The sequence below is a fragment of the Cyclopterus lumpus genome, chromosome 3 (genome assembly GCF_009769545.1).
Source record: "Cyclopterus lumpus isolate fCycLum1 chromosome 3, fCycLum1.pri, whole genome shotgun sequence".
NCBI classification, from domain to species: Eukaryota; Metazoa; Chordata; class Actinopteri; order Perciformes; family Cyclopteridae; genus Cyclopterus; species Cyclopterus lumpus.
In genome coordinates this window covers 16,745,977-16,808,936 of record NC_046968.1, presented here as the reverse complement: position 1 = coordinate 16,808,936, position 62,960 = coordinate 16,745,977, and the positions used below count along the sequence as shown (strand labels likewise).

The 62,960-nt window shown below is 39.3% G+C and overlaps 2 protein-coding genes across 7 annotated transcripts; both read left to right on the top strand.

Moving 5' to 3' along the window:
- The first annotated feature begins 6,089 nt into the window (after positions 1 to 6,089).
- syt9a (synaptotagmin IXa) lies at positions 6,090 to 21,347 on the top strand. 2 transcript variants are annotated; one of them, XM_034527481.1, is made up of 8 exons: positions 6,090 to 6,237; positions 12,229 to 12,397; positions 12,491 to 12,691; positions 13,167 to 13,737; positions 19,216 to 19,336; positions 19,432 to 19,603; positions 19,877 to 20,006; positions 21,282 to 21,347. In XM_034527481.1, the coding sequence occupies exons 1-8, from the start codon at positions 6,090 to 6,092 to the stop codon at positions 21,345 to 21,347; spliced, it is 1,578 nt and encodes a 525-aa protein (XP_034383372.1). The 2 variants fall into 2 exon arrangements, with proteins under 2 accessions (XP_034383372.1, XP_034383381.1); XM_034527490.1 differs by lacking the exon at positions 21,282 to 21,347 and having other exon boundaries at positions 12,229 to 12,453; positions 12,568 to 12,691; positions 19,877 to 20,015.
- A 6,711-nt stretch (positions 21,348 to 28,058) lies between these two features.
- On the top strand, positions 28,059 to 47,432 carry ppfibp2a (PPFIA binding protein 2a). 5 transcript variants are annotated; one of them, XM_034529494.1, is made up of 23 exons: positions 28,059 to 28,128; positions 29,012 to 29,259; positions 32,918 to 33,004; positions 33,938 to 34,051; positions 35,716 to 35,847; positions 37,553 to 37,834; positions 38,128 to 38,220; positions 39,612 to 39,723; positions 40,478 to 40,539; positions 41,185 to 41,263; positions 41,422 to 41,546; positions 41,635 to 41,702; positions 41,789 to 41,849; positions 42,039 to 42,177; positions 43,078 to 43,219; positions 43,618 to 43,746; positions 44,304 to 44,454; positions 44,673 to 44,784; positions 45,071 to 45,159; positions 45,296 to 45,418; positions 45,760 to 45,885; positions 45,981 to 46,169; positions 46,265 to 47,432. In XM_034529494.1, exons 1-23 carry the CDS (start codon positions 28,065 to 28,067, stop codon positions 46,484 to 46,486), a joined length of 2,949 nt encoding a protein of 982 aa, XP_034385385.1. In that variant the 5' UTR covers positions 28,059 to 28,064; the 3' UTR covers positions 46,487 to 47,432. The 5 variants fall into 5 exon arrangements, with proteins under 5 accessions (XP_034385385.1, XP_034385387.1, XP_034385386.1 ...); XM_034529496.1 differs by lacking the exon at positions 37,553 to 37,834; XM_034529495.1 differs by lacking the exons at positions 28,059 to 28,128; positions 29,012 to 29,259 and adding an exon at positions 30,245 to 30,292.
- The last annotated feature ends 15,528 nt before the right edge of the window (positions 47,433 to 62,960 follow it).

Genomic DNA, 62,960 nt, shown 5'->3' with positions numbered 1-62,960 from the left:
CTTGATGATACTATGGACTGAGCAATGTTTTGTCATTTTACCTCATTTAACACATTTGCCATTTTACATTAATCATATTGGCCTCAATCAAGTTAAAAACAGAACAATTATAAAGCACAGAGTATTAACTCAACAAGAGTTGGAGTGAAAACATTGGGGATGCTGATAAAGTCTACCGTTATTCAACATTACTGTACACTGGTGTTCCATTAAATACTGCCCTCTGTTCCCATCACCGTGCTATGAGTATGATGGTGATGAGGATGATATGCTGTGGGTCCTAAGTTGGGCCAGTTAGTCACACTTAATGTGTATGAATATGTGATGCATATTTAGATAGAAGTGAGTGGGTGCCAAATAGAGCAGTATCTTACCAAGTGTGATAGTAGCCCATCTGTTGAAGTTGAACATATTAAACTGCCATAATGCATACTCTCCCTTTGCCTATGTCTGTGTCTGGTGTTATGATGTGTGATCTTGGCTGTACCTTGGCCCCCTTGGTTGAGCTTAGTGCTCCTACACACCTGCTTCCCATCAACTGATTACCCCTGTGATCGCTCCCTGCCTACACAGCTGTCCCTCAACTACCTGTAGGAGTCTGTTTCCAGAGGGACTTGTCACATCAGTGTAGCTCTGTAGCGTTCGAGCCATTTTAGCATGTTATCTGCTTATGTGATTGCATGTTGTTTGTGTTCTACTTTCCTGCTAATTCAACTGAGCTATCTTAAAGTGTTTGTTCCGGTTTAAGGACGAAATTCATAAAGAAACTCAATAACGATAAACGGCAAAACATTGTTTTTTACACTTAAATTAACATTTAAAGGCTCTACATCAAATCAAATACTTTTTTACTGCTTCATTTCTGTAATATTTATAATAGAGTGAAGCACTTTATGTCATTTAACATTTTCTGTCAGACTGTTTAACTGTACATTTACAGAAATAAATACAAATTGGAAACATGCTATTGGATACATACATTGGATACAATTTGGATACACCCGGGAGTTGCCTCCAGAGAGCAAATTTAACATTTTTAGTTATAATTTCAAATAATTAATGCATTGCTCTCAATCATAGATGATACGTTGGTTGAAACCCTACTGGTTTCATGGTGAATATGTCTCGGTATTGCCTGAGTGTATTTTTTTCCCTTCTATCCCTTCTCCCCACACACTAACACCCTACATTATTCTGTTCTTCATATACACGCAGCACAATATCTCACTCTCTCTCACACAGAAACAAAAATATCTTGAATTGGCTCTGCCTTTGTGCTTTTTGTTTTTTGAGACCCGTTGCTGAAACCCTCAAGGCCTCTCTTGTAGCCAAAGAGAAAGATAGAGGCACAGAAAGAGCAATTGAGATGAGAGACAATTCAACCCTGTCCTCCTCTTCTCTGCACAGCTTCTTTTCGAACCACACTTTGTATGATTCAAAGATGCTGAGAGGTTTGGGCAGCAGATGTGAGATTTTGGGGAAAATAGCGAGTAATGAATCCATTCAACACTCATCTAGTCACATATATGCTGTTCTCGCCTTCCTCTGGCTGATGGACCCATGTGTCAAAACTGGTGCTTCCTATTCTCTCTCTCTCATGTCTGCACATCAAACAAACATTCAGGAAACTCCATCTATGCCGTTCACTGTTGTGAGTCAGTATTCTTCACATTTGGCTGACTTACATCACGACTTTGTATCCTAAAATGTATTCTATTCATACGTTATCTGATAAGCTAGTAGATACAATGGAACTGATGGTTCTTTTGGTGTTTGAGCAACAATGATCCTCTATGTGTTGAGCATTTTGAAAGCCAAAGGAAACATTTTTGATATCTCCATTCACTCAATGTGAAACATGTATTTAGGGGATAATTACCATTAACAAATACATTGAATTCCACAGCAGCAGCAGCAAGGGCAAGCCACAGTTTAATTGAGATTATCTTCTCAGCATTGTAAAGGCAAACACTCTCAAAGGAAACATGGAAGCAAAGAGGGATAAAACAATAATACAGTAACAATATATACAGTATATCTCAAGGTTCTCAATCAGAATGTATGTTTGGATAAGCCAAGGGAACTAGGCCATTTACATTTTAACTAACACTAATAGAACATGAAAAAAGGGCCATCAAAACTCTACTTAAAAAACATAATTTCAGCTGAAATCCAACATACATATATATATATGTATGTATACATTAATTGAAAAGCTGATTGATTCAAATTAGGCACGAGTTATATTATGAATAATCTCTTTTAATCCTTTTGTCTGATTTTCCTTCACCTCATTTGGATCACCATCCTCATCCCACTTAATGACAAGAGGCAGTCCAATCTGAGCTGGGACAGCTTTTGGGAATGCAGTAAATGCAGCATTTTTCATTTTGGCCTTTTCTCTCCTCCAATGATGTTGATCTGTTGAGCAACCGGCTGGTAAACCAAAAACACATTAAACCATAAACCGTCAGAAAAGCAGTCAGAGATACATGGAGAGAAACGTGGAGAGAGAGAGTGAGTTATAGAAAAAAAAAATAAGAGGAACATTATTATAGAATAAAAATGATGGTGTGGAGGAGGACAGAATGGAGTTGAAGAGAAGAAATGGGCTAAGAAGAGTGCCTTCTGTCTTTTACAGTTGCCATGGACACCAAGAAAGCTGACTTACTGCTGTGTGAAGATTATTTTTAATGGGAAAAAGACACACACACACACACACAGAAACACATGCTTACCACATATTTACTGTCATCATTACCACCATCACCTACTTGTCTCTCCACTCACAAAACTCCCACCTCCTTAACTCTTCAATGGTTAAAACTAGCCTGGCGGAATCAGAGAGTCCTTTAGACTGTTGGAACCTTCTGCACCCCCAACTTAGAGTTAATCGTGCTATGGTGTTGGCTCTTTTGGTTTACCCCGGGAGTTTACATTGGTTCCAAATCACCACTGTTTATTTTAAGTCAGGCTGACAAGGACAGAGGGCTCAGAGGATTACACAGGAGGAGACCATGTATCGGGAGACCACATTTATTGTAGCAGGGGACTTTATCCAGGCCGATCTCGGTAAAGTATTGCCCGTTCTCCATCACTGAGGCTGATGTTTTCCATTCATTCATGCAGATCAACCCTAAAGGTCTGTGCCAACCAACTGCCGAGAGTATTCATAGAGATATTCAACTTGTCCCTGTCCCTTTGTGCCTTAAATCATCCACCCTTATTGCTATTCTTCAATAACAAAAGGTAGCCATTCAGACTGGCAGCCCAAACAAAGTAACCTCACAGAAGAGCCCACCGCATAGCACTCATCCCCATACATGCCATCCAGCCCCCATATTTCGAGAGGCTGGTTGGATCCCCCCCGCCCCTTTCCACCACCACCACCACCACATACACACACTCACTCATCACCGCCTGCAATCACAGCACTTTGTGACAGGATATAGACTTTGGTGAGATTGGACAACCGCACCTCTTCACCGCTGATTCCTCAGCACAGGAATGAGTCCTCAACCCTTCGTGTATTCTATCCACACCCACAACTGTCTGGTGACACAGGCTACCCGCACCATTGTTACATTTGTGGATTACACATCAGTTGTGGGGCTGATACTGTATATGGGGGAGGAGGGCACCACCCTGGAAAAGTGGTACGTTCAGGGACCGCCTGTCCCTGAACGTCACTAAAACCACGGAGGTCACTGTGGATTACAGGAAATATATGTCATGTCTTTTTATGTACATTTAGCGAAAGTGTTTAACACAATTGTACTTGTATGACAATAAACATCTTTTAGGATGCATGTGTTAGGTTGTAGTGGATTTTATATATATTTGCACATGTAGATAAGAGAAGTTTATGTTTTAAATTAATACATAAAGAAAGATATGATAATTAATTTGGGATATTATGAGGAATATTCTGGAGGAATGTATTATGAAACATAAGAGAGGATCACTGTTTTATTATTCTGTTTTAATGACAAATGTAATTATTAACTGTATGATGCATGGGAATGAATGAATGTTTTATTGTTTAGACAATAGTTAAAATGGATGCCGATTGAAACCTAATGTGTTGCTTTTATTCGGAAGGCAGGATAATAGGGTTTTATTGTGAAGGGGAACTTCCTGTCCTTGACCGGAAGAGTGAGCTTTGACCTCGCCTGTTTACTAATTGGCGTAGCGAACAGAATGGCGGCATCCTTTGAACTGACCAATGGAACTAACCTTTAGGTGTGAATTCATTTGCATGACCATACTAATAGCCGAGCATTTGTTCTGGGGACATGGTTCTACTGGTCTGGAGACTCGAGACAGCCCCGGTCTGTGGCTCCTTGGGAGCTGCACTCCGTCTGTGGAGAGTTCCTCCTTTCTGGCCCCACGATCGTGAACGCTACATGAGTATTATCTTTGCCATTAAATATTGTTAAACTTTAACTCGAATCCTGAATTTCCTGCGGCCACGGGACCCGGAGCTTTGAACACGAATCTTACACATGCTAGTCTTTCATTATTACAAGGTATAGTACAATACCCCCTTTGTGAGACAGCAGAGCAAAGAGATGAATGCACAAAGACACAGCTCATTAGAAGACATGATTACCGTTGATGGGTGATGACTGCTGGGCTTTTTGTTGGTGCAATAGAATCACCAGCACAGATTTCCCATTTATCTGTAATTTGTCATCTTCTTATCTCTTTTTCCCTTTTGGAATTATCACAAAATGCGTGACATGAGGCCTATAGTATGAACACAAAGTATTTGCATGAGGAAATTATGTTTGTTCCCTTTATTTGCATCCTCTTTGAACTATCTTTCTTCCAGTAACCTCATTAGGATTTCTATACATGTCCATTATCAAAGGATATTTTTACTGTATACCATAGAAGAGAGCCAACAGCATCTTTGTATGGTGCATACAAAGACTGTCTAGTTTCACTTGTGTGGTGTGGTGCACACACCATTGCAAGACTATTACCTTTTCTCAAGTGTGATGGTATGCACTCTGAAATTCTTGCCGTAATTACTGGGCTTGTCAAGCACTGAAATGAACTCAGTGAAGGTGAAATAGAGTGGACAGCACAACAATGTGTCTTTGAAATATCAACACTGTTGACATTGATTCATGAGGAATATATTGAGCTGTTGATTATAATTATGCCCTGAGCAATCCAGAAACGATTAGGAATAATAACAAAATAAAGACTCTCCCTCTCTCTCTCTCTCTCTCTCTCTCTCTCTCTCTCTCTCTCTCTCTCTCTCTCTCTCTCTCTCTGTGCATAATTTGTAATTAGTTCAGGATATGGTAAGACAAATCATGAATGTCACTGCAGATGAACCTATAACTGCGGTTGTCTGGACCCTGCCGTTCTCTCAGCTGGGCAGTGACACAGATTCCACTGGTTTTAATGGTGTGGTTCTTATAAATTAATTTACACAAAACTTTCAAATGCAACGTTGGATGTCTGCCTTCTGAATGATGGCTCACTTTGTGTTTGAAAAAAAACAAATGTCATCCTCTTATTGGTGCACGTGCAGGCACGTAAACCCACACCAGGCTCATCTTAGCTTTTGCTGGTTGAACCGCTCTCAAGTCCAGCTCTCCCTCCCTCTTCGAAAACGCGGCTCAACTTTACCTGAGCATGTCACCGCTTGAAGGCGTACAGACAATGTGACAAGCCGCCTGATGCAAAGATTCACTGGAGCGAGAGTCCGGCTCTGAAGCGCGCGCACATTTCAGCACCCTGGACAGCGCACGACGCCGCAGTGGCGATATGCGTGGATTCAACCGGTGGCTTTCAACCAGAGCAGCAGTGTGAGGGAATCGTGACATAAACTCGTTCTGTTCTACATCTGGTTTGCACTCTGGTTCACTAGGAATAGTGAGGTTTTTGTGTTTGTTCTTTCTAATGCAGAGCGTCTCCATCGACTCCATCGTGTGGGTAGGCGTGCCGATGCCGGATGTGTGCTTGGCTCCAGAAGCCGTGCTGAGTAGCGTGGAATAGTGACTGTCAGGCGGGCGGAGTGCTGTGGTGGTGGTGCCGAAGAGACCCTCCATTTATAAGGATGCTGGTGGGAAATGCCTGGAGACAAAGATGACGAGATCTGTCAAAAGGCACTTGAACTCCTCTCAGATCTTTGCTCGAAGGGGGAAGTGCATAACGAACACTGCCTGGATTTTATCTACTATTTCCGAGACCTTGCCAGGCCACGCTATACGGATTCAGGTGAGGCATCATTTGCACGCTTGATTCAACGATTGCATTTAATTGAACTGAAGTGAACGTGTCTTATTGCATTGGACATTCGGGACCTAAAACTCAATGGGTGTTAAAGCTATCGGTTCCAATGTTTTCACAACCGATTGGGAACACACATTACTAATCATCTTATTCAATTGTTTAATTTTTCGTGCAACGAAATACACTTGCACGGCGGCAGACTCCCCTTTTCACCGAGAGACACATTTTAGGTCTATCATTTTCAGTTCTAATTTACAATCTGCATTGAGGTGAGTGACATTTTACACGATTACAAATGTGTGGTATTACTCCAGCTCATTCTTGACACATGTGCATGAATGCCAGCACTGGTTTCGTGTGCTCGCAGAATTAAGGCGACGACTGCACGAGGGCTTTTCTCCTCCACCTGCGCACGCCTGTCGTGGCACACGAACTGTATCCTACTTCTCTGAAAGTTTACTACAGATTGACTTATTCGTTTTACCGTTTGGTAAAACCGCAACGGACATTCAGTTCCATGTGAATAATTAACGTGACCACAGAGAAACGTGACCACGTTTCATCACGAACACCGGCATGGTGTGATGTGTGAGCGTATGCGAGAGTGTGCGTGCATGTTTGTGTGTTTGTGTGGGTGCGTGCGTGCGTGTTTGGGTGTGTGCGTGTGTGCAGAAGACGTGGGAGGGAATGTGAAGGAGTGAGAAAGCACAGTAACTGCAATCCTCCTCTACTCCATTAATTCTGCTTCCATTCTTTGGGATTGTCATTCATCATTCTTCACCACATGAGAGTCCAGTGAATTCCCACTTCCTTGTTTCTGTCCCTCTCTGCACCCATTTACTTCAACCTTTTACTCTTCCTGATTTCCTCTCTCCCTTAATCTCCCAGCTCTCTCCTTATACTCCCTAATCCATCATAGGCCCTATCTTTCTTGTCTTTTCCAGTTTAAATAGTGGATTTGCTTGGTGCTGTAGCAGAGTTATCAGGATGGCTTTCCTATAAGGTCCAATTTAAGTTCCGGCTCACTTGTGTTACCCTAAAATGACAATGTAGTAGATCGCAGTAGAAAAAAACCTCAAGATAGATTTGAACCAGAGTTCAAGGTGTGCTGGGTGGGATTCAGTGTCTCTGTTAAGGGTAAATACTGCTTATGAACATTTATTTATATGTTTTTCACAAACATTCTGGACATTCAACATAATCATGACTTGTCAGGAACCGATACTGGTAAAGGTTAATGGAGCTGTAGCAGAAAGATAATCAGTGAGGGGCATCATGGGTGTCTTCTGGTACTCCAGCCCATAATGTTTTCTCAAAAGCCTTACATCTTTTAAGTTCATAAAATAGCTTCAACGTGTTGTTATTGCCCCTCAGTTGATCTGTCTGAATCTATAATTGAATAATTGTTCTCTGGCCCAATGGGCAATTTAAAGTATTGAAGACACCATTTACTTGGCTGTTTTGAAGTCGCTGGGTTTTTTTTGCGGCCATTTTGGCCCATTGCCATCTTGGATTTTGATCATCTCCATCTTGTTTTTTTGCAACCAGTGAACTAGTGAACCACTAGCACTAGCAACCAGTGAACTAGCAACCAGTGAACGGTAGTGTCAATATTTGGACTGCGGAGTGATGTAGTGACACCGTATATAGCGGTAGAGGTCTGTCAATCAAAAGGTAGCAATCCCCAAAAGCATACCCTGCTAATTTACTAAATGAACATCATGCTGTATTAAAGAAGATTTGAAACTAAGAAATTAGACCCTAAACTCATGTTCACAATGTCTGAGGTAATACATTGAGTAAGAAGTAGGGATAGTTTCTCATAGACTTCCATAAAGTCTGTCATCCCCAGATGGCCAGAAGAGATAATGCACGTTCAAGGAACTTCCACATTGGCTTCACTTTTCAGAACCTGAGGTTTCTGCCTGCTTCCTGGCCAAGATTTACAATGGGTTCATGTAATTTCAGAATTACTGCAGTTTCTGAGTTATAAATAGCGGGCATGTCAACATCTGCTGGGCAATTTGTCTTTTTCTGAAATCTCCAATATTCCAAACATAACAAACATTAAGACTTCACGTCAATCAAAGTTTGTCGTTCAAGGTAATTGAACCCAAATGTAATGTATATGTTACAATATCAGTCACTGGGCAGGTTCTTTTCACCCTCACCAATATGCAATTATACAACCATATTGAGTTTTCGGGTGACATAAATGTTGACAATTGAACATCAAGGGGAACATTTATGTAAATATAGTTTTTACTCACAGAGATATGTTTAAAGCAAATAACAACATATCAGTAGGTAGAAGTTTATATATTGCTTTTTCAGCATTGTTTTGCCACCTACACTATTGCACCTTTGAAGGTCCTGTGCTCTAAAACGGGTCCACCCTCTTTGCAGGAGGCCTGCTAAGCTGACTGTGGCCTCCTCAGATTGCAAGTGCTTCAATTTCTCGACATCAATTTCAAATCACACATGCTCTGGTATTGACAGGATCTCGAAGCACAGAAAGGACAGTTTGTCTGAGTTCCTGTGCGAGGTCTACTGACAGCGCCCACACACAGAACCAGTCCGATACTCGGCAATGCTGTTAGATTCGAAAGATAGGTTATGCAAAACTATTATCGTCGAAGTCTTTTGAGATCTGTTATGGCTGAAACTAGAGTCTTTAAATGTGGTATGAGTATGCAGTCTCATTTACTTTTGATTATAATATGCACGTTAATGGCCTAATAAAAGTGAAGTAACAAAGTGTTACAGCATTCCTTTGTAAATGTTTTAGTGTTAGCTCCACATGAGATGTGTAGTAGAGCTTGCCAGGCGTGATTCAGGTCAAGCTTCCTGGTTGCAAGATGTTCTGTGATGTAGTTACTCTTAAAAACTGATGTTTTTCTCTTGGTGAGAAATCCTCTTTCTGTCATATAAATCAAATTAAGCATCATTAAAGGCTAACACCACTGAAATTGCAATTGTTAGTGGAAGGAGATGGGATATTTATTCTTATTGTGAATACTAACCAGAATAAATTAAAACAACTGAGTCTTTCACTTAAAACTTTAATGGCATATTTTTATGTTTTATATTGTATTGACTTGCACAAATTAGAAAAGGAGCAAAGACAGTAGGATTACATTTGATGACTGTAAATGGACTGCATTTGTATAGCTCCTTTCTATGTTAGCAGACAAAGAACTTTACAATTGGCCTCTCATTCACACATATTCACATACCAATGATCCATGTACACTTTCTTCATAAAGTCAATAGTCACGGAATAGCTGCAAATGGCAAATTAGTCAACTCAAATGAAACAAAATATTTGTACAATCTCTATTCTGATAATCAAGAGGTCAAACATCTACTTGATATGATAGGCATTACATTTATTATGATTATTATGTGTCTATAGACCATATCAGCATGCATTTCTTTTGAAATCCTTGAGTTGTTTTGCTTATTAAAGGGACGCTGTGCTAAACAATGATGGGTCGTTAGCAGGTTAGCAATCACTGGTGTCTCTAAATTAAAATGGGATAATTAAATTAATTATTATCGTTAAAGTAAATACACAGATTATACACATATTACTTTTCTTTTTTGTCTTTTTCAATCCCTTTGCTATAACTGTAGGCAATGAATAGCTCATTGCACAGTCAGCACATAAACAAGGCACAAGTCTGTATCACTGGCCTCACACACAACAAGGTTTAGAACCAATAATAGTTATGGTTAGGATGATACAGCATACGAATGCTTTTAAAACACACTGCGCAGTAGCCTGGACATTCAATATTTGAACACAATAAATCAAAGTAAATATCACAGCAGCTACACAGGCAGTTCATCAGTGCACTATTAGACACAGAATGGTAAGCAGAGACTTGTAGTGCACAAAACAAAGTGTCTCAAATATACTAAATCAATAACTAACATGCACCATGATAAAAGAGGTGATCCAGTAAACTAACAATGCATAGACCAAGACTTGATGTCTTGATCTATGATGACTTTACTTCTACTAATTGTAAATATGATACCATTAAAATGTTTTCATACATACATACAGCTTCAAACTGTATTCTCCCATAATAGCTGTTGCTGGGGAACCGTTCACTCCTGTACATTAATATTAACATTAAAGTAAAACAATATTACAATATTTCATTTAAATGAACTATTTATTATGGCTAATACTCTAAACCTGGCCACTCAGCCATGAGAAAAGAGTGAGATGGACACAGCCAAGCAATTAACAACATTATGTATGAACTTGAATATCACATAAAAGACAATCTTAATATAACAATGGTGTGTAGAGTCAGTAATTTCATCATTTCATCATTATATGTTTATTGCAAAGTAACTGTCTGTTGTATGTTTGCCTCTGGTGGATGTATGTAAAAGGTAGTGTGTGAAATGGATTAGATTAAGATGCAGCCTAAAAGACACCTTATCGTGCATGCAAAGACTTTGTTTTGATAAAGATAACTCTCATGTTGGGAACTACAGTCAGTTCTGCTGTTATCTTGTTCTTCAATGATTACAGTCATCAGCACTTCATCACTTTACCTCATGAAAACTAAAGTGTGCAAAGAAGAACAGAGATTGAGGGGCACAGCATATAGATTTGATAATTATACTTAGTGAGGTACAGTAGTCTTAAAAAGAACTTCCATCCTTATTATAATGTGACCTACATGCAGAGCTAGAGTCTATGAAGTATATTAGCTGATATGAAGTTCAGGAAATTACTATTGTGGACTCCTTCCAAAAATGTACCTTCAGATAAACCACAAGATAACAAACATGTACTGCAATATAGATTAACCTATATCTTAACATCACTATGCAATGTTTCACAGGAATACAGACTGCATATGGCTCGGCATAATTTGGCAATCAAAAGAAAGCCATTTCTATGAATTTTAAATTAAATCCTGTGCAGGTTCACTTTTGAAATGATTTATCTTTATAAAAAAAAAGGATACTTATTTCGGGAAAAGTCACTCACTTTTTGAGAAGATTCAGAAAGCCCCACTTTATTCCGACATCTGCAATTTTCAAGCATATGCTTTGACTGTTTTACCAGAGATATATAGCTAAAACTCTCTCTCTAAAGTTAATTTTCACATATATGTATCTATTTTGTGTCAATTGTGTGCCAATAGCTGTCCTTTCTACTTGACAAATAAAACAAGTTGGTCTCTACCTGTCTGTGCTGATGCTGAAAAGTTGGCAATTTTTCACTCAGGGTTCATTAGTTTCCACAATAATAAAAAATTGCAACCATAAACTCGTACAAAGTAGCATAATCTGTCATAAAACATTATTCTAATGCAAGAGGGGCCAAACCTTTTTTTGATTTAAGGCCACTTACAGAAAAGTTCAGGGAATAAGGGCCAAACAATAGTAAATGCGTAGTTACACAGCTTATCAAAATAACTATGCAACACTACTAAACATTTTAACATTTGACAGTGTTATTGTATCTGCTGCTCTTAAAATAATTCAATACTTTTGAACAGTCCATGGCCCACTTAACACATGATGTTATTTAACAAATGTAAGATACATCTGTAAGTCTAATTTTAAGACATAACAAACAGAAGAAATTATGAAATATGGGTTTTTCTCCCAAGAGGTTAAGACCAAAGATCATTTCACTATTTAGTCAACAGCTACTTTAAACAAGGATGTGTAATGTGCATGCAGTGCAACTCATAAAAACTCTAAGGCCGTTTGACTACCTCAGTTACAATATGACCCTACCGGTTACTAAGTAACCACCTTTACATATCAAATATCTCATGATGAAATATTTATTAAAAGGTTTTCATGCTTCTTGATTTATTAAAGTTGCTAATGATGGTGATGATGATAAAGGGGTAAAGGTATAGCTTTGAAACAAAACAAAAAAAACAGAATTCACTGCCAGATCCTTATTTCCTGTGTCTCTTGTCACTTTTTCAGATATATCGGTGAGTCTGTTGTCACTGGTAGTGACTGCCTGTGGCTTGGCCCTGTTTGGGGTCTCCCTGTTTGTCTCCTGGAAGCTCTGCTGGATACCATGGAGGGAGCGTGTGCTCTCCCCCACCACCAAGGACGCCCATGGGCACCTCAACCCTATAATGAGCCCTCTGTCATCGCAGATGGCACCCAGGCAGCCAGTTTACACAGCCGTGGACCCCCCGGCTCACAACCGCCGTGAGTCATCACACTGCTCCATCGCCAGAGAGCCCACTCCTGTGGCGTCTGTGGTGTCAGTCGAGGCTCCAGAAACTCCAGTATCACCACCACCTGTCGTCATGGCCACACCAGAGGCAGCTATGAAAATCAGTCACACATCTCCAGACATCCCTCTGGATGCCCAGACTAAAAGCCGGGAAAATGGAGTTCTCACCAACCCTCGTATGCAGAGACAGACCAATGAACCCCCACCACCCTCTGGCCACTTAATATCTGAAATTGGGTCAGTATACGATTAACGACTAAAACTAAACTTTTTGCTGTTTTGCTTTAGTCAGAACAACCAACAGTTTTCCTCCCATCCATCTCTTATACTCATTGGTATTTGAGCTGATCTTGGCTCATGGCTTTCAACACCATTGTCAGACAAATACATCAATAAATTCAGCAAAATGTTGTTTAAAGCCAACATTTAATATGTCCAATGCCAAATGTATAAATAGTTGCTATATCTACAATATCTCAAGGACAATAAAAGCAGTTGCAGGCCTGAGATTGGATGTGAATGTTGGTCTCCTGCATGACAGCATGGTCACACAGCTTTCTGCCTGGCTACATAAGGCCAAACTACCGCCTGCAATGGCAATTGGTGAACATTGTGAGGTGCAGAATAGTTAATTATGGACTTGATCCTTTTCCGTTGTATGGTGATGTTTGTTGTTTTCCTCTGCCAACAGAAAAGGGTCCATTCGCAGGCACATGAACCTGTCTAACCCAGACTTCAACGTGGCCCAGTTCCAAAGACAGGACTCTCTCACTGGAATGGGGTTGGGCCTTGGTCGCCTCAAACCTGAACTCTACAAACAGCGCTCCCTTGAGGGAGAGGAAGGCAGTCGCAGAGGCGGGGGTTGTGGGCGCCTCCACTTTATCCTCAAATTTGACTGCGACCAGGAACAATTAATAGTTAAGATCCACAAAGCAGAGCAACTCCCAGCCAAGGACTTTTCTGGCACCTCTGACCCTTATGTTAAGATCTACCTGCTCCCTGATCGCCAGACCAAGCACCAGACCAAGGTGCACCGCAAGACGCTGAATCCTGTGTTTGATGAGGTCTTCCTGTTTCCCGTGGCATACTCTGAGCTTCCCACACGTAAGCTGCACTTCAGTGTCTATGACTTTGATCGGTTTTCACGCCATGATATTATTGGCCAAGTGGTTGTGGACAACTTCCTGGATCTGGCAGATTTCCCCAGGGAGACAAAACTCTGCAGGGACATCCAGTACGTCTCCTCGGTGAGTCAGCGCTTATGTTCAATATCATGTCATGCTCACTTAGATATGCTATGTTATAATTAGCTTCTGATCATTACCACAAAAGGCAAAAGGTGTTTATGTCTAACAGATTTGCTGCATATTTATTTGAGAGCTACATCTTTGGCTTAAATGTGAGTCACACAACCTGATATCTTACGTAATTTCTTCACTATGCATCTTTTTGTTCTCGCCTGTCATTTTACGCCGCAGCAAAATGAGACTTTCAGAGCAAGTGCTCCATAAGTCAGGTGACGCAATGTAAAAAGAAAGAAAGACAGTATACAGTATCAAATAAAGTTGCCTGCCTTTTTAAACACTAAACTATTAGCTCTGAATAAACAAAAGAAGATAAGGTTAATAGGTTTGAAGAAAGATAATTTCTTTGTCTCTCACTGCTGGTGAGATGAAGAGTCTGATAACATCAGCCAGTTGATACAGATGAAGAACAGAGAGACATTTTCATGAGGAAACACATTTACTGTATCTATTACCTATATACTGTATGAATCCCGTACTCTCGGGACTACACATTTTTTTATTATATTATATCCAGGGCAAGACTGCCTTTGGTCAACGGTCCCTTACTTAACAAAGTCCCTTACTATGTTATTGACTGTGCATGTGGGTCTGTGTACACTCTTGCACAAGTATCTTTGTGAGGACTAATTACATATTTAGAACCAAGGTAATGAAGAAGAAGAAGAAGAAGAAGAAGAAGAAGAAGAAGAAGAAGAAGAAGAAGAAGAAGAAGAAGTGAGGGTAGAGAGAGAGAGAAAGAGAGAGTTTGACTTGAGCATGAGGGTCATACTTTAGTATGAGTCACCAGTGTGAGGGTATATGATAAGGAATAATTCAGTCCAACACGTTCTGGATTTTCCTCATAACTTTAGTGAAGTTACAACCCTCAACCAGACCAAGCCAAGACCACGCACTCCTCGACCACTTCCTTCTTTTTCTCTCCTCACTTTACCCTCTCACCTCCAGCCGCCTGACCAGCGCCTACGAGTGGTCACAACTGGTATCAGATCATCAACTTCACATAACGAAATACAAATAACTAAAATACTAAATGTGTGTATACAAGATGATAGAGAGCAGGTTAATATCATACTAAATGTATGATTGCACATGAAGTTTACACCAATTACTAATATATGCTCTTGTCACTGTCTACACAAGTCAGAGCGTAATGGTTTTGATTGTTTCCTGTTACGACACCTTGTAGGCCTACAGCTGAGATATATCTGACAAATCTATTGTGGATTGGACAATATTCATCAATACTTTGGGGTTATGCTTTCACTGATTGCTTTATTGACCGTTATCGCAGAGTTTGAGCTTACCCACAAGTAATGTACCATTGATCCCTTTATTCATACTTTAAGTGGCATTAATAGGAATCGTAGCCATTGATTGCTGCAGACAATTCATTACATCCGAGGGACGTCAGTAAAGCAAGATCAATGAGGCGCAGGTGTCTTGGTGGGTTCAATTTCCAGAGCTCCTGCTCTCGGTTATATCTGTAACACTTTATTTGCTGAGTTCTTGATTGAAACATGGCGACACTGCTAAAAATAGGTCCAGCAAAGCAACAAATACAGTCAATCAGTGTATAAACCACAATGGACGTTAACATTAGTCTTCTCTCCCAAATACGTTTGACTAATGTGGGTTTTGTTTACAATCTGTCTGACTGCAAGAGTTTCTTGTACTGTTGGATGTATGTTGAAGCACTCAGAATATATTTTGTGAGTACAATATTTATAATAGTTATCATAACCGAACAAACTGAGCCAAGTAAAGAAAACCCACGTAATATATTGTTTTTCTTTAAGAAAACACTAATCAAAGCTGAACCGTAATTAGTTACCTGGCATGAACAGAGTCAATTCTACAATATATGAAGCAGCGTGGGACCATGTGACTGAGCAGCTGTGTGTGTATGTCTCTTAAGCAAGGCATCCTTTACGTTTCCTGGTGTCAAGGTGTGTCTCCTGCTTCCTTGTCCCTCACTACGTATGCAAATGAATGATCTGAACAGCAGCCATTTCTGTTTAATACGTTTTGTAGTTTGGTAAGCTGAAGTCGTGTGCCTGACTGATCCAACTGTCAATCCAAGATAAATATAGGCACGGTACTATAATGGGATTTAGCTGGGTAAAGAAAATGTGTTTTTACTGCTGTGGTTGCTCACATTCAGAAGAGAGATGCATCATTTAATTTTCATATTCAATTCCATTCAGAAGAGTGTATCATTTTTGTTTATGATTCTTGATGCCAGATGGTAGTTTTGCTTGACATGAGCCGAAACACATCTGAAAGGCATCTGTTAAATGTTTTTTGATCGTAGGTGAATTTGTTTAACAGCTGTACAGCCATCTATCATTGCCTATCTAAGCATATCTTGCATATTTTTTCCCATATATCTTATTTAGAATAAATAAACACAAATTTATGACATGCTCAAAAAGAACATGTTACACTACTTGACATCAGCCTAAATCAGAATGGGAATGTGGCAAATATTCATGTTCAGACAGCTACCTGACTGGGAGTGGAGGGAGGACACAAAAGCTGAGGCACTGTGGGATACATCTGTTCAAATAATACCATCTCTCATTCTGATGGCAAGAATCCTTCTGCTTCTCGGTCTCTCTTTATCTCACACACAGATATATACAACCATTGAACTATGAAAAAAAGGCAGGTCACATGGATCAATACAACAGTCTTGCTTGACCACACTTACTGCACTGAAATGTACATGGAGGCCATGTCACTAAGGTATCCAGACGGCCATCATGACCACACAAAGTCAACAGCTGTTTCCCACTGTCATGCTGTATACAAAGTCTATCTGGGTTATTTCGGTAAAAAAAAGTATATAAATAGAAATACATTCATTTGAATTTGTGTGGTGTTGAAGGACACTATGGCCTTATATTAGTGTATATTGGGAATGGAAGAGGAGGTACTCAGAACAAGTGAAGAGAAAGCTGCATGAAAATCCTAAAAGAAAATATTTGGAAAAGGATTCAAAATGTTTACTATAAGTTTACTAGATGTTTATGTTTACTAATATTTACTATATGTTTAAATAGAGGCTGCTTTTGTAGTTTGATTGATGTTTATTGACACTCATCTTGTGTAATTTCCTCATCTTGAAATCAGCTTTGCTTAACTTAATTCAAACACAACATGGTTTACGAAGAAAACGGAAGAATAAGTTAATCATATGCTCATGACATCAAAACGGATAAAGTACATTTGTTTAAACTAACTGCAAAAACAGTGAACTTAAATATGTTAATATGTTAATATGTAGTTTTACTGTGTAGTGATGTTTAAAGTACTCTCCCTCTGCTTGTTGTACTCAAGTACACCACCTTAACACCTTAACACCTTAACACCAGCAGATAGATTCATATACACATAAGTGAAATGCAGACGTGGCCTTACCAGCACCCTCAGCCCAAAGGTAGAGAGCCATGCACTAATGCAATATGTTTACCTCAAAAAGCAAAATACAGCAACAACACTCTCCTCACATCATGTCATGAGCGTGTACTGTATGACACCAATACTATTGGGAATGGTCGTACATGCACAGAGAAATGGACATCGAGCTAGAGGTGGTTAGTGCTGCTGCCCTTTATTATTTAATGAAAATCAATGTTGTCCAGTTGGAATATAATGGTATGTGACAGGTGGCAATGGGGACTAGAGATTCACAGTTTTTGTTTTTGCCAGTTTCTCACTATACACACACACACACACACACACACACACACACACACACACACACACACACACACACATACGCACACAGTACAGCCTCTTACACTTGCACAAATGCTTGTTTTCTGACATTTGCACACATGCCCTCATAAACAAGTTAATCATCTTTGGACTCCACTTCATACAAAGGGCATTTTATATCCATTGCATGCCATTCTATTGTTAAAACTTAATTGATAGGAACGATAGTATTATGAAATCATGCTTGCCAATGGGATTGGACAGATGGTTGGTTTAGAGTGCCAGATTCATTATGTTTAGCTCTGTAATAGAAACAGATTGAATGTTCACAGAACATGCTTGGCAATGGCAATACAAAACATAACCTTGTGTAAGACAATGTATTACTATTAAATGTGGTTTATTTTTTGTTATCATTTGGAATGATTGGTGGTTTTGTCTTTAAATGTGCTAGGACATAGACAAGTGCAGTGTGTGTGAATTGTGAAATTAGGGATACAGACTGATTATTGGAATTTGCAGGGGGACATTCGACCTGCAGGTATAATGTCAATATTTGCCTCAGAGGCATTCTGGAGCCCATGAAACACAACTTTAATCTCTCCTTCCCCACCTGTATCTTGAGTGTGCATAAAGTCCATGATCCATGAAGTGAGTAAAGCCCACAGGATCCGTCTGGAATGCATGTTAAATGTTCTGATTGTAACAAAAGATACATATCAATTTAGGTCTCAGGCTGGGAAGTCGTGAACTTACCCGTCTTACCCTTCCTCTTTCTTTCTCTTTCTCACACTCACTCACACAGATTACAGAGTGTTGTGTCACAGAAAAGGACATTAATGCTGAGCAACGCTAAAACATGGTAGACAACGGTAGAAATAACAAAGTGTGTGAGTGAGAAAGAGAAAGGCACGTCGAATATATATTTTTTATCCTGACCTATTTTCATAATGAAGTTAAAATCTAATACAACTTTTTCAGATTATGCTCAGCCCAAAGACATATATGCCAAATATGCATATAATTGCACTGTATCTCCTACTATGCGTATCTATTTTCTGAAAAGATATTTTCATGATTGTTTTTCGCACAAGAAAGTTCAATCAACCCAGATTAATTAATGAAGATTAATTACATGTTGTACCCCTCTATTTCTACAGTGTAAGTGATCAACCACAGTTAGCACATATTGTACACATAATAGCAGATGAAACCCGATTCATAATACAAAATTAATGCCATCTCCCCCAACAAACAAGTAGATCAGCAAGAGATTCTTCTGGTGAATGATTTGTCTTCACCAGACATGCTTGTGTGCTTTCCTGGTTCTCACTTTTTGGTGAAGTTATTTTAAGAGCAAGTGATAAGTGAGCTTCTGCCTTTCTGCAGCTGAGCAGAAGTCTCCAGGCTGGGTGAAATGTGGGAGGCTTTAATTTGAGCAACGTGACAGAAGGGACTAGAGAGGGAGATGTTTTAATTCTCTAACCAAATGTCAGATGGCCACGCCATTATTCTTCTCCTGTAACTAGTGTACAATAATGAACAGCAGCAGAACTAGAAATAAAGTCATTAATATCATTGGAAGAATCAAGTTGTTTTTCAAGACAATATACTTGCATATAAAAAATGAGTAATACTAAAGAGGAATTAATATCAGTATCAAAGATAAAGCTGATTGTGTTTTGTGTTGTCTTTCAGGATAACGTGGATCTCGGGGATCTGATGTTGTCGCTGTGTTACTTGCCCACTGCCGGCAGATTGACCATTACCATGATAAAGGCCCGCAATCTCAAGGCCATGGATATTACCGGTGCATCTGGTAATTAGAAGCTGATAGCGTCTATAACTACAGAGTCTTGCTAGTATCCTAAATGTAAATGAATATCTTCCCGTTCTGTTTCTCTCATTTGACAGATCCATATGTGAAGGTTTCACTGATGTTTGATGGTCGCAGACTGAAGAAGAGGAAGACATCGACAAAGAGGAACACTTTGAATCCAGTCTATAATGAGGCCATTGTCTTTGATGTCCCTCCAGAGAATATAGAGCAGATCAGCCTTTTGATTGCTGTGATGGACTATGACCGGTGAGGAGCTTCTACAAGGCATTACATAAGTCATACAATAGTTTGCATCTCTTTTACTCAAGTGATTTTTAATGAATACGCTGCTGGACAAAAAGATTAAATATCTCAAAGTGCATTGTAATGATTTTTTTAAACTCTAATTCTTTGTTTCTGTCACATAAATAGCCTGACTGCTTCAGTGTTCATGCTCAATATGTGGTGCATTGCTATTTTTGGAACACATGGTGGGTTGTGATCACATGTTTGTCTTCTCTCTCCCTCCTGCACCTACAGTGTCGGCCATAATGAAGTCATTGGAGTGTGTCGAGTTGGCAATGATGCAGACAGCCTCGGTCGAGACCACTGGAGTGAAATGCTAACATGTCCCCGAAAACCTGTTGCCCACTGGCATCCAATTGTTGAGGTGAGGTGACTTTACTGTGATGGGTGTGGCATGTGTTTCCATGCCACACCCATGTTTCAATGGGATTGACCACATGTTGAACATGAACACATTTGTGCTCTTGCTCAACATCATTTGCTACTAACACTGTCAAACCTGTTCTTACACATGCATGCAGGTTTTAGCCCTGAGGCAAAAACATGCCGTTACCAAGGAAACATTAGAGTCAAACAATGAACAAATGAATTGAAATATGGTTATTAATAGACCACGGGACCTGTGTTAAATTCCATACAAAGTTCCTTTTGAATGTTTATTTTTAATATTTTCTTAGCTTTTGAAGGCAGATTTTGAACCAAAGTGCATAACATTTTTTTGATTTCCAGCAGACTATATTAGAAAAGATTTATGGAGACGTGTTGAATTTGCAGTCGTAATGGGATTCAGCCGAAAAAAAGAAAACAGAATATCTACAATATATGCTGTCAACATGTTTGGCATGGTAAACTTGACTAAAAGCAAATAGATGGATTACTGATATTCATGAAAAACAATCTATTATAAAAAGGTAAATCAACACAAAACATTTTACAACAAGGCTGAAAACTGCTGGATGAAAAGATGCAGGAAGTGTTTATGAATAAGTGATTAAGCGTATCACTGCTTAGGCGCAGTGGTCTCATTAATATTCACTGATACAGTAGTGTGTTGTTACAATCATGCTGTGAAAAGATTTTTGATAGGCAGTCATGGGAATATGGCTGTAAGCTACCGAGCACTGACGTAAGAAGAACAAAGCAAAACCTTCCTTTAGATCCAAACCATTTTCTATAGCCAGAGTTTTTTTCGGGGCTATTAGAGTATGTAGTAGGCTACATTGAAGCCTCAAGAAACACCATTTATTATTTACCCCCTCCAGAATTCATCTCAGTCACAAGCCCCTCATCCTCACACCACTCCCAAAACTGTAAAGCAGTTGGTAAATAAAACGGGCACAGTAGCACAGTCTATTCCACACAAAATGAGTGAATACATAAATAAACTGACTTCACAAAAATCCAAAACCAAATGGGAGTGATTCATTGTTTCTTTTACTGCCCAATTCATAACTCTGTAGGTGGTTAGTACATTCGTTTGGAGGTTTCAAGATGAAAAGCTCAGATGTGGTAATATTTGGCTCTGGTTTTATTTGATATGATTGTACATCTGTTTCTATGTCTGTGTGAGAGAGGGTTTGTTTTGCACGTGCATGGCGCCACTCTAACCGCGTTACATTGTTTGTGCTCTTCTTTGCAGTACCAAGGGACTACAGGTAGCCAGGGAGGGTCCTGTAACTCTCTGAAGACGCCTCCCTCTCCGTAGCCTTGAGCAACACTTTACATATCAGAGCACCAATCGACATGAAGCCGTGGCTGAACCTTTGGACAATCGTGCTGCTGAGTGCTGCACACACATGGTCATACAAGAAGAATGCATACATTGATAAACTACTGAAAAGAGTTCTGGGATCAGATGCATGTTGAATGACCGCAAAGATGGATGTTTTCTTTTCTATAACGTTCCAAAAGAAAAATAACAGGCATATGCAGACATTTTAAGTCTGTGCTATTCCTGGCTTTATACAGTAGTTACTGTTTTTTACATAGTGTTGTTACTTGTTTTAATGAAGTGAGTCTGTATTTGCACAATGTACTTACAACCAGTTGAACTGCCAGACTGTTTTCTTTTTTATTTGGTGATGAATTGGTGCATGAGGTCATGGTTTGGTGGGGTATCTTCTTCTCGTTTGTTTCTGTTTCTATTTTTGGGAATAGGATGTGTCGTTCTGTCAGTTGATGTACAGTGATGGTTGGTTTCTAGACAGAGTATCTGTGAGAAAAATATGTTAAATGTTATCAATAAATATCTTTCGATTAAAAAAAACAACTGGTTTATCTCTGCCAGTTCATTTTTTGTGTTTTATTTCTTAATTTAAGGAAAACACTGTCTGGTTGTAGTTCTACATAGTGGACAACAAGGAAATCTGTGAAGAAATAGAATAGAATATCGAAATCTAAAAAGATTTTCAATTACTGCCGACCTTTAAAATTGTAATTATATTCCATTACTGTTTAATATTGTTATTGGATGTGCAGTCCATAAAAAGTCAGCCAAGTGGCAAGAGGCAATAAAGGCTGTTTGTATGAGCAGATGATGAATGCCTGTAGGCCCACAGCCCAGAAATAAATGTTTGCCAAATTAGCAAATACTCAAAAGTAATTTGGAAAAACAGAACTTGGACAGCGTCACAGAACACATTTGCAATGAATCTCTAGCAGTTTGCATTCAATTTAAGTTTGGACCATGAACATGTGTTGGTCCTTGTTTGGCAAGATGTTGGTGAGCAGTAAACTGTTCAGACACTGATGGATGGTACGGAGGTGACAATGGCCCTGTTTTATTTTCTCCAAGCAAACAGGAAGTGATCTTTAATTTATTATATCATGTTTTAATGTCCAGTGAGAAGTTTTACTTTAAAAACTTTTACATGAATCACTGACAGCAGCACTTCTTACAGGGCCTACAGTGGTGTTACCTCCGTTTCTGCTGTTCTGTTGGACTTGTGTGTTGGTGAGAGTCAAAGTTACAATATTATTCTGTAACTGCGATAAAATGTCTATCATGATTACATGCACAGACGATGTCCTCCACGCTACATACATTATAGCGTTTGCCGTTTTTGTGGAGAATTCAAAGCCGCAGGAAGCACAATCCTCAGAGCAGTTGTCATACAAACAACTGGAAGGAAGAGCATTTAAAATACTTCAAGCCATTTCCCATTTACTTTGCCTTTGTATCAAAATGTTACAGCCATATATAGATAAATATGTTTATAGTTTACAAATTGTAATACATATTTCAGTGTAATGTGTTGAATCTAGGTTAAACTTAATTATTGTCAGAATTAGGACAACATTTTCCATTTTCCTATATTGCAGTTGTCTTGCGTTATAACTTAATATAAAGACCCAGGACACATAGCTACTGTACAACTAAAACAATGTTCACATACAGTATATATTCAACATTCATACGATGTATAGAGAGGAATGTAACAAAGAGAATTTTGCTAAAAAGAGAATTACATTTAGAAACTGAAAAGGGTTATTTTGAGTGGTGGGTGACCTCACTTCAGGTCAAAAGAGGTTAGTGTAGATATACATGATGATTATGATCCATGATGGAAAGTTAGCAGATAAAGATTTAGTGTATCATTTCACATACATAATATGTCATATTATTTTCTAAATTAAGATTAAAACGACAGGAGGACCCAAAACCACAATGTCTGTCTTGCTTTTTTTATAACACCGAGCAGTTAATGTTAGATAACAATGCAAATGGAGCTGAAGCTGATAAACAGCTGAAGCTGATCATGGATATTATTTTTTAATCTACTGTATCTATGCATGAATATAATGTGCCATATCATGTAACTCCCAACATTTGAGAGGATTGCTCTGAGCTACTTGAAAGAAACTGTGATCAAATAAATGGTTTTCTATAGTACACCTACCAAGCTAAAGGTGAAGCACTTGAGGGTGTGCTGTATATTGTTGTTTTAAGTAGTCATATCTTGGACCAAACTAGTTTACTCTAACCTAAATGAGGATCATACGATGATTAAATACATTAAAACAAAAATGACTTCCTTAAATTATTAAGCGGTTGTTCATATCATTACATACACAGTACACACAGTATTATAAATAATATTTTTGTGGTTTTATTGCTTTACAGATCTGGGAAATTAAGTATTTAATCATTTAATCTGGGCACTCCAAAACCTGAAGCTCAAATTGACGACACCGTTTGCGACATCACCTCAACAAACTGTTTATTTTCCTGGGACCTCAGTTGTAATCAAGATGAATGTCAAATAACAGAAGCAATGCCATTTCTTCGTGAGTGTAAATGTCTACCTGACCAGTGTGCTGTTCCATCTGTTACTCTCACACTGTGGATACTTTATCTCGATGGGGTGTCCCTGAAAGCTGCTATCTAGGGATGGTTTCATGTTGTAGGGCTCCAGATGAATAATACAGCTTTTGAGAGTTTAGACTCTCCCATATTGCCTTCACGGCCGTTAGCCTCAAGTTGCTCCCAGCGGCTTTATAACCATGACCCTGTCTACTTACTCTACTCTACTACTGTCCCTGATTATACCTGTGTGTGTGTGTGTGTGTGTGTGTGTGTGTGTGTGTGTGTGTGTGTGTGTGTGTGTGTGAATCATGATGGAATATCATCTAAAAGAGAAAAAAGGGGAGGGTGGGGGTGGATTATCATTGCAGAGACAGAGGTGTGTGGGTTGCTTGTTAAGGTCTCGTTAGTGGGCGCTGTGTATGACACATTTCTATTAGGCTGTACAATTTACAGCAAGGTGGCTGGTAACATGGAGGGGTAGAGGTACTCTTTCCACAAATCATCTTACTTGGTGGTATAATTATCTGACATTTACTCTATGGCACAGAGACAAAGAGTATCGCTGTTGAGAAGTCAGTATGGCTTCTCACTGAATTAAATTAGGCCTGTTGTTATTTAAAAAAAAATGTAAACCCACTTTTTTCACATCAGAATTATATTGACGCATAACTTATAAAGCATCTAAATGGGCTTACCTGGCTGAACCACTTATCTCTCTAAATGCCTATTACACTAAATATACAACATTATGTGATCAGGATGAGGCAAATCAACCCTAAAGGTAGCATGATGGCACTCCTGATCTATTACATCTAAAGACACTAGTGGAGTGGAAGAGTAACTTAATACATGTTATAGTTCATGCTATAATATAATGATCTATGCTAATCTAAGGTGACATGCTGCTTGCTGTAACCTCATTTAAAGTGGTATTAACCTTTTCATCTAACTCTGAGCAAGAAAATAAATAAGCATACCATCTAGTTGTCAGTCTCACATTCCTTTTGACCCTTACTTGAGAATAAGACATTGCATTACAACTGGATTCTCGCGATGTCTTTGACATCACACAATAATCGCAGCATCACATATCACACAAACATCTCTCTTCTCAAGCTTCAGATTCTACACCCTCACCTTGTGAACGGTGAATTGTCTTAGAGGTGCAGATTCCTGTCCAGGCTACGACACACTCTGGAAGCTGAGCCAGGGCACAAGGCTCTTATTAAGGTAAACAACATGAATGTTTCTGAGCTACAATTTCCTTGTGTCTGTAGTAAAGCTGGTAATTGGACCCACACTGTAAATGCAACCATGCCTGCTTCTGTTAATCCTGTGTATTATAGACTACAGCAATCAGAGGATCACATACATATAATATGAGGAAAAACGAAGACATTACAGAATTTAATTACATTCCTGATTAAATTATGCAGAATTCCAAAAGGAAAGCTAATGTTTCAAGTATCAGCCTTTTTTCAAAAACCTGTTATTATAGATAAGAGATACATTAAAAGGAGATTGGGAGAGGTTTAAAGTCAACGTTCAATAATATTAACTGCTTCTGTAATCGGGTGACTTTTTTTACTCACTATTTTAATGATGTTTTTACTGTCTTGCTATCCACACACTATTCAATGTTGTGTTGTGGTATGCTGGTCCAATTATGCTGGTGTCTAATTACTTTTGTGAAATGGAGACTGTGGACACATTTAATATTGTAACTGGTTGATTTGGTTACATGATATAGTAACAACACTCACTGTAATAATCCATATCTCATATAACATATTCTTTATGCAGCTGGCTTAAGATCTAAAGAAAACCAGCCTGATCACAGATACATCTTCTTTTAGGTGTGAATGTTATGCAGAAGATGGGTTGTCATCTCCTGATTTATATCCCCCTACGTATTGCAGTGTCATTCACATACACTCTGCTGAATGTCAGGCTCCTTCAACAATGTGTCATAAGTGCTATTTCACTTCAGTAAAATATTTCATTGCACTATAAGGGATTGCTGAACCTTTTTAGTGCCATGGTTTGCTTTCCCGCTGCACATGTGGTATATGGTCATTGGTGGTTGAACATGAACTAACACTAAGTAGGCTACTGGATTGTCCGTTAGACCGTGTATTAATAAAATATACAGTGAACTGAACTAAGCCTTACTATATTATTTATTTATTCTCTGTACCGGGATCATCAATACAGGGAAAATCAATTAGAATACCATCAGTTTCATCAGTTTCTGAACCTAATCCTTTTACTTACAGTTACTGTGAGGAACATTTCACTAGTTATGAAACTAGTTATGAAACAGCCTCAATGTAATACTGTAGGCCCTAAATTGTTTATTAATAATAATAATAATGATACAACAGTTTACTGTACTACATGACATAGCGCTTAGCCAAAACATAGCTGAGATAATTAATATTGGAGGTGAATAGATAATAAGCAACTACAAAATGAATCCTAAATACATAGTATATACTGCACATAGTTTATTTAAATGAATACAGATCTAACATTAAGCAAAAACTTGTATTCAATATCAAAAGAAGGGAGAAAATGAACAACAGTTGTGCTTGCAGGGGTGCAAATACTCACAAACAGATATCAAACTGTCTACAAACTGATCTATATACATTTTATTGTTTTAGCAGCATAATTATGTCTTTGTCTTTACAGAGATCTCTGTATGTAGATATGTTTTTTCTTGCCTAGTGGTGCACCCTGTTGGCCATACTGTGTATAACAGTTTATAGACTAAAATGCAACATATAAATTAGGTTAGATAAGTCAAGACAATGTATATAGCCCAATATTCCACGTATTAATAAATAGAAGGTATGGTGAAGGGGGTTGCTTCTCCATACCTTAGTAAAGTAAATTACAAAAAAACAGTACAGTAAGAACCAATATAAGTAATAACCGATTGATTTAAATAAATAAATAAATAAATGTACTAGCTGTATCTCTCCCATTGTGATTGATTTTGACTTTAACAATGTCTCCTAAATTTATTTTGCATTTTACACTTCCATTGCTTTTTTTAGGTTTCATGGTGAAATGTGTAGAAAAATAATACTTTTAGTGTTGAAATAAAGTTTCTCTGTGGAAAGTCTAAATGTAACAATACATATAATGTACAATCAAATTAAATGCAGGCAGAACACACAGACCTTTTTCAGCTTTGGTGCAATGCTATTTGAACCAACATGGACACATGCTGAATGAAATGGAGAATAACTTGTCTTCATATGAAATAATAATAATGACACATTCAATTATTGGCTTTAATCCTTACAGATACATATTCTCTTCAGGTGACATGTGGTCTCTGTCCCAAGGGAAGCTTCACATCACTGTGTCACTGCCTTATCCTCCTGATGCTGTCACATTGTTACAACAGAGTCACAATAAAACATGGTAGCATAGAAAGTATCAGTATATAGTGATTGCCATCAGGACTGTTTTTATCGTATTTGAGTCAAAACACTGACTCTAAGAGTGAACTATTATCAAACTCAAAGCTCTTATGGGTTTGGGTGTGACTCTGCTGCTGCTTTTTCCAGCTTCATTATGAAGTGTGTCCTCTGTTATTAATGTCAATCAAATGTGGGTTACTATGGTTCAATGTCCTGATGTGACCTCTGTGGCTCCATCAAAACTGTTGGTTTTGAGCTAAACATATAGTTATCATCACTTCCACCACAAAGTTTTTTACAGTAACTGGTCAAAAAATATTCACGAATGCCGTTGAAAGTGTAAACAAATAAACAATGACCACTCAAAGAAACAGAGAAGCAAACTATTCTAAATATGAGTGTTGGCCTCATGTGGACAATGGGCATGGTTCTGGTCTCAAAATGAGAGGGTTGAAACCCGAAAGCCACATTCAGAAGGTTATTTACTTGAAAGTCACTCAGATGTCCGGACAGCTGTTGTAGCCTTGCTGCAAACGGAGCTAAGTGTTACAAGAAAGGGGAGTAGTCTTCAACGCTCGGTGTTTCTGTTGAAGATCTCAAACTCATTGTGCTTTCACCAGCTAAACTCTTTTTCGTACTACTGAATGGCTTTCTCTGAGTGCTGCTTTATAAGTGTGTTGCCATGGCGTCAAATGCCAGCCACATGTTGGAAGCTGCCTTGGAGCAAATGGACGACATTATTGCTGGTAAGAGTTTCTGTTTCACTATCAAACCTTCAAAAAGTCTGCGCAGTTTGAAATTGCAGTCCTTCATAAAACAAGGCTACACAGAAAAAATGGTCAAGGATACGATACAAACAAGAGCTAAAATGGTAACGTATTTTATGAGTATGAGAGATTAGTCTGTTTCCATTGGAGAGGTTTGAATGAAAAAGAAGAAAGCACGTTTTTGACTTTTCTGTAATTTGTCTTCTTAGTATTCTTCACCTAATTTAATGTGTTTGTATTTTTATTGCTTGTTTATGGGCTTGCAAATTTCACTGTCATCTTTCTGAAAAAACTCCAAGTTACTTTTCCAGAGACTTCCTTTCTGTATTTTCTAGCAGAGGTGGTACATTTAAGTCAGAGGTGTCTGTCCCTGTTTCAGGGTCAGAAGACAACGTTCTAATAATAGAGGTGACAGTCCAACCATTAGCACACTCTAATGACAAAAATCACATGACTAATAATCACACAGTGTCAACTGAAAATAATTCTGTTACAAAACTATGCATTTGTCCATATTGTGTCCTGTCTCCATTACTGTAACTTTAATCTGACTTCAGACAGCACATATGAAAAGTTATTTCTGAAACTTATACATGATGATTACAGTAACCTTCAAGTTGAACTTCTAATTTGTGGACTTTAGATCCCACAGTGTACAGCCATTGGATGTGATTTGAATCCAGTGAGCTACATTGGATCACAACAGCAACCCCAAGAGGCCACTTCAGAGACTATCCTTATCATACTGCATTCACCTCTGAATCAGTTGTATTCTCAATAATGATACCCAATAAATGAAGATGCTTTGATCACATTTTCTCAGTTACTTTTTCTGTTGATTACCCGTTCTTCTTTCCTCCAGGCAACATGGGCCAGGGGCTGTTTGGTGCTCGTATGCAGTTAGGTGGCCAGGACTGCAAAGCCTCAGAGTGTTCCTCACAGTTGACCCCTGCCCCACTCGAGGACCCGGCCCTTAGGGCTCTTCAGCTGACAGAAGGCCTCAGGGCAGTGCTGGAGGGGCAGGGGAGTGAGGAACAACAGGACTCTCTCAGGAAACAAGTCTCCACTGATACAGCACACGTTATACTAAAATGGCTGGAGAGAGATGAGGTGAGTGCTGTGTCATTCACGTCTACATTCTACGACAACATTGGTCCATGGGTTTTATTAGTTGTGTGACACGGTGGTCTTTGATCTTGGTCATTAACATCTGGAGGGCTTTTTCATGTCTGCTAAGAAGTAGTGAGCTGGAAGCTGGATTTACTGCAAACGGCACCGGTAATGAGATCCAGAGCTGCTGTTTAAAGTGCAGCAGTTGCTCCTCCTTTTAATCCCTTATTATCTTCATCCTTGTACCCCTGCATTAATCTCACCCCACCCGCTTTTTCTTCAAAAATTGTTTGATCTTCTGGTCCAGGATACTTAAATTTGATATTGTCAACTTTACAGTCACGTTCCTTTTCAGTCTCCTCCATTGCCTCCTCCTCCCCTTCTGCTTTGCCTTTACTGACTTGTTGCTCTGCACCACATCTGACGAGCATATGCTGCAGAAAGTTTCCTCTCCCCTGTGCCCCTTTAGGAAGCCCTGCTAAATTAACTCGACCGAGAGGTTCTTCAGACAGAGTGAGAAAGACGGACAGAGAGAGGTACAGGAGAAAGAAAGGGAGGACGAAAAAAGATGAGAGATCATGAAGTGCAGCAGAAATACTGAAGCTGTTTGAGTGTGTTTGAGAGAGAGGAAGAAAGCAAAAGGAGGAGTTAGAAAGAGGTAACAAAAAAAAAGTGAAGAAAAGAAAAGAAAGAAATGGAGTACAGCCAACTGGCATAGTTTGAGTTATTCGCCTCAGCTCTAAAAGTCTCGGGCTGCCCAGACTCCAAACCACACGGACTAAGGTCCTCTGCTCTCTCTACAACTGCAATATGGAGGGTCTGTGAAAAGAGGACAGTTGGATTCAGCGCAGAACAGTTTAGAGACATTATTTCATCCCACTCTGGAGTTTGGTATCTGTTTATCTTCCTTGATACTTAATAGCACTGGCTCAATGTTGTTAGTATAACATTAAGAACCAGACCTACAGTACAATGGGCCTGCAGAATGGAGTGTGATATTGACTTCTACAAACACTTTGCCTGGCTTGGAAAGGTAAGACATTCTTACGTGACTGTTCCTCGTGTCTTTAGTCTGAAGGTTTGCACAAAGGTTTGTTTTGGTCTTGCAGTGTTGTTGCTTTCACAACATAATTCTGGTTGCCATGGTCGATAATTTGGGAGGAGGACGTGCTTTGATAGTGAGTGCACGTGTTGCAAAATATGCAACACGTGCACTATTATAGCTCCTTAAGGACAGGAGAGAGATAAGAAAAGAAGCAGTTTACAAAGACAGCTATTTATGGGATTGCAGAAACTTCTTGTTTTAGGGTGGAAAGTAAATGGGTACCCACATGGGTGGGTTGTTCAATGCTCAACAAGTCTGCCAATCCGGCCACACGGTTGATGTGTTTGAGGTTATTTGTGATAATTTCCTGCCACCTGAACCTTTGAGTCTTTGGACAGCACAACTTGCCACCATTATGAGGGTATTCGTCCTCACTGTCTCAGGTTATAATTCTTCATGAATGTTAAATCCATAGAAGAAACATTTTAATGCATGTACTTGTCAATAATTATTAAGTACATTTTGAGCTTTTGAATCATGATGTATTGAAGTCATGTTAGCTATTACACAGACAAAATAGTAGATGATTCCCTAAAACACAGATACAGTTTATCTTTATGACAATTGAATCTTTTGAATTAATAGTTAATAAGTAAGTTGAGTAAGTATAAATATATTTTAAAAAATACAAGATACTCTACAAGAATAACATACAAATCTGAAAAGATAAAAACACACTGAATTGTGTGGGGAAAAAATAGAAACACCTGTAAAATGTAGTGCAATGCAACGCAGTGGCATTGTATGTATTTCTTCTTAAACTTTGCTCAACCTCATCAAAAACTAATAACAAGTGGAGTCAAAGCAACACCTCTGTGTGTGTCAACAACTATTACAACTGTGAAGTTTCACCAAAGATCAGTGCCATTAGTCAATGAATCAACCAGGAGGGGGCAGCCCTACTGGTGATGGTTCACATTACTGTATTAGTAACCGGTTAGCAATGTACTATAGTTCAAGTTGTGAAGCACTTGTGTTCATATATTTGGAGTTATGTAGAGTATTTAATAATGTAATATGTATTCTGGTTGAGGAGGTGGAGCTAGATTTGGATGTTTGAAAAGTTGGCTGAAAAACGTTAAAAAAATAATTCAGCACACAGAAAGAACTGCAAAATACTGAACTAAGACAAATCAAGAGGACTCGAGGAGATAGTGTCCGAGACACACATGCAAGACTCAACAATGCGGAGGACAAAGGAAAGAGAGAGGGGGAGAAATATGGCGGACGTAGTGGTTACTTCACACAAGACTTAACAATGATGGCACGGCCGCAATTATTTAACAGGGCAATAGCGCGTACACGCGTGTATGAAAAGATTTGTGTTTGTGTGTGTGGGTTATTTTAAATAAAGAAGAAAAATAAATTACTCAAAACAAGGCACTTCCACACCGCAGAAGTAACATTTAGCAACTGTTACTTCATCTCACAGAAGCCGACTGGCGAGTCGGGTCAAACTGGTCCTTTGACTTAATAAATAATTTTACAAGTTTATAAGTAATAATAATAAAGTTGAACAACTTTACTCGCGCCAGCTGATTTAAACTCAACACTATTACAGCAGAGTGAGCAACAGTGTTACAGCAGCAACAAAAACAACAGCTATGTTACGAGGCACTGAACGGGACTTGGCGGCCCCTATAATACACAATAACACGTTAATAGTACAGTTAACGTAAAACAAAACAAAGGTTTGATTGATTCGTGGTATTTCTTCGGACTCGTTTGGCGCAATTTCTCCTGCAGAAAACAATGGGTGTCGACTTGAAGAATTCGGGAACTGTGTCAAAGGGACTCCCTGGGGTTCCTGTGGGGATCGTCCAATGAGGCCCCACCCTAACCCTAACCCTAACCCCAGTGTTGTGGTTTAAACCAAATCTCACACTTAGGTGAGGTTTTAAACCGGTTCAGGCTTTTATTTTAACATTGAGGCCCCTGTTTTTGTTCCACACACATGGTGAAGTCCCAACAACACTTAAAGTATGGATACTGTACATTTAAATAGTATACTGCTAAAACACATGTATTTAGTTTTCTGATGCAAGGAGTATACTGTATTAATGGTATTTTTACATTATTGCAAACCACTTGCTGGCTCATGACAATGGACGCTGGTGTACTAATGTTTCCATAGTTGTGGTTAGAAGCCTGGATTTTGGAGAAATTTGATCCCATTTGGTTGTACTTTGCTTCCATTACTTTTCCTTACTGATGGCTCTGAAATATCCCTGATTGCATAGGCAGCCCTGAGATTTGCCATCATCCAACATTTATTTTTTAACACTGATCAGCCTGTATAAAATCTTGGACACAATGTTTAATGCTGGATTAGGACCTGTAAACCTCTTACATACTTTTCCACACATAATCCATTGATACAACAATCTTTGAGGCTGAGAGTTGTGTGTGTGTGTGTGTGTGTGCATCTGTGTGTACATCTCTGAGACTGCAACCTCATTTAGGACAAACAAATCCATAAGTGCACTGTTAACACCGAACAGTTCAGTATTAACAGTGTACTGACTGAACTTAATGTCTGACTTTATTCTGAAGGTAAACCTCCATTCATCTGGCAATAGTGAGTCCTACCAAGAGCGGTTATCACGTCTGGAAGGAGACAAAGAGTCACTAATTCTTCAGGTGAGATTTATTACTCCTAACATTCAAAATACAAAACAATACAATATCTGTCTGTCTCTTTATGTATACAATGTATATGTATTTTAAAGCTTTAACCTAAAGCATGCCAGGACATTTGTTTATAAAGGTGAATCAATTCCATTGTTTGTGAGCCTGCTCAAATAATAGAGGACATATGACACCACACTGTTAACGGAAACTAATTCTTAACAATGCCCATATCACATAACAGCGTTACAGGAGAGAAACAAGGAAACAAAGGGCGAAGGTAGATCAGACTATTATGTAGTAAATGTTGCACAATTGCTGTATTTCTTTGTGAAGCAACAGTTATAAAGCTGGGGTTGGTGCTCTTGCCATACTAGAATGTCTTGTTTTCTGTGATGCCATTGTCTGCATATGTATGTGTGTAGGTGTATGTTGTTATGAGGACAGGTTGAGGCTAGCACCACTATGTTCTGTAGCATGTAGGTGTGTGTGAGAGCAGGTGCCCTGTGTGTTTGTTTGGCCTCACATAAAACATTCTTTTAGAAAATCTGCTCCACTCGGCTGGTCCGACTGGCATTTTAGCATGTGATCAGCTCTTGTGTGGCCTTAATAGCTTCTCTGCAGAAGTCCAATAGCTTCTCTGCAGCATGTGTTCTGCTGACATTGCTAAAGCCACTGAAGTGTTGCAACCACCTACTGGGGCACAAACGATCATTTATTTCTTCCCAAAAAAAAAAGGTTTGCACTTTTTGAATGAAAATAGCTGATATTCAGTGTACTGTAAGAAACTCTCTTGTAAAAGAGAGACTCTGCGCCCTTCAGACTTTTGCTAGGCTTGGAATGCAATTATGTGATAAATTGTGAAAAAGTTGTAGCCTATTGTATATTTTTGGTGAAGAAAGAAAGTAATTCATCTCTACTTACTTGCTGTCCAAACACCCACAGGTGAGTGTGCTGACAGACCAGGTGGAAGCTCAGTGGGCCAAGATCAGCGATCTGCAAAGTTCTCTGCTGGGGCATCAGCACAAACTCAACTCCACAGAGGAGATGCTGCAGCAGGTACATGGCTTTAAAGATCTTGTGTAAAAACATCTTCCACTGGACCTTCTCAATACCAAATGGTTAATGTATTACTGGACTAAAATCAGGAAAGTCCTGGCATTATATATTAATATTGTTCCTACATTTAATGAGATGTAACCAGACTGTCCATTTATCTTTTAAATATAACTCTTCTGCAGATTTTCTCATAAGCTGTAGGGTGAGTTTGGCTTCCTGGGAACAAATTCCAGTGTTTCTGGCTGCAATTACCTTGACAACCAAAATATTTAGGACGCTCAGACTCATTCCACGGCAGTGTCTCAGAGTGCTTTTGTCGTTTATGCAGGGCCAGACTAGTCGTTTGGGCAGGTGATTACAACACCATTAGCCACACCCACAACCTGTAGCCACCAGAGAGAGAGTGAGAGAGAGAGAGAGAGAGAGAAAAAGAGGACAACAGATGAAAGGAGAGAGGGACAACAGCTTAAACAGTTGGAGAGATGGGAGGGAGAAAGAATAGGGGTGGTGCTCTTTTAAGAGTTAAACGTGTGTGTGTGTGTGTGTGTGTGTGTGTGTGTGTGCGCGTGGGTGTGTGCCAACTTTCCGTTGTTTGCTTTTGACTTGAAACCTACTATAGAGACCTTACTAAACACTACTGAGAGACACTGAATCGAATGGATATATGAAACTTGAATCCACTGACACTACAAGGCACTTGAAACCATTGCATATATGAAGGACATACACTGACGCTTCCTTTGCTGCAGGTGGACTGGAGTAAGATGAAAGAGGTATTTCACAGAATCAGTTTTCCTCATTCTGATGTACTGTTTTTGTAGATCATTTCAACCTATTCTGACCAATTTCATGAGTGCCAGGAATGTGTCTATTAACTATCTAATGAGTTGAGAACCAATGTTAGGTGTCAGTTCAGTGCTGTATGTGCAGTGTATCAAAGGGCAGCCAGGGTTGGTTTCTTGGAGACATGGTCATTACGAGGCTATGGAAATGAGCCGTAAATCTCTTTCTGGTGACAGAGCTCTAATATTTTCCATGTGTACACTCTAGAAAAAGCCCAGATATTTTCCAAAGCCAGAGTTTTAAATGGATGTATATGTCCTGTTTGCATGCCTCTGATGCTCATATCTGGACTTTAAGTGATTTAAAACCTGCTTGACACCAAATTAGTAATACATCTGCCTGCAAATCCTGACTTAACTCTCAGGGCTGAGCCATTCAGGACAGATAGTCACATAACTGTATCGCAGACTCTCACTCAGCACCAGGTTTGACTGGCAGCAGTTCACAGGGACAGGAAAATGCACCTGTCAAAGTTATTTAAATGTTCTTTCTATGAATGTTTTGCATGCTTTTGGTATCTTTTTCTCTCACTCTCTCCCCCTCTGCTGTGTACTTTGAGTGAGCTGTGAAATAGGCATTATAAATAGTGGTCATGGGTTGTGTATATTTAGCCACTCAAACAGCGTCTGAAACCAGTGGGTTTGTCTGAGGGGACCGTCCCTTCAGATCTGGAAGCGTGCTGTGCTTCATACTTAATGTTGCCTTTGTTCAGTAAGTACCGAGCATTGTGTATCATTGAAGTGATAATGTATTTATGTATGCATCTGTATTTATGTCTGTTTGTGTTGCCTCATGCTCTCGCTGTATGTTGTTGACGACAGGAGCTCCTGCATAGGACGTCACTGGAGAACCAGAAGCTGAATCTTTTGGGGGAGGTGTCCTACCTGAAACTAAAGCTAGCAGACATGGAGGGGAAGCAGGGCCATGGGGCTGAAAGGCAACACAAAGCAGAGGTAGGGCTTTTCACAGAGTCAAGTATGCCTATTCCCTGTGATCTTTTGTTTTCAATATACAGTACAGTACAGTCAAGGTATGGTTGTGTTGTTTGAAGGTATTTTAAAGCCAATATTTATCCATCAAAACACAGTTGTCATGTTGAGTAGTGCCAGTGGAGTTGATTCACTTGCTTTCCTTTAATTAGTAGCTAAGTTTCCTAAGTTTCTGCTATTAATAATACGATCATTTTGCAATTAAACGTTATACTCCTGACTATGTACATGTGAATGGCTCATATCTAAATGACCTTAAGAGTTTGTTTCACTGAGGACTGTTTGAAAGGAGGAAGTAGTTAAGATAAGATCCCCAGGAACTTCTGTTTTACTTCAGTCTTTGGAAATTTGAACCTAACTCTGCCAGGAATGAAGAGGGTAAACACAAAAATCTGCCTTGTGTTCTGATGTTTTTAACCTTAAAGTCAGGGGCTGGTTTTATAGAAGATCATAAACGCTTTCTAAACAGATGGAAGGGAATATTCACCGTTGTTGCTGGGCAAAGTCCACTGGAAAAAAGTCTCCAAGGGGTTAAATTCTTTGTCAGTTTAAACTGAATCATGTATTTGCTTAAGACCAATGTGTAAAGTTACCAGCAGACATCCTGGGCATTTCGGGACCATATGAATTGGAGAAAGGGGAAGTAGGGAAAGCAGCACTACTACCAGACAGGATACTGTAATGTATGTTGTTACTTTCAAAACACTGCTGGTCAAAGAGCCTTTGTGTCCTCGGATTAAAAGAGTTCCTGCATAGCAGAGCTGGCATGTTGAATGGCCGGTCAATTATAAGTGTGTAGGCTTTACTGTTGCTGGTGGGTAATGGTCTACTTGGCCATCCTGAAAATAAAGAAACTGGTGGCATTTTCCCAAAAACATTTGAAAATAATTTAAGTACACAAAAACAATTTAAAGGCAGAAATAACAGCATACTGTACATGTGATTCAGTAGACAAGGTAGTAGACTCAGTAGACTTTCCCTACAACAGCTGTTTGGACTTAAGGAGAATAGAAAAAAATCAGCTTTGAACACTTGGCCTCCCACGTGCTGCCTCTACTACACAAACATGTGGAAGCCTCCTTGCAGTGAAGCCAGTAAGCTCACAGTTAAATTTAGCCATGAAGGCATATCATCTGTCATATCCGCTGTACCGGACCCCAAGTGAGACTTCCTCTGTCCACAGTCCGGGCATAGCTTGGCTGCTGTTTACACTCTTTCAGAATGAACATGGGCACGCAAGACCTCTCAAAGATAGCAAACCTACTCACTATCTTGTAATTGATCAATGCAAACTACCAATTTGATGAACTTGATGTGCTGGAATATGGTACAGCACAATGCATATTAATGTTAATACAAGTAGATCACAGATAGTTCTGGTCAATGAACAAATACATAATAATATGTGTTCATCTAGACCAGATGAGACTAACTAGGCCAGTAGACACAACGGGACAGTTAGTCTCAACTGGTTCATGGGGAACAGCCAAGGATTTGTGTTTCCAATACTAAATCATAGCATATTTATGCATTCAAACTCAAGACCAAATCTACACTTTTTCTGGATTGTATTTGAATACACACAAGCAGACATACATAGACTCTGTAGTATTTCCTCTACTCTCTCTTAACATGTCTCTCAATTCTTTCCCCCCACTGCATCTGTCAGACTGTTGTAAATTTCATTAGTGAGCTGCAGGAGCAGATGTGTAGGTTTCAGAAGGAGATCAATAGCAAGATACAGGAGAAAAAGGCCTTGGAGTTGGAGATGCCAGCTGACAGCAGCTCTCCAGTGGTGCGCCCCACTGAGTCCACCAAGGGCGTGGGCTCAAACCCCTGGCCGTCCTGTGGCAGAACCTCAGAGGAGGTTCCAGAAGGGCCCGATGGGAACACACACAGCCTGGAAGAGGGTAGCTCAGATGCAGATCAGCAGGACGACTGTGGAGAAACTGTAGGCACTTCCTGCCTGCATGACTTCTAATGTTGTGTGCAGCATGGCTTGTCTCACTTTCCTGTGTGTTATTATTAGCTACAGATGTAAATGAAGCAAGGACTCACTAAATATCCTCAGCAACGCCAAATGTAACTTTGTAACTTGGTTGATCTGTTTGGAAAAAGCGTTATGCATCGGTGTGTGACACTTATAGGTGCATTTCATGTACTATTTAATATTGTGTTGTGAAAGAAAATGTGCAGATTTATTAACCTGAATTTATCTAAATGTTCTCAATCATTCTGTTTTAGGGCTTACTTAAAGAGCTCAGGATTCTCAAGGACAAAGTGGAACACCTGGAGGACCAAAAGTTACAGTACGAGAAAAAGCTCAAAGCAACAAAGGTAAAAGAGAGTTCTGATTTGTGTGGTGTTTCGACGTTGCAATACACCATCAGTGCCCACATTCCACTGCTAACTCTCCACTCAACTTTCCTAAATGCTGTCCAATCCAATGTTCCAGCCAGCTAAGTGAGTCATTCGGTTTTGCATGGACACCTATGTTTTCTTAAGAAGTCTATTTCACCTTCTATTCCTGAAATAGAGTTAATAATGGCGTAGTCCATTTCTAATGACCTTCTTGCATGATCACAAGGCATTAACCTCTTAGACTTTTGTGAGCATTTTTTGTTGCCACCTTTTGTCCTCTTTTATGAAAAAATAATTATCTTTCACATTCCCATCTGTCTTTCCCGTCTGGTACAATATCTACAAAAGTAGTTTGATTGTACTACTTCATTCATAGTTCATTCAAGTGTTGCCTGGTCAACCTATCGTCACAATAGATTAGTTTCAGATATTTTAAAGGTTGGACATATCCACATACTTCAATCATTTTGAAGTTGTCTAAGGTCCGCCTGGTTTGATGCACTGTGTATGTGAATAATGTACGTATATCGATGGCCAAAGTGCAAAACATCCCATCTGCAAAATGATCCAGGAAAACTGGGGGGAACCTCCTATCTGCACTTTGTGTATTTTTCTTTCTTTCTTTTTTTTCTTCTTTTTGTATTTTTTTGTTATCTCAACATTTTTCAGATAGGAGGTTTTGCTCTTCGGCCATCAATATTACCATCTGCAGTTCTTTCTCTTTTCATTTTTAGATGTTAATCAAATAACCTGGCATCTCTCTATCAACTGGAGGTTTACCAACAATTGCAAAATGAGCAAATATTACCTTCTACAGAATGTGTTATTCTCAGTCTGAAGCGTTGGTTACTCATAGCGGACTGTCAAATCCAACTGGAAACTATCCTAATGTACCCTAGAATATTAGCTATTGGTATGAGTTTATGTATTGTACTCCTAAAACAAATGTTTAAAGAAATACAAGAGGGTTATGATTTAGTATATGAAGCAAAAGGTGTATTTTCCACCTTTCACTTTCCTCTACACAACACACAGACCGAACACACTGAGAAATACTTCAGGCTGGACATAACTTTATTGCCATCTGTTTTTCCTGACACTCCAACTTACTCCAATTTACCTCAAAACAACTTTCTAAAGCTCAGAGATTAAGCATCTATGTGCTTTATTGTGGTTGCTTGGTGGAAAAAGACTACATCTTACAACATTGGAATTTCAATTGGGGAATGAAGAACCGGCATTAAGATGCATGCAAGTGTCTTGTTTTTCAAACTAGCTTTTAGCTGTGCGTGTTTAAACAGATGTGTTGCCACATATAGTTCCACATGTCCTTTCTGCTAAGATTCCTCACTGTGTGACACCCACAGGCAGAGATCAGCGGCCTTCAGCAGCTTCTGCTCAGTAAGAACGTGGAGATCGAGAGCTTGCACACACAGCTGCTGGCCAGACCCTCTCTTTTCCCCGAGAGCCCGGAGAGAGGTAAGCAAAGCACCCAGCTTCAAGCCCTCGACCAACCTGCCAACCACAGCCTCTCACTGTCACAGAGTTACTCAGCCTGATAGGTGACACTTAATTACTCCTTGTTGCATTCATTGACTTGCAGTAAGAGTGGTGGGCAAAGTCTGTCTTAGCCCTTTATAAACTCATCACGGGTCTCTGATTCTCTCAGAGATGTACAGAAACAGGCTAAACACCAAACGTAGAGCATGAACAGTAAATACTTAATGAAAATAACTTTTAAATCCACGGGCCATGTCTACTTTTTATCTTTTAGTTATTTCCTTTATCCAGATACATCTCTTTACTTTGTTAACTTGTATTTCCTTCTGCTCAGAGGGGCACCTTTGGCAATCACAGACTGGTTTCCCAAGAATACTTGATACACTATCTCTCTTCCCTTTGGCCTTTTCAGTGTCTTTATGGATTCCTGGGAGTAAAAAGCATCGTTAGTTCTTAATTTTAATAGATAGACATATCTCTGGTTAGACTGGCTTAGTAAAATCACTCATTCACCAGTGCAACTGCCTGTGTGCCTCTAGTAGTTACATAGGAGGTGTCTGTGGACTGTGCACCCATATATGTAAGAGCTGACATGGCTAAAGCTATGAATGGTAGTTTCAAAACAGGCTTGTATCTAAAAATAAATGGTTTGGATGGCACTGAGAAATATGCTAGCATGTATTTTTCCTATTCAGATTAATAATCAGTGTGGGGTTTCTTTTTAAACATTTAGATCAGGAGCTGCAGAGGCTTCGGAGTGGAATGAAATCACTAGTAGCTGCCAATGATGAAAAGGTAACTTATTACATTGATATGGAAACCTATCCTTTCTCTTTCTGGTCAACAGCTGTATGTGATTATGTACTAGAGCAGCATGTGTGCTGGCATCTGTTTACGACGATGTCAAAAGTTCTACTGGCCTGTACATAGAAGTGCTATCATCATGCTATTTAAAAGGTCAGACGGTAACTTTGTCATTTCTCCAAGGCACCGCCCTCCAAGCATTTATAGTACAGAGGGGCTTTTGTATTCTCTCTCCCAGAGAATCTTGGACTTGAAAGACTCACAGACGAGGGCCTACATGTGGCACACTACTGAGGACACACACGTACACACACCCCAAGGCGAGCCATTTCAGGCAAAGCTACACTTAAGTAGGCCTTGATCTGCCAAGCCTAATTTTGGAGTGAGCTGCATTAAGAGAACCATGACAAAACCAGACATGGGCACCACTTCAAAAAACACAAGCTGCACGCAGCTGGTACCACAACTAAGATTTCCAGCCAGGCCTTTGTCAATCCCCTCCCTATCCACCACTTTGACGTAAAGGCCATATGGTGACCGAGGGACGCTTGCGTGGCGCGTTGGTCAGCAATAGAATAAACCAGTAAGTTCCTTATCCTCAACATCTTAATTGGGTTTCCTCTCTGTTTTCTTCAGGACCGACGAATTGAAGAGCTCACTTTGCTCCTGAATCAGTGCAAGCAATTCAGAGAGGTCACTCACACAGCAAGGCGAGGTAATCAGCTTGTTCACTCCTTTATCCTTCTTTTCTGCCGTTTGTATTTCGTTAGCATCTACGTTGGAGCCGAATGAAAGCCACCAGTCTTCCCTCCTTAAATGAAACATACCTGAGTTTGAGGGGAAACAAAACATGTATTTTCTTTGTTACTGTAGCTCCACCTGCTGTTCGTTCATTGTCAAATGGCAGGACTGTGTCAAGCAGCAGTGAGGAAGAAGAGAATGTGCTGATGAAGAATACTGACTCGGCCAGTGCAAAATCTGTGGATGTCAAGTCTGAAGTGGGTACAAACTATTACAGCTACTAGTTAAAGTGTTTTGTTCACATGAACATGTTTTTTAATTATTTATGTTTTTTAACCATCGCAGGTTTCCACAAGCAGCTCTTCATCCCAACAAACATCTACTTCATCGACCCAAAAGGACAGTGATTACAGGTAGCGAGGAAGCTTTTTGTCAGTGGAAGACTCTTCAATATTTTTAGTGGGATTTTACTGAGATCATTGTGTTTCTATCTAATCAGAACAGATCCGAAGACTTCATCAAGCTGCATAAATGGCCTAACAAATGGACCTTTACAAAAGGTATTTGTAATCATCATACAAATGTAATATGCCAGTCAAGTATGTCAACCCTGAGGGCTTCCAATACTTGATTGTTTTACATTATATATACGCTACTGTTACTGTTTATTACATGATTGATGCATGAGATAATTTGATTTTGTACATATATGTTATTGTATTTTCTGTATCTGTGTGTGGTTTATCCAGAGTGGTCTGGATGACCCTAGAAGTCAGATGCTGCCTGTGAATTCCTCTCTGTCAGAGCAGAATGTGAGTGGAGACAGCAGCAGTGAAATCCAGAGTCATAAGTCTCTAGATGGGAGCGAAGATGGAGACTCCAGCCAAAGTAAATCCAGACATATTAAATCACTCTATACATGATGATGGATAGTGTGCAGTAATAATCCCTAATATAGGATTAAACTTCCTTTTTCTGTGTAATAGTCGCAAAGCTAGTAATTCCCATGAGGAGAGGCAGTATTCATATTTGGTACAAACCACTCTCTTTTGAGCAGACGACCACCGCACCTTTGATCACTTCTAATTTCAGACGCTCCTGTCAGAGCAGATGGATTATGGGATGGATCTTCTTACCAAACACACCCTCTCTCTGGCTCTGATTGACCACATTTAAACCTACTCCACCCTTCCTCAGCTTCACTGACCAGTTTTAGCTTGAGCCCCACCCTGACTTCTCCCTGCTGCGTTCCGCTGTAGAGTGGAGACTGACTGCAGCGCATATAATAAAGATCACACCTTGTCAAATTTAGCTTAAACCCCATGGGGCATTAACCAATGAATTATTTGCCAAACCCAACGATCTGTAACCTGTGCTCCCTCTCCTGAATAGAGCACTGTAAAAAGGCCGACTGCCACACGTGTGCTACTTAGTTTGGTATGCAAAAATATATTTAAAAAAAAACACTTTTAATGCAATTTTACTTCATCATCATCATCATCATCATCATCATCATCATCATCATCATCATCATCATCACCATCATCCATATTGTGTATTTAAATATACCTGGAGTTAGGGAAACTATACATTTAGACTTTTTTCAAAGTTCCCATTATTGAAATGTGAATTACAGTGAGGCTATGTCTGCTCTAATTATCACAAGTAAACTGTCATTTTTAACTAATGCATCTATAAAATGTTGCATAGCTCTCCATAGTTCTACAATTTGAATTGTATCTGACTAGGTAGCATTGCATTAATTGTGTTTTTTGTAACTTATTGCAGGAAAATTTGAGAAAGTTGATGACAGCACTTCAGGCAATAATTCCCCCGTTCATTCTGGAGCAAACACACAGCCCGACCAACGAGCTGTGGGCTCATCAGAATACATGAAGAATAACAGGAGCTTCAAGAGACTCTGGGGAAAGTGAGTGTGGGAAATACATTGATACATCAACAATACACCAACAGATATGATCACCAAGTAGAGCAAAAAAGGAATGTAATGTAAAAATACTGTATGCACTGTGAGTCTAAATGTTATAGAATGTATTGCATTGTGTATACAAATTGTGTATAAATATTATTACTAGTTTTAAGAACAATTAAGAGAGTACTTTTCATAAAGAAATGATGTGTGCATATATTAAACTATCCTTATACTCCACTTGACCTACTATCACACTCACCAAGTAAACACTATAGAATTACTATACACTAAACTGTATTTTCCATTATTACAATTATCATCATCATTTTTTTATATAATATGATTTTAATTTGAAAATGAAAGTAGTTTCTAGCATGTAACTCTCACCCATACAGACTTCGAAGAACCCAGTCTGGAGGGCTACAGGCAGTAGATCCAGATGTCAGTCACTTTAGAAGAGGGGGACTACGTGCAACAGCAGGACCCAGACTGACCAGGACCCCCGAATCTTATGACTCTACACGGTAAAGCACAGTAGTACTGTACTCCTATTTTAAGTGTTTAAGGGTTTGTATCAGCCAGGTCACCATTATAATGTTCTCCTTTTTTTCCATTATTTTCTATACAACATTCAGAGCATTAATATAGCAGCAAACACTATGTTTTCTTTGCCATTAAAAGATACAGTGGAGTAATGTCAACCTGAGCAGACAATGAAGCCACTCTTCCTCTGCGTGTGCTGCAATCTGAGTTTCTCTGTGTTTGTTTTACATAGCCAGGTCCTGCATGCCTTTTAGTCCATGTTAGTGCATGTGAGCCTTCTCCATGTTGAGCTCCGTGTGGAGGCACTACATATACTCTGGATTTTTAATCTAGCACCCATCGAATAATCTGCTTTGGCTCTCCTGCCTCCACCACTACAAAGTAAACAAATGAAAAGAGACTTGAGGGTTTTTCTCAGCATAACAAATGATGTCTTACATGTTGGTGTGATTTATGTATTACGATGGCCATTTTAAATACTTGCAATATATTTAGAAATGTACCAATGTACTAATCTGATTTGTGTTTTTTGTTTTAGTGATATGAACGTCCCATTTAGCCAGTGGACCAAAGAGCAGGTGTGTGGCTGGCTAGAGGACTATGGACTGGGCCAGTATGTCAATCTCACGAGGCAGTGGGTTGAAAATGGACAGACGCTGCTGTCTGCCACACCTCAGGACTTTGAGAAGGTCAGAGAATTACTATTAAAATAAACACTGTGAAAATATCTTGAATTTACAACTCTACACAGTAATTAAGTATTTGATTAGAAAATAAATACTCATGGATATGTTGGATACTTAAGAAGGTTTATAAGGCTAAATTAAACTGCATAGTGTGTGGGTGAACCTCCAATGATTCCCCAATCTTTAGTTTTATTGTAACAAACAGTACTTTCTAACCTCAGGAAATGGGTATGAAGAATCCACTGCACAGGAAGAAGCTGCAGCTCGCTCTAAAGGCATTCACCACTAAAGTTATAGAGAAATCGGCAGACTTGGACTACATCTGGGTCACCCGTAAGACTCTTTCTAAATGAAATAATATGAACTTTTCATGCTGCAGCTGCATGTTTTCATTTTAATCTCATCAACTAATACAGAGGACTTCTCGTGCCACACATTATATAAAGACATATAATGTGTGAGATATAAATATATTAGAAAAGACACAAACATAGCCAATGCCAGAATTAAAAAAAATCAAAAACTGTATCTTAACTGAACGGTTAAGATATATAATATAATATTAATATAATATTTTAGCAATTGAAGTGAATAAATGTCTGATTTTTCACCCATTTAGGTTGGTTGGATGATATTGGTTTGCCTCAGTATAAAGACCACTTCCATGAGGCCCGAGTGGATGGTCGAATGATACAATACATCACAGTGGTAAGACTATGACATTTACTATTAAAGTGAAGGCGTGAAAGTAGATGTATTAACGTGTCAGACATGATTTAAAAACATGCAATGCATCGATACACTCTTCATAAAGTTCACTGATGTTCCTTTGCTGTTCACCCAGAATGACCTCTTGACTCTGAAAGTCACCAGTCAGCTTCATCATCTCAGTATTAAATGTGCCATCCATGTCCTTCATGCCAACAAGTTCAACCCCAACTGTCTTCGACGTAGGCCAGGGGAAGAGGTAAGCCAAGACAGAAAAGCACAAGTGGAAGTTGAAATTGTGGATTGTGCCAGCAAGCGGTGAATGTAAGAGTTGTATATGTTTTATGTTGTATGTATGTTATACAATTGTGTGTAAATACTGCTTATAGATGGTGAATAGGTGTCATCCCACCAGTTCCCCACAAGATGGTGTCAGACATAAAAATGCTTTCATAATGAGCACATTGTTTCTTTTGTACTGCTTGCCTCAAAAAGCCCCAGAGCTATTATAGCTTCATTCTGCTCACTTCTAGTCTATACAGGAAGGTTCAACCAGTTGTGAGTCAAATGGACAATTAATATTTCCATTTTTAACGTCAGAAACAGCCCTCTCCCTCAGAGGTGGTGCAGTGGTCTAATCACCGGGTTATGGAGTGGCTGAGGGCAGTGGATCTAGCTGAGTACGCTCCTAATCTACGCGGCAGTGGCGTTCACGGTGGGCTGATTGTAAGTACTGTATTTTGAGTTTGTCTGCAAGCATGTTTTAATGACAACCCTGTACACCTATACAAATGTGTTGCTGTCCATCTGCTCTTCAACAGATCCTGGAGCCTCGCTTCAGCGCAGAGACTTTGGCGCTGCTGTTAAATATTCCTCCACAAAAGACTTTGCTCCGCCGCCACCTCGCCACTGCCTTTTCTACCCTGGTGGGACATCAGGCCACGCAGGAGAAGCGAGAGTATGGCAATGCCACAGGCCATATGCCGCTGACTACCACCGCTAAAGTAAAGGTAAGAGAACAACCTTCAATCAAAATGTTTCAGTGGTTGAAGTGCCATTAAATCTAAATTATTTATTAATGGGTTGAATTGTTTTGTGTTTTCAGCCAAAGAAGCTGGGCTTCACCCAATTCAGTCATCTCAGAAAGAGGAAACCTGATGAATCTGCAGACTATATCTGTCCAATAGACAGTGGAGCTCTGACAGTGAATGGGGTTTCTCGCGTGCCCTCTGCAGCGCTCAGGGGCCTCGGCCCCGCCTTGGACAGACAGGCTGTGAAGCAGGAGCAGGTGGGGATAAAAGCTCAAACTAATGGCCCAAAACAATAATTTTAAATACAGGACACTCCCCCTCTCACTCACTTTGTGAATCAGTGGATTCGGGTGAAGAAATGTTCCCAGGATTTATTCATCTGGTGATTTGCTGGATGGGCTGTAAAAAAAGCAGGTTAATTGTTTTTAATGTATTTTTAACCAGGTGTTGTTAAAGAAATATTCATCAAAAATGGTGATGAATGGTGACATTGTGTGAAAGCTGCTCGCTGCATTCCGTATACAGTTGGATTCCAAAGCTTATACTTTAACAAAAAAAATACTAAATAGAGTTAGAATATTGGTGAAATATTATTGTTATATATCTGGATTGACTGCAAAGTATAATAATTAATTAAATAAGTAACCAGTTACTTTAGGAGTGTCATTCATTCATCTTCTGTATGACTGATAAAAAAAGTATTACAACAATTAAATAATTGTATTTCTTGATGGTTCACTTCTGCATCTTTGAATAAGGTTTGTTTGCATAGGAGTCTCCTATCCAAATGGTGCTTTGTTTATTAAGACATGTGTGAATATGCAGTAAAACAAGGTCACTAGTCTTTTCTTTTGGAGACCAAATGCGTTTGCTGCCATCTAGTGCTTAAATGGGCTACTACTGTCAATTATCAGCTCGATCAAAATGTACATTTATGGTTAATTATGGCTTATGGTAGTTATGTGAGTAACAGATGCAGTTTTCAAGTTGATGTTTTACAATTTTTTTATTTCAGAAAAATATGAACATTGTTTCTGTATATTTCATGAAAGTCGGAGAGACACATCAGTCTGATGATGGATCTTCGGACCTTCACTGGGCAGTCTATTGTTTGGTTTTGTTCCAGCTCAGGTTGAAAGTTGACAAACCTGAACAGGCTGTTTAATTTAGTTGACATGACTGAAATTAATCTGCTTTGATTTTGTTGACGAGATAATGAAAATAAATGACTAAAACAATTAATGATCCTGTTGTGTTTAAATATTAACAACTGTTTTCACAAAGTTGAAAGGTTAGTGATAATAATCACAACTTACAAAATATAACACAACTTACAAAATACAATTTGGTGTTTATGAGTAGTGCCTGATTATATGGAGGTACTTGCAGACAGTTGTCTATACTAAATGTCAAAGGGTTAGAGTACAATATTCAACTTGTATTACCAGCCATAACAACAACACTAGTATTGTTTTTTCATCTTGTAAGTCTCTGAGTGTGTCATCATGGCATCATGTGGTCCTTGAGACACCGACTGTACTGGGGACGAAACAGAAGTAGTTTTGAGTAGTTTGACAAGTTTTTATATGTCTGTCTGTCTATGTACAGATTTTGTTAACAGGTCAAAACTGTGAAAGATGCAATCACAGACCTTTACGTGTGTGTAGTTGAGATACAACTGCAGGCTAAGTTTGAAGCTGTGGTCTGAGTAGGGATGTAGGAAGTGGGGAAGGGGCCATTGCATCCCTGGCCTAATTTGGCAAGATGGTCTCTAATTTGAACAGACTTTAACTATGTTGGACTATATCAGGAACAATCTTGCTAGACCATAGTATAACATTATACCATGTCTATTCCTCTATTCCTTTTTTTTTTTTTTTTAAAGTAAAGTATCTATTTTCTTAAAATGTCATTGGTTGACTGTAACTAGTGCCATGTTGTGCTGCATAGCATTTGTTGGAGTAGCCCACACCAGATCGTAACGTAGCATAATTGCCTTGATTAGGGCTAGATTTGCCTCTGGCTTGCTATTTGCTTCTTTTTACTAATGCCCTCATCATACCATGGTGTTGTAATAGTTAGGCTATTACATATTACTGTAATTGCCAAATGAGACAGCATCTGTATTAGAAGGAGTATTCTCTTTTACACATGATGAGGGCTGTAATGAAACAAAGTGTCAACACATGATGAGTTCAGTCCTAGTGAATCTACAAGGATTCTGTGTGTTAGTGTGGCAGGGCAGCAGTCAGCACCCCTCTAAACCCTCTTCCAGAAGCACACAGTCTCAATTAGACCAAGCACAATAATTAGGACATCTTTAACCTCTGCATATCATTAGTTTCCTAACGGAGAACATCCTGATCAATGATTACAAATGACAGGTTCATAAATAAATTAGACCTGCTGATAAGTGTGTAACACAACTCAATTGATCCATGTTAAATGGAAAATAAAGGGCTCAAGCAAAGAGGATTGGGATGTTTTTTTAATATAATATATATAATAATATATAATATAATATATAATAATATAAGATATGTTTTAATGTTTGGGAAATATCTAATGCAATTTGATGAAAGGCAGCATACACATTTAAAAATAGTTAAAGATTTAGAAAAAATGAATCCTTATTTTAAACCAGCAGATGTCAGTGTTGTCTGTGGATAAGTCATGTGCCATAAATACTTCTTCACAGTTAACTCAGCGAGGTATTCCACCGAGTATTTAGCTTGTTTGTCATTTGTCATCATTGTTTAATTTTTCTTTTTATACTGAAGGTAAGTGAAACTGTTTCAGCCCTCAGTTTACCAAAAGAGCGGGCGACGTGTTGGCCCACGATACTACTTTAAAATGGACAGATTGGATCATGTATCATGCCAGCACAAAGGACATTAAATGATTTCAAAGTTAATCACAAAACAGTTTTGAGTCCATGGTTCCAAATGACAGTTCTCAAGAATGTGCATAGGTCATGTTGATGGACAGTCCAGCATTAGAAACATCATATAATAATATTAGAGGCAGTGTTAGACTCTAATTCATAATACAAATAATTAATCTAAAAAATACATACATGAATTAAAAAAATAAAATAAAACATGTAAATGTTATCACATTTCTATATATTTTAAACTGAGTTCTCCATTCGGTTGTGTGTGTGTTTATCCATGTGCATGTGTTCAGAGAGGATGGCATTGTTTATAATAGTGCATCTTAGCTAATTTCAGTAATGTGATCCAGCCGCCACTAGCTGACAGCTTTATAGCTATTATTTGTGTCACCCTCTCATAGCGCTTTAGCAGTAAATTGCTACGTGCAGGAGACTGTGGTATGACTGACATCTTACCTTGTAATATGATACCTATTGTTTTAATTAATTGAAAGCGATTGTGACATTTATTGGTTTTCAAGTTACTTGATAGATAGATATAAGTTATTATGGTTTACATTGCATGAAATGATTTGCAAACCCTTTGATAATGATTATACATTATTCTCCCACTGAGACGATCATATCGGATACACTCGGATACAAGCGGCCGAAATGAGCTTCCTCCGTAGGGTGGCCGGGCTCAGCCTTAGAGATAGGGTAAGGAGCTCGGACATCAGGGGGGGTCAGCTGAGGTGGTTCGGGCATCTAGTCAGGATGCCTCCTGGACGCCTCCCATTAGAGGTTTTCCGGGCACGTCCAACTGGTAGGAGGCCCCGGGGAAGACCGAGGACACGCTGGAGGGATTATATCTCCCGGCTGGCCTTGGAACGCCTCGGGATCCCCCAGAATGAGCTGGAAAGTGCTGCGGGTGAGAGGGAAGCCTGGGTCGGCCTGCTGAACCTGCTGCCACCGCGACCCGACCCCGGATAAGCGGGTGATAATGGATGGATGGATGAGACGATCATTTCATTTAAATACATCGGAAATAAAAAAACACTGCATTGGTGATGCAACACAAACCCCCTCTTGGCAAAGCCTGAGCCCCACTCTTCTCTCTCCTTGTCTCTGTCTCATCTTCTTTGTGTGTGTTTCCGTGTGTGTATAAGAGTAATGTTTATTTATGCTGTATCAATTTTGCGGTGACATTTTCCATTTAAATTATAGAGGCCAACTTCAATTCTGTTACCAAGGCTCCTTTCTAAGTAATGCCGGTAGCCAGTGTGTTAGCGCTTTAAGTCATCACCCTGTCTGTTTGATCTATGGACTCACTCAGATGTCTTTAGTGGAGCGTAATCATGTTTTTATATGATGTCACTGGTCGTTCCTGTCATTAACTTGCCACCAGCTTGCCAGTTTGGGGAACATATTCGATGTTAGGGTGGTGCATGTGTTGCGTACTCCCCATCCTGCCACTAAAGCTGTATCTGTCTCTAGCGCACCAGTTTGTTCTGACAGGCCTGCCACAATGATGACTGCATCACCCAGATGCGGCTGAGCAGCTTGCGAGCCAACTCTGACACGCCGTCAAAAGGAGCAGCCAGCCGTCTGCATGAGCCTTCTTCTGCCCCATCAAACCTCAGAGCCCATCTCTTCCTGTACAGCCAGCCACCATCAACCTGGTTGTTTCTCTCTGTTCGCTTCCCATGCTGATCTCATAACAATCTGGATTGCATGTTGTTATTTAGTATTTACTCCAAAATTTAGTCGCGATACATTTTCATGAATTATCTGCTGATGATCTAAACCCATCACCATACACATTGTGACAGTGTTAGTTCAAAACCAGCATGATCTGATGTGATTTGGGGAACTAAAGTAGAAGAGCTTGGTCAGGATTAGCCCCGTCGGCACCAAGGGGCCTTTTTATTGGTGGCCAAGGCCACTTGTTCCTTATCATGCTTAGTTTGTGGCCAGTCCATAGAAGGAGAGACAACGTTGATTATGAGATAAGACAAATACAGGAACTCAAGTATATCTCCAATCCACCAAAGACTGAGCATTGTGACAAACAAGACTCCAGAAGCTTTGGGCCACTAGGACAATGTGACTAACACCAAATTCAACCTTTAGGGTCAAGGATCCCACTGTTGGCATAACAATAGAGCTGAATTGGTCTGAGACAAAAACAGATAGACGGGGAGTAAAATGACAAATTCTATCATAGTCAAGAAAAAGGATCTGGAAAATTGAAGCATAAATGATTAAAAAAAAGGCAGTTGGGACTGTCCATCTCAATGTCTGCATGGTTGTTCTGGCTGCCAAAACTATCATGAAAATGCTGAAACTCAAAAGAGTTCACATGTCAGAGGAATAGAAGCAGTTTCCTTACCTCAGGCCATCATCATGGGTGATCAAGACTGACATGCATCACCAGAAGCTTTCATGTCCGATGAGAACACCTGTCTGACTCTCTGGGTGAAAGTGGACAGAGGAATGCCATTGCAGATAACATTTCATATGTGCCACACAACCTCAAAAGACACAGTGGCATTATGTACAAAAGCAGGGGAAGAGATACTTAAAATAATGGATAATGAAGGTTTCTGTTGCATAATATACTGTATATATATATATATATATATATATATTTGGGAATCAAGCTTCTTATGATGACTGGATTTCATGCTGGAGTGCAACACTAGTTGTTGTCTATTATAGACTTTCAAAGCCTTTTTTTCTGTACCAACTAGGATAAGATGACAGATTTTAGAAGATCCACACAGAGAGTACAGTTATTTATGTTGGTTGGTTTATTCTTATTCTTTGGGGCCCAATACAGGGTTACAAAGATAAAGTCAATCACTAGAGGTTAATGTGGACAATCTGTAAAGAGAACGCAAAACACTCTTGAAGTGTTGCAGAGTAAAATTGTCAAGCAAGTGACATGGTGTATGTTTTTATTTATACAAACTGCTGTATGTCCGGCTTTATAGTTAGTTGCAATACCAGTTACAATGTAGGTTTGCCACATGAACCAGGAGTAATTAGCTCCCATTGTTTTAAAAAATCAATTAAGAGCTGCTTGCAGAAGAGATACCATGTAAGTAGGCACAGTGCTGCTTCATGATGAAATCATGATAACATGCTTCCAATGACAATGCTAGCATGTCAATGTTAGCAGGTAGTGTGTGGTCTCTATCTCAGTTTAGAGGGTTAGCATGCTAGCATTAGTTAATTAGTACTGAACACCAAATACAGCTGATGCTGAGCCAAATTTCCATCGTTAAACCAAAGTATGGACAACATCAGATTTTGACCTGAACAGCTTTATGACATTGTACTTCTGATGGGGACAGGGAGACAATACACACACACACACACACACACACACACACACACACACACACACACACACACACACACAAACACACTGTTTGGGGCTATTGGTGATTCATTGAGTTCTTCAGAAGATTCTATATTCTCTTTTCTCAAAAGCATATGCTATAAAGGTAAACATTGAATGCAATTATCCCATACTGTATAATTCTCATAGTTCTCTACTACAGAGCCACTACACAGTACACGGTATCAGCAAAGGTCGCACACTTAACAGAGACTGTGCTCACCAAAAAACAATAGCATTGGTTATTTGTTTTAAATGTTTAACATTTGTGTGCTTACATTTTCCTGAAAAGCAACTTGTCGAGGTATTTGAGAACACATCTGTCAGCATTGGTTGTTTCTTCAAATGACCTGGTGTATAAATTGATAAATCAATTGAAGAATTATGCATTGTCATGGCCCATCTCTCATGGGAAGAAGTGTTTACAGTAAACCGGATTCCCACGTACAAAGACACAGCTGCTATGCTGATTACAGATCAATCAAAGTGATCAAACACAAAGAAAAAAAAAAGTGAATACTACTGACAACAAACCACCACACAAGGCCCATTATTTCTATCGTGCTTTAGAAGCTTTTAATCATGTCACATGGCATTCCTCGTCGGCTTGAGCTTCAGTCTTTGTGCTAAGCTAGCTTTGCTTGCTGCTTGCTGCAGTCCTCTCATATAAATCTCAGCAAGAAAGAAAAAGTGTTTATTTCCCAAAATGTTAAACTTTTCATTTACCTTAGGGGCGGCACATAAGCAGACACTCAATTATTTTTTGATTGATCATTTGGGTTATTTTGGAAAACACTGACAAATGACTATTTTTCCATTCAAGTTCTGAAAGACTTGTATTTATAGTATTTATTAATGAAAACACCATGTACTGTGTTTAAGAACCTCTTGAATAAATGACATGAACGTGTTCGAGGTGGGATACATTACATCCCATCTCTTAAAACATCCTGTTTACTAACTTCAAAAACACACAGCAAAGGGGCTGTTAGATGAAATGAGAGTACCTCATTTGGGCAATATTGTATAAGAAATATGCAAGAAAAAACAAACCCCAACAGCATGCTTGATGAAATTACAGACCAAAAAAGAAGGTCTCTGATGAATTGGCACTTAATTACTGCTTGATTAGCATAATTATGCATGTTAATAGCATCTCAAATGAATTGCAGTTGTCAGGAGGGAGGAAGCATCTGTAGTGGTGGCAGCCTGATACATATTTTCTCCTATCCAACAGCGTTGTCTAACTCTTCCCCTTAAGTGTTCTACATTAATCACAACACATTCTTTTTCCTTTGGAGTGAAATTTGGCATTTTGGGATAATTGCGCTATTATGGTGTACTTGTCACATCTGTAATCGGAGGCTAACGAGCCCCCTTGTGTGCTAGCATTCAGAGATGATGGCAGAGCATGGGCACTGAGTGGCATGGCAGGTTATGGCTCACTCATGCTGAGATATATGATCATATTATTTGAGCTATTACTGTATATCATTAACATAACATCTTAAATATGGGCTTTATTTACACTACCAGTCTGATGTGGACTGATATAGACTGGCATGTAAGTGTATATGATACCTCAGATTTTATTGTCCACAGAAAAACACAACATATAACTTTTTCTAATACCATACACAAGACTCTATTCAATTCTGATACAATTTCACTGGCCAATGTGCACACTGAATTTAAACACCCTGATTGAATTTCAACTCATACACAAGTAAGGCCTCCACAGTCATCTCGACTGGCAGCGGGTGGAGAAAACAAATAGCCTTTTTTTTGGTTCTTTGCCACCAACACCAACAGAGTTATCCATGTGCCATCATCCTGTAATGCACTATAGGGGAACATTTGTACAATAATCTATACTGAGAAGTTGAATACATGATACTTAATTGTTTGTCATGTGACTTTAAAAGTATAATCTTAAGTAAATTTAGGGTTGGGGTTACTGTAGAGTACTGCACCATTGTCTAAACACACAAACCTGCTACATACTGACAGACTTTTCTTGTCTAAATAACCTTTAGGCTCTGAGTTTGAATCCGTTATCCTGCAAGAATCAATGGTGTGATGGATTGCATTGATAGCCCTCTCTGTGGCTTGCATCACAAATTCCAAAGATGAAACAACCAATTTCATGGTAAACATCTCCTCTCACTGCGACTTCATCGGTCTCCTTATTATTGGCAGACATGAAGAGGAGTGGAGAGAGCCGGGGATCCGGGAAGTCTCAAGGTTGCAGGTGGCAGCCAGGAGCACTTATGGATTGAAGCAAAGGGCACGGTCTGAGCTCGGACTGCTTCATTGGGAATTCTGCTCAAGAGAATATCACATTTGTAATCATCTCTCATCACTTTTTATTTCAAAGTGTGTCACAGACAACAGTCTTATTGAAATTGGTAAATTTATGTCAAAGAGCTTAATTGTTGTCAATCAATGTCACACTGTAAATCCATATATTTATCCAAACATAAAAAAACTAAGTATTTTTAACTTGACTGTTTCTCAAGGCCCAGGCATTAGGTGTCATCTGTGTCTATACACATCCTAGTCATTGGCCTGTGTGACAGGAAGTGCTGTATTGGATATTAACTCACTGACACTGGGTGGTCTGTCATTCCCACAGACAGCCTCTTAATGCCCTAATGGCTCATTTACATTATTGATGAGACAACCCTGGGTCACCTCAAACACAGACTATTTAAAGGAAATAATTGTATGCAAACTACATATTGATGCACTAATGATCAATTGGCCCTTGTTTTGTGTGTTAATAATATGCAACTGTTGCAGTGTGATGTACATCTTCAATTAGAGTGTCTGCTCGCTGACTCAAACAAGTGGTGCAACTGCATCATTTGTTCTGCTGACTGATGGCAGAACTACAGAAGTATCTTCAACTTTAGTCAAGTAAGGGCATTCTATTGACTTAACATTCAAACTTTTATTTCAGACTCAAGGTCCAGATAGTACAACACATTAATGTTAATATATGAGTAGTACAATGTTAATTGTAATACTCATATTAACGTGATAAACCTCAGATACCTTCTCTCCTTCCTCCTTTTTGTTTTAACCATCGACCAATCTGTCCATCCCATCCTGGTTCAACCTGTCCACCAAGCAAAAGTATGGTAAACTGAATTTCACCCACATCCTCCACAGATTTTTGAATAAATCATTCATTCTCATCAGATAAGGAGTTGTCATTTATATTCAAAAATATGCTTAAAGCTAAATTGTTGGCTCCAGGACGACATAGTCTGGATTTGCTCTCATCTTTGACTCTAAGTATCTAACTTTGGACTTATTGTGTAAGGGATTGTGATTGTGTGTGGTCTTGTTCATGATTGCAGCACTCCATGGTTGTAGAATTTAATTTCTATTACATAATTCAAAATGTTTGTTGCTTACCAATTTCCTTGTATTTGGTAACAAATAAGATCAAATAAACGACACGTTTTATTATAGTTTGTCATTTATGGAAGAAATCATTCTTTTCTTTTTTTTTGCCTCTGCATATGAATCTTTTCTCAAGAGTCCGAACCAGGTGACATTTCATTATGTTTAGTCATTCTAACTTAAATACATTTTAGATTTCTTAAGAAAGGTCAAAGAAGATAAATCTACGTATCTGAATGTTCAAATGCTCTTGAGGGACATCTCTTTTCTCCAAAACACCATAATCAATATTGTGATCAATTACATTTGTTGTTCACACAGTGATGCAAATGGGGTCTGCCAGGGCTGTTATTGTGTCTCTGACAAATTGGGGACACTGTTTGCATGCAAGGAGAATGCCTGTCTCCCATAGAATAGCACACGACACAGAGGATTTGTCTTTCTGATTGATTGGTGTCATGCGTAAATGCTTATCAATCTCTTGACTTCTAAGAGCCATTCCTGAAAGAATCAACCCCTCATAGACCCAGTGTTTGGAGCATCAAGGTAGTGCTGTTCACTTCAACACTGCTACTTTTGCAGAGTCTGTGGCAGAAAGATTGATTATTATTCCCTATATGGACTGTGAGTAGACGCTGGGGAAATGCTTGTCAGTGTATCATCATTTATATCTATGACCTACAAGGAATATGGATGTCACCACTTCCCATTCAATCAAAGATAGATGACCAATATAAATCATTTAAGACTCTGAATACATCTACAGTACATGGCTTACAGTTCCTCAACATAGTAACAGAATATTTTCTTTGTCTAGAAAGTATATTGAATGCATCTTTCACTCAGTATTTCCCTGAAGAGATGCACACACATAGTGAGCTGAAATTTGTCCAACTTGTGCTGAATTAATGTCCCCCTTAGAGGTCAGCCCCAAATGCCCCTTTGCCCCTTTGCTTTACTGACGAGACATCTATGGCAGTGACTGCCTCTCTAAATTAAGAATCCCATAAAACAGCTCCACTTTCAGAATCTCAATCATAGGGTGAGGACCCATCACCACCCCTTAGGGCCCTCATAGCCCACTGAGCCCCTTTCAAAATGAATTACCACCATCTCCACTAGTGCCCACAGATTCCGGTCAGATTGATGGCCAGGAATAAAATGTCCCTCTTCACTTTTGGCCCTTTCACATATATCTGCCAGAAGGCCCATCGTTTATCAAGCCCAATACTAGTTAGAAGTATGCTGACTGCTACCATTAGCATAACATATAATAATGTAAAATGGTTTAAAGGGGGGCTCTCTGGGTCTCAGAGCCAGCTGTCAGGGGCATAGATTTAGACCTAGGTGAGGTTATTTTGGAAGGGATAACACTAGAATTTCCTTGCAACCTTCTCTGGTGTTTGTATAATTCCTGCCGAAACAGAAAAAGGTGGTACACCATCATATTCTCTCCTGTTATCTCTCTCCTTTACATCTCTTCATTGCACCTTATTAACTCTACTTCTTCCCGGAGTCTTTGTGCCTTCTCACCTCATAGGGTCCATTGGACCTGGCTGTGTCTGAAGCTAGTCCTGGGTCCTGACCACTTGCCCCTGCTTCCTGCATACAGCCCCTGGCCTGGACCTGGCTTCCTTCCCAATGCCCCTGCCTCCTACTCTGTGCCTCCTGCCTCAAAGGCCGACCTCATTGGTCTACCCTCTTTCGCAATGCCTCCTGTCTGGTGGGCCGGCCTCCTGCTTCCTGCCATGGCCCTGCTGATGCCCCCCCCCCTCTCCTCTCTTCCTCCTTTCATTTCATCGATTGTGGAAATCTGGATTGTGGTCCATGCCTACTCATTATTCATACATTTCTGTCATATTCATTGAATGTGAACTCTGTAACGCTGTTCATCTGTACATATGACATATAAGGTTTCTTCCCTTTTTTCCCTGTGAAAGGTTTTTTTGGGGGAGTTTTTCCTGATCCGATGTGAGGTCCTGGGACAGGGATGTCGTATGTGTTGAAAATTAGAATGTTTTGATTTTGGGCTATACACAATAAACTGAATTGAATGGTTGGCCCGCTCTACCTGCTGACCATACAAGTAAAACACGTGTAAATCATTCTAAGACGTTTTTAGCAGGATAAAAAGGAAGGTTAACAGAGGTCAGGGTGAAAACAAAATGAGGAAAACAAAAAGTTTAAAGAGTTTAAAATGATGACTGGGAAGTAAGAGGTAAGAAGTTCAAGACAATATGAAATTGGTGGCAAGATATGTGACGTCAAAATGAATCCAAGCGAAGAAATCAAAGTGACGGAGGTTGTGACTGTGTGCCAGATGACAAAGTGTCACTCACACACAGTGAAAGGAAGTCAGAGTAGAAACATCTCCAATGCCCATCTGCAGTGTTTCTTAGGTGTGAGACAACTCAAGACCAGTGTTGCTGTGTTGGTTACCCTTGGAAGGAATCTTCCAAGGGTAACCAACAGCTTTTGCTTTTTGAGAAGAACAACTTTACACTTTGTACATCAGTGTGTTCCTGTGTGTGTGTGACTGTGTGTGTGTATGTGTGTGTGTGTTTGTGTGTGTGTGTGTGTGTGGGGGGAAAGAAAATAGAGAGAATAGAGAGAAAGAGAAAGAGAGAGACTCTACATCTTCCCACTAAAAGTAAAGAGCAGACTAAAATTTAGACATAGGTGTTTTGATATTAAAAGAGTGTTTAAAATTATGTTCATGACTAAAGAGTGGAAGATATATTGGAGTTTTGTGTTTTTTCAGAATAACGATCTTGGTTTGGTACCCTCTTCTCTCCTCTTCGTTTGATACACATCTGCATCTGAGACAAAAAAATCACAAGAGCTGGGGGGTGGAGAACTGTTCCACAATCATTTAAACAAATAAATGATCCAAATTCAATTAAAACATGACACAACCTGCATCGAACGGGCCAGAAACTGAAAAGAGAAAGGAATCTATTTCCATGGTGTGTGTGTGATGTGTCCCCGGGGAACACAGTGTGTTAAAAAGTGGAGCCAAGGGGTTGTTTGCCTGTAACCAGTTAGGAGTGAGAGCGTGTTGTCCCTGTTGTGGAACAATGCTGCCTTCTCTCCCTCACTTTGAAAGCTTGGGAGAAAAAAAAACAATTAGGAAAGGAAACAATGGTGTCCATAATGTTTTGATATGCAAAGACGTAGTGTAGATATTCTGATGGATCTGATGCAAACAGCAGCCAAGCATTCTGCCTGCCTGGCAGATGGCAGAGGAGAAAAGGGACTCCATATAAATGGGAAATTAGCAGGGAGCGTCGTCAAAAGTAATTAACTCCCCTCCTTACCACTGTCCATTAGCCCTGACATGATGACACGGGAGGAAAAAACATCCATGTCAACTCTGGCAGCCGCCCGCGCTGATCAGATAAACATTTTTTTGTTTTGTTTTGACGCCTGATTACAAAATGATTAGCCAGCGTGCCTGTCTCCTCCTTACCCTTCACCTCCCCTGTGGCTTGATTGACAGACGAGGTGATACGCTGTTGGGTCTGTGTAAGCTGTCTACCACCCTTTCTGCCATAAACACACATACACTTGCGCTTTGCTTATTAATGTGGTCTCGCAGTTATATGTAAGTATTAATATAATTAATAACAGGTGTCACATACCAGGAACAATGCTGTACAGGGTATGCTTCCCTAAGTGTTATTATTATCTTTCTTATAAAGAAAATAAATGTGAAAATATAGATACAGATTGGTTGTGTGAAAGAAATCACTTTCTGAATCACTGCTATTTGTGCAGTTCTTGCTCTCTCTATACTACAACCAATGGCAATAAAAGACCATGTAATAATGGTAATCATTATACCCACTATTGTCATATTACTAGGTGACTCTTGTAAAGTGTTGCAGTTCAGTTAAGCTGCAACACCTAGCTGTATGGACTGTTGTTGCATGATTTGGAGAAGGGCCTATATAAGATATTACATTATGATATGTATAGTGTTTCTAATATGTGCAGCAATTCAGTGGTTTCTAGTTGTGGTGAAACATGTATGTTCAGTTGTCTAACTGTTTAGTATAATACTGTAGTACTTAAATATAACATATCATTGTGTATACTTGTTTACCAGGTTATCCTTCTGTCATATCCCTGTGGTTGATCATTTACCAGCATCTCATGTTCGACACCAGCTTTATACAGCTTTAGATAAGACACAGATAGCTTGTTGGTTGAAAAGTGTCATAGAGTACAATCATATATACTGTAGTAACATGCTGTACACTGGCCCTGCGTATGTTTATGAGCATATGAGAGTTATGTTTCATCTTGTGATTCTCTTCTTAAATAAGTGTTCATTGTATTTTGGAAAGGATTTACTATCCAATGGCTGATGTGACACAGATTTAAAGAAAGTATTTGGTTTTGATCACAGATGAAATAATGGATAATGAGCAAATGATTACTGGTTTAGATAAGAGCAGAATCGAGCACAGGATGCCCTTGTGTTTGTTTCAGTAGCAGTAGGAATGTTCATTGATCACCCACAAGGCTGAAGGAGCTCATATTTTGATAAGGATGTGATAAAAGGATGATAAGGATAGTATCTTAAATCTGATTGCATTGATTTACTGCCAGTGTTTGTACAAATAGCATACCACCACCTCCTTCCTTCCTTGGATAATATGTGCAGTATATGTTTCTGCATGCGCTTTGTCTAAGTAGGCTGTATGTAGTAAATGCATTTTAAAACACATTGCTTTTCTTATATGTTCCAAAATCATACTGACAGAAACCTACCCATTAAAAAGAAAAAAGACAAGCCAAATATTTACACGCAATGATCACAGACTGATATCGAATACTCCATGTTTCATACAAAAACTGGATTGTAAACCGGATAAGTGTCACTTAATATAAAACAAAGTGACCTGTTAAACTATAAAGTCAGGGTAACCTCTGCCTTTTTCTGCAAAGCTCTTAATTTCTATCTTCATTTTTCCTCAATCAAAGTAATAAAAGGGAATGATTCGACTTTGGATCTAATTTACAAACACCGTATCCTCGTGGAGTGCTGCCAGGGATTATTGACAGGATAGTGTTATGGTGCCATAATAGTTACAGTGTCACGCGGCTGGAACTGTGGAGGAGGACTCGGACGCAGAGTGGAGGTTTAACTAACAGTATATTTATTTCTCACAGGGAAAAAAACCTGGAAATGACTAACAAAAAATCACAGGGAAAAAAACCTGGAAATGACTAGCTCCTCTGAAGAGGGATGAACGGGAACAAAATAATTATCTAACACTAGGTTCCTGGACTTGACTATGACAAGGCGTGTGTGCAGGACGAAGGATCAGACACACTGGCACAGGACAAGGGGAGACACAGACTATAAGTACACATGAGGGAAGTGGGGAAACAGGTGGACACAATCAGGAATCAGGGAAGACAATCAGACTGGTGACACAAGAGGAAGGGCACGGAACCTGAAACGAAAGGAGAGTTAATTTCCAAAATAAAACAGGAAGTCACAAAACAAACATGGAGACAGGACAAAAACCCAACTTGACATACAGGTGTGACATACAGATGGCTGTAAATTCATTCTATTCATAAATGAAGTCAGGAAGTTCACTGTAGCTTGAACAAGTTATCATCACAAATAGAAAATAATCAAAAAGGAAAGTTAATATTGTTCACACTGTGTACGAAATACTGTAAGTAGTAATATCCATCAGAATAAAGCAGATACATATGGTATGAATATCACACATTTAGAGTTTAACATTGCTTTAAGTCAGCCACTGAAATGGTGTCCATTAACCTCACAAGTGTTTCTCTCTGCAAGAAACAAGTGAAAGAAATGTGGTTTCCTTTCCCTAACGTCATCGAACTATCATACTTGATAACAGTTGTGCAATCAAACAGATGCTTATGCTCTTTATTCCCCAGCCTGTGACAGAATCATGTGCTCCGGCACATGGTGGTGCGCCTTGACCTTTGATCTCTCGGTGGCTCTGGAACAGCAATCACATTTTAAAGCATGCTCTTGGTCCTGCTAAAAAAAAAAATAATTAACCAAGTTAGAGCTGTCCCTGGATAGAAAATGAATGTAAACGCAATGAGGTTTGTTATTGTATGGATGTATAATGTTGTTTGCTCAGGTAACACACACAACTAAATGTTTATTGGGTTTCTCAGTTCTTACTGATTTTGTGAGTCCCTTAGAAAGAGAAATGAAGCTGTTAGCTGTGTGAAGATTATTGTGCTTTCTCAAAGTATTTGAAGTGGCTACCAACATTATTATGTAGAATGCATGTTACTATACTAATTCACTGTGGCAAGGATAATATTGACCTCTTTGTTGTTCTGGTAATGTACAGAACACGTCAGGACTTGTTTGTGGTAGTCACATAAAAAATAAATATCAGGAGTTGGATGTATATTCTTACACACAATTTATGAGGCTTCTGCTTAGGAGACTCGGTGAAATCGCCACTATGTTGAAATGTGATGAAGTCATAGCTCGGTTCAAGACCTTCCATTATGCTATAACAGAGACTGGATGCTTGGCTGATTATAAATCACCTTGGAAACACACGGTGATGCAAAATCCATAATGTGAACATCATGCTTGGAACCATATTTAAGCATTCAGGAGCATTGCTACAATTGCCTGTTAGCATGCATTTTGCATTTATTTACCAATTAAAAATGCATTTGGTATGGATTTGAAAGTACTATGCAAAGCTGCAGCCCTCCTGTAAACAGATTATGGTCCTAGGGGACAGTGTGGTATTGAATGACTAAATAGGCCTACTATGATTTATGATAATGCATGAGAGGAACAGGACTCCTACCCTGAGTCCCTTAACTCCAACTGGGGATTGGAATATTAGCATATTGCCAGGACTATTACATTGCTCCAGTCTGCAGTTAACATTTCGTATTTGTAATATTTAATTGTACTTATTTTCTTGTCAAATTATTTACATAATTGTCATACTCCATAGTGGTAGAATATATTTGAGATTGATGTTGCAAGAAAGAGGAACTCATAGCCTACTCAATGAGAGTTTACTTTCTGTCTCTCTCACACACA

Coding starts and splice junctions, on each gene's coding strand:
- syt9a (XM_034527481.1), top strand. CDS start 6,090: ATGCCTGGAGACAAAGATGACGAGATCTGTCAAAAGGCACTTGAACTC. Junction 6,238..12,228: donor GCCACGCTATACGGATTCAG/GTGAGGCATCAT, acceptor TCACTTTTTCAG/ATATATCGGTGAGTCTGTTG. Junction 13,738..19,215: donor ACATCCAGTACGTCTCCTCG/GTGAGTCAGCGC, acceptor GTTGTCTTTCAG/GATAACGTGGATCTCGGGGA.
- ppfibp2a (XM_034529494.1), top strand. CDS start 28,065: ATGGCGTCAAATGCCAGCCACATGTTGGAAGCTGCCTTGGAGCAAATG. Junction 41,850..42,038: donor CAAATGGACCTTTACAAAAG/GTATTTGTAATC, acceptor TGGTTTATCCAG/AGTGGTCTGGATGACCCTAG. Junction 45,886..45,980: donor GCGTTCACGGTGGGCTGATT/GTAAGTACTGTA, acceptor GCTCTTCAACAG/ATCCTGGAGCCTCGCTTCAG.